The 72,089-nt window shown below is 37.3% G+C and overlaps 1 protein-coding gene, 1 non-coding gene and 1 pseudogene across 2 annotated transcripts; 1 reads left to right on the top strand and 2 right to left on the bottom strand.

The window, feature by feature from the left end:
* Window positions 1-2,830: 2,830 nt before the first annotated feature.
* On the top strand, window positions 2,831-3,259 carry LOC142173401 (uncharacterized). Its single transcript, XM_075238984.1, has one exon. The coding sequence runs from the start codon at window positions 2,831-2,833 to the stop codon at window positions 3,257-3,259; it is 429 nt and encodes a 142-aa protein (XP_075095085.1).
* Window positions 3,260-18,008: 14,749 nt separating this feature from the next.
* Window positions 18,009-22,468, bottom strand: LOC107791832 (isocitrate dehydrogenase [NADP]-like; annotated as a pseudogene).
* A 25,162-nt stretch (window positions 22,469-47,630) lies between these two features.
* On the bottom strand, window positions 47,631-47,737 carry LOC142174079 (small nucleolar RNA R71). The gene has a single exon (XR_012703429.1). It is a non-coding gene; the product is annotated as a small nucleolar RNA R71 (small nucleolar RNA).
* Between the last annotated feature and the right edge of the window lie 24,352 nt (window positions 47,738-72,089).

The following is a 72,089-nucleotide window of genomic DNA, read 5'->3' on the forward strand; positions in this document are numbered from 1 at the left end:
TTGATTACCTTCTCCTTAGGGTAATAGGGGCCTTTGCACTGATTACAAGCTTATCTCGAGTGAGTGTGTGTCGATGCAATATAGGCTCTTGGTAATGGACTTGGAGGTCAAGAGTGTAAGGAAGAAGAGTGCGGTGTATGGCCAGCCTAAGATTAAGTGGGGAGCCTTGAGTAAGGAAAATGCTCAGGAGTTGGGGGAGAAGCTATTTTTCATGAGGGTCGGGAGAAGTAGCAGGGACGCGAGTAGTGTCACGACCCAAAATCCTAACCTATCGTGATGGCGCCTATGTGTTGATGTTTGTGGGGGGGGGGGAAATGTACGCACGGAGTGACGAGAGTCCGTACGTAGCTACTATTCCTGTTATGTCCGGGTAGTCTTAGGCTTACACCATGCCTTGTTGATATGATTATTGCTTTATGTATATTGTTTGGCTTGAGAAGGGCGGAATGGAGTGTGCTTATTAAATGTTTCAAAAGGAACTTGGAATTGAGGAAAAATAATGGGATCTTAAAAGTTTTCATTTGAATGTCGTATTTTGAAAAGAATGGGAGAGTACTATAAAAATTTATGAGATTCTTTGTGTAACCGCATCGCATGTATGATCGCGAGCGGGGTAATTCCTTAAATTTATGTTTGACCGCGTCGCATGTATGATTCGCGAGTGGGAGAAAATATATGCATCTATGGTTCGCGCCGTTCGACCCTCGGCAGTGCACAGTTTAAATATTTTGTTGGATCGGGCCGTACGACCTCGTCATAATTGTGCATGCTAATTATTTGGAAATTTTTCATGGTTTATTCTTTTTAAATACCTTGAAATGTAAGTTGCTAAATGGTATTACTGAAATTTGAGTTATAATTATGAAAGATAGACTTATCTCTTCCTGTTGTTGAACTGACAGTATCATTCATGATATCCATGCTTAGTATAATGCTTTAAATTACATTGTTATTGGCCTAGTAAGTGTCAAGTCGACCCCCCGTCACTACTTCATCGAGGTTAGGTGGGATACTTACTGGGTACATATTGTTTATGTACTCATACTATGCGTATGTACTTAATTGTACAGGATCTGAGGATGGTGCATCTAGTTACCCGCCCGCCGCGCATACCTGATTTTTGACTGAGACTTCACGATGAGCTGCCCTTCTGAGCCGTTCAGCAACATGCCGGAGATTCTCTTTTATTTTATCTGTCTATTCTGTTTCAGACAGTAGGATAGTCATCTTTTGTATATTCTACTAGTTGCCCACACACTTGTGACACCAGATCTTGGCACGTATTAGTAGACTTTAATTTTTGGGTTGTAATTCGATAATTATAACTGCTTTTAGATGTTTCCGTTGTTTGCCTTAAAAAATCCTTTATTTATTAGATGCTTTAAATATAAGTAAAGCTAAATGTCGGAATTTCTTAATAAACAAAAGAAAAAGAACGGGAAATCACTGAGTTGTTTACTGTTGGCTTGTCCAGCAATGATACTGGACGCCATCACGACCTGACATGGAGTTGGGTCATAACATTTGGATAGAAGTGTTAGAGCTGAAAATAAGTTGTTCATGTGTTTGGTAAAAAGTGCTTGTAAGCACTTTTTTTGTTAAAATTACTGTAATATTCTCAAATTTGTTAACATTATAGAAGAATTTATTACTACATTCTTTTTAACTTGATCCGTTGCAAAATAATTTAAGTTTAAACTTCTAGTATTTAAATATATAATTTAAATAATATTTCAGAGAGCATGGGGGGGGGGGGTTGATGATTAGAGGCAGCAATGCTTGAATACCGATGAGAACGACAATAAAGACTACAATGTATGTTCTCACGCTCAAGTACTAAGTTCACGCCCTTTCATTTTTTTACGTCGCTTTATTCCTATCTCAATTAAAATAGCACTCAAAGTGGATTGATTTAATGAAAATGTTGCTCAAGAATAAATAGCTAAAACATTTTGAAAACAAATAAAATTAAAAAAGAAATATAAATATTCTAACATATGTGTGACAAGGAAGAAAGGGAAAAAGCTTCGCATAATAATCTAGAAGCACCAAATTAGCAATAGCATAAATAAAAAAAATGAAGGATGATAGCATAGAAATGGAGATGTAGGAACGAAGACAGATATGGTAGAACAGATGGAGATGGAGAAGACGCAGAACAAAGAAGAAATCAATAGAAATTAGGGCTTTGTACAGAAGGGGTACTTTTGAGATTATAAAATAGTTTAAAGGATAATATAGTAAAATGCTGGGTCAAAGGAAAATAAGCTATAAGCTAAAAAATAATAAGTTGGGATTACCCAACTTATCACTTTTGGCTTGTTTTAGAGCTTTTGGCTTAAAAGCACTTGACCTTTAAGCATATTTTAAGTTTGCCAAACACCTTAATAAGCTAAAAAAATGACTTAAAAGCTAGTTTGACCAGCTTAAAAGCCCATCCAAACATGCTCTATTTTTTAGAACCAGTTCGAATTTATACCGGGAAGGTTTGCTACAGAAGCCATTCACCTTGTGAGGAGATTGTTGGAGCAATATAGGGAGAGAAAGAAGGACTTGTATATGGTATTCATACCTAGAGAAGGCCTTTGATCAAGTCCCAAGAGAGGTTCTATGGTGATGTATGGAGGCTAGCAGTGTCCCGGTGGCGTATATTAGGGTGATTAAGCATACGTACAAGGGAGAGAAGACTCGGGTGAGGACTGCGAGAGGTGACTCGGATCATTTCCTAGTGGAGATGGGGTTGCATCAGGGATAGACTCTTAGCCCGTTTTTATTTGCCTTAGCGTTAGATATGCTGACGCGACACATAAAAGGCGGTGTGCCATAGTGTATGTTATTCACTGATGACATAATACTGATTGACGAGACGCGAGGAAGAGTTAACGCTAGGTTGGAAATTTGGAGACAGACACTGGAGTCTAAAGGTTTCAAGTTGAGTAGGCCAAAAACTGAGTACTTGGAGTGCAAGTTAAGTGATGGGATGCTTGAAGAAGAAGTGGAAGTGAAGATTGGTACTCAAGTCATCTCCAAAAGATATAGTTTTAAGTATCTTGGGTCTATTATTCACGGTAATAGGGAGATTGACAAGGATGCTACTCATCGTATTGGAGCGGGGTATTTGAGATGGAGGCTCGCTTCGGGGGTTTTGTATGATAAGAATGTGCCACTTGGACTTAAGGGCAAGTTATATAAAATGGTGGTTAGACCAATTATATTATATGGGGCTGAGTGTTGTCCCGTCAAGAAGTCCCATGTCTAGAAGATGAAAGTAGCTGAAATGAGGATATTGAGTTGAATGTGTGGGCATACCAAGAATGACATGATTAGGAATGAAGTTATTAGGGACAAGGTAGGAGTGACATCTCTGGAGGACAAGTTGCGGGAATTGAGATTGAGATGGTTCGGGCATGTGAAGAGGAAAGACATAGATGCACCGGTTAGGAGGTGTGAGGGGTTGTCCATGGCGGGTCTGAGGAAGGGAAGGGATATGCTTAAGAAGTATTGGGGAGAGGTAATTAGGTAGGAAATGTCATTGCTTCAACTTACCAAGGATATGACCCACGATAGGAAGGTATGGAGGTCGAATATTAGGGTTGTACGTTGATAGATAATAGTGTGTTCCTCCTAAGCTTACCAATAGTACTAGGAATATTTTTTGTATTATTTTAGTTATGGTTCTTTATTATTAAATATTATTTCATTCGCGCTCGTTACCATATTACATTGTTGTTACCATTGTTTGCTACTTGGTAGCTTTATCTTATCTCCATTGTTCCTTCAACCGAGGGTCTATCGGAAATAACTTCTCCATCTTTATAAAGTAGAGATAAAGTCTGTGTACACACTACCCTCCCCAGACCCCAGTTATGGGATTACACGGATTTGTTGTTGTTATTGTTGTTATTGTTGTTGTTGTTATTTTTTGAAGTTTGTTATAGACAAATTACTTTTCACTCTTGAAGTTTGTCTAACTTTATCTATGTGCAAAATATAGTAGGTCTCAATAGTGGTGGAGGCAGGATTTCTGCTAAGAGGGTTTAAGAAAAGAAAAGGAAAAAAATTAGAAGAGACCATGGCCAGTAGGAATTGAACAAACAACCTTATAAAGGTTTTTGTTACACCCCATATTTTCGTGCGTGAGAGTACGTCATAGGTCAATTGATGTAAGCTCAGAAATGAGTTCATATTTGGAAGTATATAAAGTAAGTTAATCGTGTTACCTTGGAGGTTACAAATAGTTAAGATCATGAATAACAAGTACCAAGAGGGTTGGAAGGCTTAGAAGCTAAACGAATTAATGAAAATAAGTTTCGTCGGAAGTCGACAAGTTGAGAATGTTATAACATTTACTTTTAGGGTGAGACTAGGATTATTAACATGATAAGGAGGTTATTTTATGAGTTATTATATTCATATGATAGTCGTATGTTGAGATTTGAAGTCAAGCGAGTTGTGGAATAAAGGTTGGCAAAGGTCATCACAAGTTACATTCATAAATATGCTGAAAGTTAGGTCAAGTGTAGCAGAGCTTTTCTCTCAATATAATATGAATTATAGGGTATCCACCAATAAAATTGGAAGTCTAAGAGTCTCGTTTCCAATTCAGTAAACCATTCGTCGATACGACATCGAAGTAGAGAGATATTCACATTTTCGCGAGACTACGCAAGCAGCTCCCTATGGGATCCACTTAGGCGGTTGATACATCTTGATATATATGTGATGCCTAAAGCCCATTTTAGATCATTAGTTTTCACTATCTTTAGACCCTAGACACCTAAAAACTTTCTCTCAGAGTTCTCTCATGATCCAAGATACAAACCAAGGGCAAACAATACAAATCAAGTGTCGGGAATCCCGTGATGCTAGTGAGTTTCTTGTTCTTCTTGTAGTTGCTGATTTTGGTGTGGTTCCAGCTGGTGTGGGGAGTTATTTAAAGTGTTTTAAGTTCTGTAATATACTCTCCCAATGTTTTCATATCAATCCTACATGATTTCAAGTCTTCCAAAGTGATTCTAGTACAGAGAAACCCGAATCGATTGCTAGTTTTGCTTCCTTGTTCTTGTGGCTATTTTGGAGGATTCTTCAAGTGAAGTAACCTCATATTTCATGTTGTTCTTATTAATTAAGGTAATAATCAGTCCCTACTTCATATATATTAGAGTTTCAAGGTGAAATACAAGTGTTTACACACCAACTTGAACACAAATCTTGATTTAGTCCCTCCTTCTTTATCTTTTTGTGGGTTGTGTTAAGACTATATATATAGTTTGTTGTGGCTAGAAATTATTAGAAATAGTTTGATTATGTTATTGTTGCTGTTGTTAATCTTATATATGTGCTAATTAAGTTGATTGAAGAATATAACATAAAAAATAAGAGGTTGACGATAAATGTTAAGGGGCTATGCGTATGGACTATTTTTGAAGATTATTCTTATGATATTTTGGGCTTTAAAGGATACGGTAAGCATAAGTATGATATTATAGATGTTATAGAAAGATTCATGGAAAAGGAATTGGATTCAAACCATATTTTGTTAATCGTAAATCGAGTTTGCCACTCAAAATAGTTGTGGAAGTAATCAGAGAGCTTATTGTGAATTATATTATTATTGTTTGGGATGTTTGGTGACTTTTAGTTACTTATGGGATATAGTACAAACAGGGACACTGTTGTCCGTTTTCTTGTAGAATATATATTTTGAAATATGAGAGTTACAAAGCTTATATGATGACGATAAAGTCGATTTACTCATTGTAGACGTAAGAAGATCATATTGAGCTAGGTTGACAATTAGAGAGAAGATTGCAAAGGTATGTTAAGGAACTTCCTTCTTTATTTTGGAATGATCTACAGTGAAATGAACGTAAACGATACACTATTTCTTAATAGATCGACTCCTAGCAACTAAGGTTTCCAATGTTGTTCTTTCCTTATAAAGTTATTCTAAGCATGTATGTATGATCCTTGAATCCTATTGATGTTCATGTTGATGGTATGGATGTCCATAACGTGAATAGAAGGTGCAAAGAACCTTACGTCACTCCGAAAGATTTAGAATGTGATTCCATGAATCCAGCATGCATTATATATATATATATATATATATATATATATATATATATATATTATTCTACCGAGTCGCGCTATAGTCGGCCGGGTATGGAACCTATTGTGCAACCATTGATCAGTTAAATGTTACCGAGTTCCACATGGCCGGATACCATTCTACCGAGCCTTATAATGGCCGGGTACATTTTTACCGAGCCTATCACAGCCATGTACGTTTTTACCGAGCTATTACTGCTGGGTACAACATGATGATGATGATGATGCCCACAGAGGTGTATGTTTTTAAAGGCTTATGTATATATATGTATCATGTATTTCATGTCATTAGCCCTCAGAGGCGCTCAGATGCTACATGTTGTATCTCTTTTATCTCTCTTTATATTACTATTCTTATTTATACTTTCCTATCTTATATACTTGTTACTTTATTCATCTTGACGTCGCTTTTGCCTGAGGACGATGTGTTTTATGCCTGCAGGTCCCGATAGACAGGTTGACAGTCTTCCTAGTAGGCTATCAGCTCAGCGGAAGATGTTGGCGCACTCCACTTGCTCTGGAGTTGCCTATTTGGTCAGTATGCTTGGACATGTATTGATTGTTATTGCGGGGCCCTGTCCCGATCTTTATAATGTTTATGTGCTCTTAGAGGCTTGTAGGCAGATGTCATGTATATGGACACTTGTATGGCCTTGTCGGCCTATGTTTTGAGTGTACAAATGATCATGTCGGCCTTATAGGCCAGTATGTCACATGTATAAGTTTGTATATCATGTTGGGTCGTCCTATATCGAGTATCCCTTTATGTTTTATTCTGTTTATCTCATGAGGCCTTTCCGGCTCATTTACCCATGATAGAATGATAAGAAAGATAGGTTATGTTGGTACTCTTGAGTAAGGCACTGGGGGCCCGTCACGACCATTCGGTTTGAGTCGTGACAGTTTTGAACTCTCTTAACCACTGAGTTATACTTTTGAGCGATGCCAAGGGTATTCAAACTATAAAATATAAAGGTACAAATCAGATTTTGCCTTATATGTAATGTGTAATTTTTCGATGAAGGGGATTCGGGTGAACCCCCTTCCGTCCCTGGGTCCGAAGTCCGAATAAACCAAAGGGATCTCAGTAGAAAATAATTTAACTGAGATGAATCCTTTGAATAGTGATTATATTGATGTCTTTTTGCATGTTTGGGTATATATGATCATTTTCTATATAAAAGTTCTCCCCTTTACTTATTCTCTTGAGGGAACTTGTTTGTTCTTTCCGCTTTTCCCTCTTTTCCGCAGTTGAAGTTTGTTTTAACTCTCTCTTTCTGCAAAGCATAGTTGGTCCCAAATCCGGTTAAAAGAGAAATATTCCAGCATAAAATACTTTAGCTATGATGAATCCTCTGAATATTGAATTTATTAGGAGAGCGAAATGGGCACAGAGAATTCATAAAACCGACCCTATCTAGTTTGTGATTAAGGCATAGTAGATTGGTTGATTGATTACCACTTGAAGTTTTCTTTGACCCAAGGAAATGTGGAGAATGGAATCTCTTTCTCTCTAGTTTCTTAGGTCTCGTTTTCACTTATTGTACAGTTTCAAGAAAATAATGATGCTTTCTTAGTTCATGTAACGATGTTCGACCTATAATGCATATATTTAATCATTATTGCCTTATATTCAAGCACTTTTGATCATCTTTTGAGTATTAATTATATTACCACATGCCTAATATTATATTTTAACTGTGTAGGAATAATGCGTGTGAAGATGTAAAGATTTGGAGCAAAATTGAATATAATACGGAAGAAAAAGAAAGAAAATTAAAAGAATAAAAAAGGGGACATCTTTTGGTGTTTGTCCCCCCCAAGTGGAAGACATAAAAAATAAGGAAATACAATTCCAAGCAAAGAATTAAAGAAAGAAAAAAAAATGTACCAGCAGCAAAGAAAGAATTGGAGGAGGCAGAAACTTACAGCTTTCTGCGCCAGGGCCAGCGCCTCGCTCTGCCATGGAAGCTGTGTTGCGGGGGTTTTTCTTATTTCGCCGGTACAAGGTTATTTCGGCCCTACACTGTTCCAACTCATATAAAAGGGGTCCTAAACCTAATTTGGAGGAGATAGAACATATTTTTGGGAGTAGAGACGCCACTTTGAGAGAAAAAGACAACCCACGGAACATTCGGGAACAAGGATTCTCAGTTTTTCTTCATCTTCTCTTCATTTAACTTTATTGGTTATTAGTTCTAGAGTTTGGCTGCTACATAAATGTTGTAGTTTGAAGCTTGAATTGTTCTTATTATTTTATCATATTAATTTATTTATTCAATCTTGTGCTTAATTATTTGATTGTTTGATCACCAATTGATAAACTATCTACGAATCTAGGATTGAACTCGGGAGAGGGAATTCTAGATTGCATATAAGATTGAGTAGAGCGAGATCTTGAACCTGGGTATCGAAAACAGATTTGCGGTTAGAATAGGAATATACATAATTGCCTTGCTTGGTTATTATACAGGAATTATTAATGCGTTCTTGCTAATCCTAATTCCATAGGCGAGTAGTAATTCGGGAGAATACTATGAGTAATATTAACCCTATTAACCAATGAACCAGATAAATTAATTAAACAATTTAAGGGAAAGATTCAACGGGATTGTTAGCTAACCCATAGCTCTAGAATATCAACTCCCATTGAATTCGTGTCTAATTTCGCAAACTTGTTTCCTTTAATCTCTTAGTTTGTTACTCTAGATTAATTTTAGTTAAATATTCATACTTAGAGATTCGCTTGGATAAATTAATTGTGTTAGTTTAATTTAGTAAATAGTTAATCACAAGTCCCTATGGGTATAATATCTGGACTTACAATCTTATATTACTTATATGGCTACGTATACTTGCGTGTGCGTTTGGGAGCAACAAGTTTTGGCGCCGTTGCTGGGGACTTTGAAATTGACTATTTTGCTAGATTAGATTTTTACTTTTTATCTATTCAAGTTTTAATTCTAGTTTAGTGTAGTACTTCTTTAATTATTTTTTCTTTTTTTACATGGCATCTTGGAATGAGAATTGGTCGAATATTGGTTACTCTTATTTTGGTGATCCCTGTCCATATTGTGGAGGACCACACTTGTGGCAAAATTGTAAATTTTAATCTTATGAGTGAAATTTTTTGTAATGTGTGTGGTCATCAAGGTGGCCATTGGGATGGTTGTCCTAATTCTTTTTACCCTTCTCTGAGCCCTTATTATAATTTTTCTAATAATATTTGTGAATTTTATAAGAACAATGAAGTGGAGGATGTGGAATGTGTTGCTCGTATTATGGACATGGTAAGGCAAGTAGGTAAGAAGCAAGATGAAAATCAAAAGGCTATACAAAGAATTAGTGCATCAATCACGAGAATGAAGGTCGAGGCGGAAGAATTGGCTAAAGAGATCGAGTTCCCACAAGAAGATAATTTTGAAGAAGCGGACATAGTGAGCCAATCGTGGCTAGAGGAACAAGCTCAACTGATAAAATTTTAAGTGTTTCTATAGAATGGTCTTTCAAATATGGCAGAACAATTGATAAAAGGAAGAACTGAGTTCAAGCAAGAGATAGACCAATTTGGCTCAGATATCCATGACATGCATGCTCAATTGAATAAAAAGATTGAGGCGTCTGATGCCCAACAATAAATTATTGTGGATACTGACCAGCTTATGGAGCAAAAAGAGGAGTTCCAATAATTCGACCAAAATAGTATTGATGATGCCAAGGTTGACAAAGTGTGCAAAAGTGAGGATGTTAAAAGTGAAGTGGTTTTAGAGTTTGAGCACATCAGACCTCATTCTAATAATTTTTCAACATTGTGCTTGGTTGGTGACACGAGAATTGATCCATTCGAGCCTATGGAGGAGTCAATGGATGGGGAACAAAGTACAAATATTCTAAAATTTGTAATGCCATGGAGACAAAATGATATCCCTCACTTAAGGGCCAAGAAGTGCAAGATGCGATATTTATTGCTTGATTCCTTTATTTTTACACCACCACCCCATGAACGTAATAGAAAAATTGATGTAAAATTAGAGGCGCAATTTATATCCTCAAACTAGAAAGAAAAGTTGTGAAAGTGATGGCGTTGTGCCGCGACGTTAAATCAAGTGCTTGTTGGGAGGCAACCCAATTCTGTTATTTCTTTTTATTTTGCTTAATTTTTTTATTTATTATTGTATTATTTTGTAGTATTTTTTTTTTTTTTTGTGTTTTGTAGGAGTAGGAGCGTGGAATCAAAGCCAGTAGGCATGTGCCAAAGCGAGGAGGTGGTTGAAACTAAGTGTGAGGTGCCCGCACAAGGATCATACATGGGAGAAGTCTGAGTATCCCGTGAGCTGTTAGTGCGTCGGCCTTTGGCCTACCAGGGAGTCTCTTTTACCCTCTTATTATTTATTAGATGCATTGAGGACATTGCACAATTTTAAGTGTAGGCTGAGAAGATTGTCAGAGTGATTTTCTGTGCTATCCTAGTTTAGTTGTAGTACTCTTTCTTAGTGTAGTAGTTTTTGTGTAAAAGAAAATTAAAAAAAAAACAAAAATTGAGGGAAAAAATAGAAATTTTGGATTTTTCCCGACGATAGATCTTGTGGATAGCTTCTTAAGGGATTAAAGTCCAACAAAAAAAATCCAAAAGAATTTTCTTTTTGCTATAGTTAGTTTTAGTTAGGTAATAACCCGCCTTGGTTTTTCTTTGTGCATTGGTTCTTTTCTAGGGGATGTAACTTGAACCGGGTAAGTTTTTTCATATTTAGGATTAGATTTTTTTTTCGAGTAGTAAAAGAGGGATAAGAAAACTTTTTGTGACTTGTTTGACACTAGCATATTTAGTCCTGAGTTTGAGGAGTACTTTCCTCTGAGTGCATGAGTAATAAATAAAATAGGAGACTTTATGACACATAAGCTCAGGGTTATGACTCTGTATATAGCTTATTCTTATTTTGTCATTCGCTATGATCCTGTCTGTCTTAGAGTAGAATTGATCCATCTCGATTGATACTTGTGCCATGTGTGGTGAGAATTTCTTACGTATATTCCATATTTTGCATTTTGGTTTAGAACTTGCCTTGCATGTTATTGAAGAAAAATAAAAGTGTTGCTCTGTTTAGAAGATGATAATAAGCTTTCTTTGATATATCTTATGAATTTTAGCCTTTTCAGATATTGAACAACTAGTTAGCTCTTTGAGCCTGTAGTCTTTTGTCTGGAAGCCGTATTTTTGCCTTGATCCTTTTGTTGAATCTCTAATTTTTGCACCCTGCTTCCTTGAGCATTATTTCTTGGCTATGATATTAATTGATTAATTTGAAGAAATGGATGATTAAGTAAAAAATGGCGACCAACGATAGCTGAAAGTGATGAAAAGGCCCTCTTGAAAAGAATGTTACATAAAAAAAATATTAAAAAAAGGAGGAAAAAAATTGCTTTGTAAAACAAATAAAATTTTCTTGATATGAGGAGAATACTTGTAAAATAATAGATGAAGAGAGGGCTGGAAAATAAAATTAAGAGATGAAAATAATGGGTGATGAAGTCTAAAAGTGCAAAGTACTTAGGGAAGTGTAAGTCACTATTATATAATTATCCTACCCATCCACTAGCCAACATTACAACCCGTTAAAGCCATATTTGATTATATTCAAGTACACTTAATTAGTAGAGGTGTACATAATGGGCAAGCTTATGGTTCATTGTGTATACATGCAAATTCGTTTGAGTGCGAGAGTTGTTCTTTGATGCTAAGTCCTTAAATTATATTCAGTCTTTGATTTGAGAGTATGAACTTTTTTATTCATGTGAGGGAACTTGTTTCATGATAGATAGGTGATGTTATTAGCTTTATTTGACAGAGTTGGTGAGCGAGCTTAAATTTGGTGAGTTAGAGTCCCTCTCTGATGTTAGGAGGTTAGAAGTTTATTATTTTTTTTGTGACTTGTATATCTTGCACGATGATGAGGAAGTGTATATCTGATGGTTTGAGTTGCTATAGGGCCTAATTGTTAGTATCAACCGAAGTGGTGGTCTTCCTAGGCTTGATTTATTGAGAGTGGTTTTAATGCTTACTCGAGTACGTGCAAGAGTCTAAGTGTGTGGTGTTAATGTTCGGTCAAAAATACATATATTTAACCATTATTGCCTCATATTCTAGCACTTTTGATCATCTTTTGAGTATAATTATATTATTGCGTGCCTAATATTATATTTTAACTATATAGGAATAAAGCGGTATGGAGATGAAGAGATTTGGAGCAAAATTGAATAAAACGCGAAAGAAAAAGAAAGAAAATTAAAAGAATAAAAAAGCGGGGACACCTTTTGGTGTTTGTCCCCCCAAGTAGAAGACATAAAAAACAAGTAAATACAATTCCAAGCAAAGAATTAAATAAAGCAAAAAAAAAAAAACGTACCAACAGCAAAGAAAGAATTGGAGGAGGCGGAAACTTACAACTTTCTGCGCCAGGGCAGCGCCCCGCACTGCCCTGGACGCTGTGTTGCGGGGATTTTTCCTATTTCATCCGGGACAAGGTTATTTCAGCTCTACACGGGCTCAACTCATATAAAAAGGGTCCTAAACCTAATTTGGAGGGGATAGAACATATTTTTGGGAGTAGAGACGCCACTTTGAGAGAAAAAGACACCCACGGAACACTCCAGAACAAGGATTCTCAGTTTTTCTTCATCTTCTCTTCATTTAACTTTATTGGTTATTAGTTTTAGAGTTTGGCTGCTACATGAATGTTGTAGTTTGAAGCTTGAATTGTTCTTATTATTTTATCATATTGATTTATTTATTCAATCTTGCGCTTAATTATTTGATTGTTTGATCACCAATTGATAACTATCTACGAATCTAGGATTGAACTCGGGAGAGAAAATTCTAGATTGCATATAAGATTGAGTAGAGCGAGATCTTGAACCTGAGTATCGGGAACGGATTTGCGGTTAGAATAGGAATATACCTAATTGCCTTGCTTGGTTATTATACAGGAATTATTAATGCGTTCTTGTTAATCCTAATTCCATAGGAATATAGGCATTAGGTTAGCTTGAATAGGCAAGTTGTAATTTGGCAGAATACTACGAGTAATATTAACCATGTCAACCAATGAGGCGGATAAATTAATTAAATAATTTAAGGGGAAGACTCAACGGGATTGCTAGCTAATCCATACCTCTAGAATATCGGCTCCCATTGAATTCGTGTCTAATTTCGCCAACTTGTTTCCTTTAATCTCTTAGTTTGTTACTCTAGATTAGTTTTAGTTAAATATTAATACTTAGAGATTCGCTTGGATAGATTAATTGTGTTAGTTTAATTTAGTAAATAGTTAATTACAAGTCCCTTTGGTTACGATATCTGGACTTACAATCCTATATTACTTGTACAACCATGTATGCTTGCGGGTGCGTTTGGGAGCAACACGTAGAATAGATAGTAAGTTTTATGTTGTATGCTTGTACAATGTAGGAACAGAAAATCTTGCCATTGCTTGAGCAACAATTAAAAATTTAAACATTAGTTGTCAAACAAGAGATTTTTCGAAGATGTCTCCTTCTCTACATCAAGTTTTACTATTGAGTTATGAATCTTGTTTCCTTTTACCATAATGCCAAAAGTAATTTTTTTACAGAGCAGTATTTGCTCAAACTTCTTGCTAGGCTTATGGTCATCTATGTTCATTTTCTATTAGTACCGGTGGAATAGGATGCTGCTAAACATTATTAAACTTCAACTGAAACAATATTATGTCTTTTACATGGTAAGTCCAGTTGAAATGAAGTTCAGAACTAAGAATATCAGTATTGCAGATATAAAATTAATTACTTATCTGGTTGTGAGTACACTGTAACTCTGAAGTGTGTTGTTCTCATTTGGTTGTCAAAATTAAAGTATCTGGTTAATGTTATGCATGCCTCAAGTTACTGTTATTACGCTCAGAAACCTTAAATCATCACATTACCTTCCTATACACTATTTAAAACCTTATTACCCTCCCTACTTATGTTTCAATTTAATTACATGGCCATATACAATTTACCAATTATATACAAATAAGTTTTAAATGAGTATCCTTTTATATTAGGAATTGAATAAAGAATATCATTTATTTTTCTAAACCTTTATACTTGCCTACTCTCTCTCCGTTTCTCTACTCTTCTTCTCGGTTTTTTCCCCCAATTTTTCTTCATTTGATGTTCTCTATTTTTTTATACTTTCTTGTTGTATAGAGTTTTGATGGAATTCATCAACGGATTTAAATCGTTTTAACTTAGCAATTTCATTTCATGTTGCACAATTGGTATTCAAATTGAAATTGTCAATCAATAAATTTTGAAGATGTTTGACTCTCCACCATTGACATCCATTAAAAAATTTTGAAATCGAATTTGGGTTTTCAAAAATCATTATTTGTTTGGATTGAGTGTTGTTGCAAACAATTGGGAATATTGTTTGGAGTTTATATCTCAATTTTGAGAGTGTTTTGGTGAAGATTAGACTTGATTTTGGCTGAATTTCAGATTGAAACTCGAAAAAGAAGAAGAAGAAGAAGAAGAAGAAGAACACATGACATACAATATACTTACGAAATTGTAGTAAAATTGTATTATAATTGTATGTAAATTGTATTCTGTTGCAGTTATATATATACAACTATTATAATTATACAACTATTTTTCAAACTATTATAATTATACAATATATATAGTTGAAAAATAGTTGTATAATGTATGGATCGTTGTATAAAATTCGTATTTAAGTCATCAATACTATCTTTTTACATAAAGTTATTGATTTATATCAAAATTATATTAATAGAGTAAGTTTTGATTGGAATTTTAGAGAGGAAAAAGCACACACCACAGACAAAATATATACAAATCAGATACAAAATATATACAAAAGACATATTGTATAAAATTTGTATTTAAGTTGTATGATATTGTAGTTGTATTTAACTGGGTAGAAATAATGTATGAAAGTTGTAGATAAGTTGTAAATAAGTTGTATAATATATAATTAGTTGTATGAAATTTATTTTTACTTTGTATGTTATTATAGATATTCAAATTTGCGTTAAATTTGTACGAAATTTATTTTTAATTTGTATGTTGATGTACCATATATTGTTCTTTTCTCAGTTGATTTTATCTTCTCTGATGTCTGAGGAGATACTAAATTTTGTTCAGCCGCAACATTCGATGGAGGTTTTTCGTCGCCTACTTTTGGAGACATTACCTTCTCCTGGTTGTCCGAAAAATTCAGTCTTTAAAATACACTAGCTATAGCATAACACAATGTTTGCTCAAGAACATAACTTCAACACAAGTTTTGAGTTTTCTAGCTAGTCGCTGGCCATTTTTTCAGATGTGTTCTTTCATTTTTAACCATATTAATCTGTTGCGCTACCACTTGATCGAGACTTTCACAAAATAAACAAAAGTTTTTATGACAAGTAGTCAGCATAAATATCGTCATAAATCCTATTCCAGTATTAAATCCACCATCAATATAAAGAGAAAAAAATATCCAAAAAAGAAAGATGACAACTTCAGCAGTATCTCATGGATTTGACGAATGTATTTTGAAATAATTATCAAACATAAATCCCTAAATATAAGTTCGATCCGGAGAGAAGAGGGGAGAGAGGAGAGAAAAAAGGAAAAAGGTGTAACTAAATCCCTTGATTGAAGGTACTAATAATGGATTATGAGCCTTTTAAGGTGAAATGTATATAATTTGTAAGTAATCCTTGTTTAGGTGGGTTATATATAAAATTAGAATAATTTTGGTAAATAAGTTTCAAATATTGTATAGGAACGAAAAAATCCCAATTTAAAATGCCAAAGTCCACAACCACAAGATCATCTAAATACTTCGGATATCAAGCACACTGAAAAATTTAAGATGGATTTTTCTGTTAAATTTGATAAATAGTGCACTTCAATATTTTATTTTATTTTTGAGATTTTGGTGTCAGTACAATTTCTTTTTATGTTTATTCATCTAAGAACCTTTCATTTAAGTTTTACCTTTTGATAATTTTTCTTTTTGAAGGGGAGTCTTGGCTTAATTGGTAAAGTTGTTGTCATGTGACAAGTAGATCATATGTTTGAGCCGTGAAAACAACCTCTTGCAAAAATGAAAGGTAACGCTGCATACAATAGATCATTGTGGTCCGGCTCTTCCCCGAACACAATACATAGCGGGAGCTTAGTACACCGGGCTACCCTTTATAATTTTTCCTTTTGTTTTAAAACCTTGCTGGAAGAAGTTGATGCACTAGATGCTTCACTTGTAAATTTATAAAGAGAAAAAGGTTAAATTTTACTTTGCAAAATGATCTACATTTACCTTCCAAAGTTGGATCATTCGTAGCCTACCGTAACAAAAGTGGTACATATATACCCCTATTGACTAATAGTCAACTATTTAAAAAATAATTAGTTTCACACTATTTTGTTATCAAAAGAGGCAAATAGCATAGTGATCAATTATAACAACAAAGGTAGTCGAAAGAGACTTGTAAAAAAGAGCATGTTTCAGTTTAAGTATATATTTATTTTTTATTTTTTAATATTATTATTTTGATTATTAATTTATATAACCAAAAAGAGTACAATTAATTTTCAACTCAAGTACTAATATATAGATATAATCGTTAGAGACATATTTGCAAGAAATAGAAATTGGAGATATAATAAATTTATTTTATAATAGAAATATCAAGTGAAATCTAGATCCCAACAATTTTTCTTATATTGGTGGAAAACAAAAATACTTTTCTCTATTACTCCATTTGTGCATTATTTTTTTGTATTTAACTCACTATATTTTTTTTTCTGATTCTCTCAAATAGTAAATAAAACAAGAGTCATCTATAAAATAGATGCTGAAAAAAAATCTATAAAATAGATAAATTAATCTGTGGGATCGACATTTTTCTACACTACTATTTGACAGAGTTTAAAATTTACATATGCTAGTGACTCTTCACTATACAAGTTGCAAAGTTTCTCTAGATCTAATAAAACAGTAAGCGAATTGAAAAATATTAGCAAAAATCATTCTATTTCAACCCATAGAAATCAAAATAAGACAAACATGTTATGAATATCATAATTTATATCTAGTTTAGGCCATCTGTCAAAACAGTAAATAAAAACCACTTGGTAATGACCGTAAGAGCCAAAGTAAACTGTAAGAAGCAAAAGAGACACAGTAAGAAATATAAACAGAAGACCAGAGCAAATTGACATAACTATAAACCAAGTAAGCAGCAAATTTAGCAGTGAAGATTCAGATTCATGGTTCAAACTAGAGCTGTCAAACTTGCCGGTCTGGCCCGGGTCTGGCCCGGGTCCGGACCGGTTTTAGTCCAGACCGGACCGGTACGAAGGGGTCGGGCAGGGCTGGGTTGGGGCGGAGACCGGAATATGCCAGGTAGTATTTTGGTACCGGGTAACCGGAACGACCCGCTATGGTCAAGTCACATGGGAACCAGTTAACCGGACCGGCCCAGACAGGTAAAATGACTTTTTTGATTTTTTTTATAATTTTATCAAGTTGACGATTGTTATAAAAAAAAATTAAATAAACCCAGCCCGGCCCCTTAGGCCCGGATCGTTCCGGTTCAATATTTGACCGGATGGGACCGGACCCGTTAAGCCCGATTTGAAAAAACCGATAATCGGCCCAGATTGGTGACCGGCCGGTCACTTTTTTACTCAACCCGGCCCACCCCTTTGTCACCTATAGTTCAAACACAATGCTAGGACTGTAAAATCCCCAACCCAGCAAATAAACCTCTGGACATTTAGTTCTCAGCCCCTAGCCCTTTATTTTCTCTCAATATCCTCAAATCTGCCAGAAAATTCCTCCTTTCCATCCAAACCTAGAACCAACAAGAGTAGAAAAAGCGTCTAAGCAATTTACCAAAACATGTTTAGCAATCTCAATGATAAGTAAAACTAAAGGCACGTAGAATCTGTGAACATGACACAAACCAGTACAATATGCTCTCACACTTCATCCATTAGCTTTGAAGTCTTGATTTGAGCTCATCAGCCACCGCATCAATGAACTCTTCGGTGCTTAGGTAAATGATCTCTTGAGAGCCTATAAGTTTTTTTGAAGAGCAAAATATGAGAATAGCAACTCCAAGATAAAAGCTTAAAGAAAGAAATATAAACAATAAAAGACAAGAGGCAGACTTGGATCCATGAATGATAAGTGCAAGATCTTTCGTCATCTTTCCAGATTCCACTGCACCAACACATGCCGCTTCTAGTTTCTCAGTGAAATCTAAGAGCTTTTCATTATTGTCCAACTTTTCCCTGATAACAAGATATTATTATTGTTCAAGTTCAATAACCAATCAAGTGGACTCGAACAAGCCAACCAAATGAACAGGTCCAAGTACCAAGTTCAGCAAGTCAAAAATCACAATCTCCTACCTGTGTGCAAGTCCACGCGTCCAAGCAAAGATTGAGGCAATGCTGTTTGTGCTGGTTTCGCCTCCTTTCTGATGAACCCTATAGTGGCGTGTAACAGTTCCATGGGCTGCTTCAGCCTCTATGGTCTTTCCATCAGGACATATCTGACTCGAATAAATAAACCTTTTCACAATCCAAAATAATTTTTCATATCTCCAATATAAAAAAATTGATCTAAAGAGCCTGACAACGTATAGCAATAGTTTTGGCACTATAAGAGGAGAAGAACTGAGCAACTACCAAAAATCTATTTCTCGATAAAGCAAATAATATAACAAGAATGAGATAGATGCCCAAGAAACTACCGAAGTCAGATTATTAAAAAGAAAACAAAGATTAGAGGAGTTGATTTAATTGAAAAGTGTGAGAAAGACAACCAACCAGAACAGATGTCATCAATCAACCCAAGGGATCCAAACCCTGTTCCAAGAAAAAAGGAGGAATATTTATATCCCACATTTATGCAAATCGTCTGAACAACAAACTCAGCATTATCTTTTATGGAAAGGAAGGAAATGGGAATTTGATCTACTTCTATTAGGTGAAATATTCTTTCCTCAAGCCTTTGACACAACAAAGAAAGGAATTAAAATCGACATTGCAGTTCCTGTCTTTTGGAGAGATGGAAAAAATTGATGCGGAAGGATAATATCCTTCCACCTTTACATCCCCTCCTCCATCACTTATTTATGAAATGAACAACACTAGATTCTCCTCTTGTTTTACTAACCTACAATGGCTCATATTTCTCTCACCAAAAGCTAAGCAATTGTGTCTACATACCTTGCGCTAAGAAATCACTCTGTACATCACCATCATAGTTCTTGCAAGCCCATACATAACCACCTTCACTTTTTAAAGCATAAGCAACCATATCATCGATAAGACCGTTATTAAACTGTCAATGTTATGTGCAGGAAATAATACGACCAGTTTCACAAATTCAAAACTGAATGCTCACCAGATTCCTACTTCCTCAAACTTTGACTTCCAATTTGATTCATAAACCTCTTGAAATATATCCTTGAACCTTCAGAAGAGTAGAGAATGAGCAGATATCAAAAGAAAAATAAAATGGAATAAGGTGTTATCGTAGTCCATAAATGATGTGCAAGGACAAAAGAAAATACAAGTGGATCAACACTCGGGCCGCATACCTGCCATCATACTTCTTAAGGATGGTATTTTTTGTACTAAGATAGAGAGGCCATTTCTTTTGTAATGCCATGTTCATTGAAGCTTCAGCAAATGAGCGAATGGACTGAATGGCATCAACAAAGTGATAGCAAAATGATGTACAATAGTACATAAGTCTATCAAAATAATATGCCAATTTTGATAACATATGAAGCTTTTTCAAAAACAAACCTCGTCTGTGTTATACATGGATAGAGCTACTCCACCAGCACCTGTAAAGTTGTAAACTTCTAACTCGGTCTTCTCATCTTTCCCTTCCGGTACTGCAGAAAGGGAATACGTTTGAGCATACATTTTCTAAATGGAGTATAACATACTTCTTAATCACAACTAGAATGGGGCGGAGCATAAGAAACATTTAGCATTATGATCAAATAGGTAAATAACAACTAAAGGAATAACTTTACCGAAAACTAATTTGAGTTTCCCAGCTCCTTGAATAACTGTATCAGTTGCTCGATATTGATCTCCAAAAGCATGTCTACCAATGTATATCGGTTTAGACCAACCTTAAAAGATGGGAAAACCCAGCCAGATTGCTTAATATCTTATGTTCAAATGAACTTAAAAATGACTCAAAGCAGTAAGTATAAGAAATCAAAGTTACCTGGGACAAGTCGGGGTATGTTTTTGCAGAGAATTGGCTCTCTAAAGACCGTTCCTGCAGTAAATGCCAATTTCCATAAGCTATTTTCAAGTAAGCCATATTTTGAAGATACCATGAGAAAGAAAATAATAAGGAAAGAAATCCACAATTACCATTTAAAATGTTCCTGATTGTTCCATTTGGGCTCCTCCACATATATTTCAAGTCGAACTCCTTCATGCGTGCCTCATCTGCAAAGAAGTGGTTACATGAAGTGATATTCTAGTTATAATTTTTACAAGTAATTGATTGACGCCAATAATATGAGTGAAGTTTAAAGCATGAAAAGCATCCAGTTGGACGCTATAATAAGCACCTGGAGTAATGGTTGCACATTTAATTGCAACATTATACCTGCAATTAAACAATATAATAATAAGACACAAAGATACTTGAAGAAGGCTGAAAATAGTGACTGGTGAACCTACTTCAACTAAAATAGAAAGGCAAATATAATGATATTCAGTGGTCATCAATAAATAAAGATGAATATCTAAACATACTTCAAAGTAGCTTCAGCACTTTCAACTGTAACCTTATCATCTGTGGCATCACGGTGGGGAAGGCCAAGGTCAAAGTACTTTATATCCAGCTCCAGAAAGGGTAAGATAAGCTAAAGCGCACAAAGAGAGTTTATCTATGAGCATCTCGTCAATTTTATTAGGAGTATAAAAATAAGAAATGATACTGTGTAGAAACAAGCCAAACGAACTTATTACCTTATCCTTAATTGATTTCCAAATAACTCGAGTCATTTCATCTCCTGAATCACATAATCAATAAGAACCAGATAAGAAAGAGAAAAGATCACAATTAGAGGTCAATAAAAAAAATACTGTGGAACAGCAAAAAACAAAAAAGATAGTAATTCAAAGTGCCATGACAATGTCTAATATGAAATCTATTTAAGTTTTGCTTCCTCTCGTCAACATCTAAAAGGCCGACTACCATTTAACTATCCTTTCCCATGAAAGCCAACATAGCATCGAGTTTGTAACCACCATACAAGAATAAGAACACCATCTCATAAGCAATAGGTTGCCCCCATGCAACAAATAATTACTTATAACTCTCCCAAGCTACATTAAGTTATTATTTTAAATGACTCTATCTGGATCAACTTGCGCCGACCTTGACTACTAGTGTCGGGCGTTCCTACCCACCAAATATGGAGTGGCAATACTAGTACTGAATCATGTACTTGATATTAAAACGTGGGATCTTATTCCCGTGCCCCCCCCCCCCCAAGAACCAGAAGCTATGTAATGTATTTTTCTTTTTTATTTGTCTATCAAGGACACCAACATTTGTGTGACGCATTCATTATTTATTTATTTTATCTTTTCTTTTGTGACGGTGGTGTCCAGGTCAGATTATACGCACCTCCATTATTCCATCGGATACCTACTACCTCATAAGTTGACAAGCACAAGAAGGGGTAACATGTCGATCAAGGAGATTCTAAATTATAAATTTATACAATTTGCACAAGCACGAAAGCTCACTTTCATCCAACCATTCAGTGATTTTTTTTTATCACATTTAACAAATCACTTTACCATTTTACTTGGCCTAAAACTACTACAAGAAAAGTTTAATTAACTTCGTTAATTGGTCAATGACCATCGCATATAAAATTAGATGAGTAGCCACAAAGTACCCGTAACATGTTACTTGACTTACAATCAACTCAACACAAAACATTTATAAAATAACAACTAAACAATTGTCTAACAAACGACTTTTCTTATTGCGAGAGGATCTATTAATCAATTAACTTTCAGTAACAAATAGATCGGGAAGTGTAAGAGAAAAGAAATTAGAAAAAAGATGACAGAGAAAGATATCTGACCGTCCATTTCGACGATGGGGTTTATGACCTTGATCTTATCAAACGCCATTTTCAGGTTGATAGACGAAAAGGAAGCCTCTGAAAAGTTGGCGAAGAACTGGAGAGTGGGAAAAGAGTAGTAGACTGCTTTAAATTTGGGAGTTGGTAAAAAGAGCTGCGCCACCGGCTGATATTTCTATCCATCTTTTTAACTTTTTTTATAAAGGTTCTTTTTATCTTTTTGTGTTTATTTTTGTGTTTTCCGGTTTAGCCTAAATTTCTATGAATATGTTTTTCTACTGACAATTGATTTACCGCTCAATTCGTCGAGTAAAATCTAATAAAATAGTGGGAAAACAAATCTTATAGTCTCGTTAAATTTAATAATTCAAGTTTGTTAAATAATTAACGAATATAAAATATAAAAAATGCTGTAAATAAAACGAATCAATCTTAATATTTCTCTCAATATGAAACCTAAACTTAGTAGGGCAAGCTAAATGAGTCCGGAATCAAAATAGCATAAAATTCAAATCGAAGAACTAAAGTAAAGCGAAAAAAGGAAGAACAATTGCATTGTGCTTGCTAGCATACACTTTACGAGCCTGACCAAACGTCCCAGGCTAACAGGTTTCTGGATAAGTTTGATGGGCCAGCATGCGCTATACTTCTCCTTTTTCCGGTCAGTTTTGTTTACCAGTAATACGGTATAATTGAATTTATACGTGATTTATAGATAAATGAATCGATTTGATCTAGGATGTGCCACCGGAAAGCAGGGGGCGATACCCATACCTTTCTTGGCGGGAAATTCTCTGATCCCCTCTGAAAAATTTCTGACGCTTGATTAGACGCATGTCTCTCTCCATTTAACGCCCCGAACATGTGTCATCCCACGATTCAGCAATAATTTCGTCGATTCTTGAGGTAATTATAACCACAATTTTAGCCGCCTATTCTTTTACTTATACACTTCAATTTACTTTTTTCTTACACTTCACAACCTCTTGGAACACTTTCGGCTTCTTTACTCAACTCCTTCTAACTTTCTTTACCCTTCCTCTTCAGAGAGACTTCTTACTCTTTTCTACTAAATATGACTTCTTCTTCCAAAAAATCCCAGATCCTCAAAGAACAAAGGAAGTGCTGATGATGATGCTCCTCCCACGGTGAGCACCATTATTCCCAGAAGGCTTATTACAACTAAGGACGTCGAAGAGAAGTACCCTTCTCCTAACCCTCGAACATGGGTCGTTGGTGTGTATCCTTCTTCTATCCGTCTTTCCGGCATTCCTGATGTGAAGGAAGATTGTGGTTGTCAAGATTTAAACATTATCATTCCTGACCTGGTGGAGCGGGTGACCTTCTATAAGAAGGGTTTTACGTATGTTTATACGTATACCTTTATTTTTGGCTCGTTCTCATTGAGCGGGGGGCTTGACTCCATCATCTTGGAGTTCTGCCTTCGTTACCAAGTCTGCTTGGCACAGGTGAGCCCTTCTGTGTGGCGGAATATTGCTTGTCTTCGGCGTCTATGCTAGGAGATGGGTAAGAACTCTCCTTAGCTCGGCTGATGAACCTTCATTCCTTCAAGATATTTTGTGGGGAATGATAAACTTCGGCAAACGTGATCACCATGCTTTGCTCACCAGCATGGATGACGATAACGACCGCGGGTAGATGGAGCGATTTGTTGTAGTTGCCACCAAGGATATCATTTTGGCCACGACTTCATCCTTTCCTGAATTATGGAACTGTACTCGTAAGTTTATCATTTGTCTTTTCTTCTAGTTAAAGATTGTCCCATGATGTTACTGGTTCTTCTTCTTTCACTATTTCAGCAACTCGGTGGACACCATCAAGGATTGAGGGCTTAGACCAATGGGTCCAGGAGATTTTGGATGTCACTATGCCTGAGACCCACATGTGGAAAGAAATATCACTTAAATATGGGTGGAAGGCCAAAAATCATGGTAGGTCGAACTCATCATGTTTTTACCTTTCGTATAGGAAAATTGATTAACCTTTCTCTCCTGTTGAATTCAGGTCTACCCCAGGATAATATTACAGCCCATATCACCATCTACTACCTCGAAGAGGGTCGTCTTCATCACTCATTCGGCATTCGTGGGTAGAAGGATTTCTCCTCGGGTTGTCACATTTTCCAGATTGAACCCGGCGAGGAGTTTTGTGGATGGAATGATACTTCCGGTCAACTTAGCCCATATCACCGTCTACTAACTTAGCTTGATCCACTGGATAATATTGTCCGAACTTCCCGTGTCCACCAAAACATGTTTAATCTTAAAATTAAGGCATTTAAAAAGATTACCAAGGCATCGTTATGCATCTTCCTGTGTGAAAGTAATGTCGTCCTCGGCGACTTCTTGGAGTCTCTTACTTTGGGTACTAATACATTCGTCTTTCTTGCCGACGAAAATGTCACACTATTAATCTCGTTTCCCCCGAAAATCATGTTAATCGTCAGACGATGAGGGTCTTCTCCTACCTTCCAGGCTTCCTCGTTATCACGATTGCGGTCGTAGTTATTTTTATCCCGATCACTTAAGAATTCTCTAAGATGGCCATTTTTCAACAACATTGCCACCTCGTCGCGCAAGTGCCGATAGTCCCCAGTTCGATGACTGTTGGTCCCATAGTATTCTCACCACAAATTTGGATCCCTTTGACTGGGATCGGATCTCATTGGTATCGGTAATCGTGCCTCCTTAATGTTCCTCATAGTAGACATTAATTCTACTACATTGATGTTCAAGTTGTGTTCAGAAAGCCTGGGGTAGAAAGAGTCTAGGGAACCCGATATCTCCGTGTCCTGCAACGATTTGTTATTCCAGCCGCGATCAACTCTCCTATCGATAACAAATCTATCCGCTGGCCGAAAACCTCTGTCGCGTCCCTCGGCCCGTTCATAAGGCAAAAACCGACCTCTTGAAGACCGTCGATCTTTGTCGAAATCATCCTTCATTTCTCCTTATTCTTCTTCCGATCTCGACCCTTGGTTGATGTCAGGAAACCGAGCTGATCATCCTTAATTCTGATCTTGGACTCGTACCGGTTGTGAACATCCACCCACGTTGTTGCCTGGAACTCGAGCAAACTTTCTTTCAATTTCCAGGAAGCATCCGAACTTCTCGGATTCAGCCCTTTAGTAAATGCTTCAGCTGCCCATTCGCCTGGTATGGTCGGGAACAGTATCCTTTCTTTCTAGAATCTGGTCACGAACTCCCGTAGCAATTCAGACTCTCCTTGCGCGATCCTGAATGTATCGGCCTTTTGGGCTTGTACCTTTCTGGCCCCGTAATGGGCTTTAATAAAGGAATATGCGAGCATCTCGAAGGAATCTAGTGAATGCCCATGTAAGAGTGAATACGATGTCAAGGCCCCCTTTGTAAGGGTCTCCCCGAATGTTTTCACTCAATCTCATGCGGAGCTAAATCGTTCCCCTTCACCGTCGTTGTATAAGTGGTGATTTGTTCCTGATGATCTGAAGTCCCATCATACTTCGGCACGTCTGGCATCTTGAACCGTTTCGGGATCAACTTTGGTGTCGCGCTTGGTCTAAACGACAACTGGTGTACTCTTTTTAATCCAGTCCTTTCAGCACTAGTGGTACACCCAAAAACTGATCCATTCGGGCATTCATTTCCCTCATAAACTGCATGAGTTCGGTTTTAAAGGGATCATTCTCATTGTTGTTACCGGCTCCGCTACTGTTCCCCCTGACCCTGTCAAAGCCGACTTCGCCCCTCGGGGTGTTGTTGTCGACCCTCTGCGTTGTTTGGTTTGTGGGAACATCGGGAGGAACTGGACCTTGTCCATTCACGTTGTTGGAAGCACCTGACAATGCATGCCTTAGTTCCTTCATGACCTGATCCTGTCGTGAGAGGTGGCCCATAATGGCTTTTTGTTGCCACCTCAAGATCCTGATTGTTTCAACGACGTGCTCTTCTTTGACATCATTAGGGGTTGCCTCTCAAACATGTCGTTGATATTGCCCGCCGTGGACCGGCGTGGCCTCACTCCCCTCGTTGCGGGTATCACTGATGGAATCTTTGTCCTGAGGCTGATTTTTCTTGGGCCTCAACGTTGTGTGCGATATTAACATCGTTATCTGCCATTTTTTATGCCTTTTTCGAAGAACAAAGAATTAAACAAGTTAGTAACAGATGCAAGGATCAACTCAATTACACAATTATCTATGCCCCACGGTGGGCGCCAAATTGTTTACCCGTAAAATGGTACAGTTGAATTTATACGTGGTATATAGACAAGTAAATCGATTTGATCCCAAAATGATAAATAAATGGAATAAGAATGTAAGACTAAGTTTGAAATCAAAATAAGACAGCTGAAATCCTTTTCCCGGGAGCAGAGCTTCCAAATGCAGTCGTATCAGTATTAATGAGCAAAAAGGTAAAATATTATTGAACTATGAACAATGTATAGTATGAGCTTGTCCGAGAAAATCCCCCCTACAATGGTTGTTGAATTCACTGTTTATAGTTGCACCTAGGAAATAAGGTCCTAGGATCAAGCCCATCTTAAATGTCAATTATGGGGGTCATTGAAGAAAGTATAATGAGAGGCTATGAATGGCATATTCTCTTCAACGGACCATGTACTTAATGCCATAGAATATTCTCCATTAAATGTTATCGGGTGACAGACATTTACTTTGTCTTTTTGAGAAATATTCCTTTCGGGAGCAAATGGGATTGCTATCCTCGAACTTTACTATTATTTGTTTCGTTTCTCATCTGCCTTTGGCTCCACGTGTCACTTTATTACGCGAGTATTTAATACAAACATATTTTCTCCTATACAAGTTTTATCCGTAATGATTATCATGTCCTTTCAATCATATCCTTCCAACTGTTATCATCTATATAAACTGGACTTGTAATCATGAAGAAATAACATTTCATTATTCTGATACAAAGTTACATTTGTATTTTGTGTCATGAAGTATTCTGATTAGTTGACCTACATTATTAAAGGCTTGAAGTGTCTAACTGAAAATGAGCTAAATTGAGATGTTTAAATAATCGTTGGAGACAACTTAAAGGGGTCGTTAATACATTTCGCTCTTTTTAGTCTTTCAACAATAACGAATGAGCGACGAATTAGGGTTACATTATATTGGGGCAGTGAGATTGTGTTGGAGTACCACTCATTGATATCTTTTTTAAGTAAGAAAAATGTCACGACCCAAATCTAATAATAGGTCGTGATGGCGCCCAACTATGCTGCTAGGCAAGCCAACACGTGAACCTCCTCTTAACTATCCATTTAAAAATTTTAAACTCAGGAATTTCATTAAGTACATAGAATAAAATCTAGCATTCATAAAAACATGTGCTTTTCTTTACCGAATTTCCGAATATAAATAAATCATAAAGTGAAGTGATAATAATAATGTGAAATAAAATAATGAACAACCACAAGGAACCCCCAAAACCCGGTGTCACAAGAGCATGAGCTTCTACTAGAACTATACATCACTACCATAATATCTGTCTGGAATATAAAATAGACAAGATATAATAACCGAAGAAGATAGAGACTTCGTGTGCTGTGAATCGTAGCATAAAATGCAACTCACCATAAAGTCCCCTCAGCAGATGCGCCAAGATGACCACCTAATGTACATGCCTCAGTACCTGCACATTCAGTGTAAAAGTGTAGCGTGAGTACGTAAATCAACGTGTACCCAGTAAGTATCTAGCCTAGCCCCAAAATAGTTGTGATGAGGGATCGACATTGATACTTACTACTGGTCCAATAAACCAAATATAATAAGGTAGACAAGTATGAAACATGGCAAATAAACAATGAGAACAAATATAGGCAAATAATACGGTCTATAACTGAACAGTGAACACAAAGTCCTCAATTATCAGAAACCTCCTCAAATGGAATATGTAATGGTGAATACCAAATCAACGGTCACATCTCAAGTCAAGAAACTCACGAGTACGCGAACTCCTTATTAAGTATTTCACACGATTCTGTCGAGGCGAGCGGCCCGATCCCATAAGAGTGTTTCATAGAACTGTTGAGGCGAACGGCCCGTTCCCATAAGAGTGTGATGCATAATCCTGCCGAGACGGACGGCCCGATCCCATAAGAATATGTTACTCTGCCGAGGCAAATAGCCCGATCCCATAAGAATATGTTACTATGCTGAGGCGAACGACCCGATCCCATAAGAGTGTGTTATATGATATTGCTGAGGTGAACGACTCGATACCATAAGAGTGTGTTACATGATACCATCGAGGCGAATGACCCGATCCCATAAAAGTGTATTACATGATACCGCCGAGACGAACGGCCCGATCCTATTAGAATATAAAACTTTTACGGGTCACTGACCCCACTCACGAATATACGTATGAGTTATAAAATTCAAGAAAAACTATCAGACGAATACGCACAACGCAGAAGAAATCCGTAAAGGAAAGTACAATTCCCACGGCTAATCAAGTAGCTCAACAAGTATCTAAAATAGCAAGTCTGATACTCTACGCGAGTCTAGTCTCAAGCTAAATGGAAATTAAAGCAGTTAAACATGCAAGAATAACTCAACTAGTACAATTAAAGCATAGTGTGAGTCTAAGTCTACCCAGACATAATCAGAAATTCTAATATACGCACGGACACTCATCACCTCATATGTGCGTGGATCCCACAACATGTAGCACATAATAAATATAACACCTACATGGTAAATTCCCCCTAAAAGGTTAGACATGAGAGTTATCTCGCTCCGAAGTTCTATAACCGGCTCCAACACCTCTCTAACACCTTAAACCAATGCTCGTCGATCTGAAACTATTCAAACAATACACAAACCAATAAAAATATACCCCAACACTCATAAGAAATTAATTTATAACGATTCCCAACTCCACTCGGAAAGTCAACAAAGTCAACCCTCGGGTCCGCATGTCCGGATTCTGAAAATTATCAAAAATAAATATTAATCATAACTTATATAGTCTATATCCAGAAAATTATCCAATTTCGTCCATGAATTGACTCTGAAATCAGGGATTTATCATTTCTTAACTTTGGGGCTCAAAATCCTAATTTCTACAATCCAAAAACGGATAAAATAATAATCAACAAAAATAATCATGAAAAACATCAAAATAAAGGTCAGATATTTACCGCCTTGTTGATACGAGAACAACGCCATGAAAAGTACCTCAAACGGAGCTCTAGAACTCAAGATATGCTCAAAATACTAAAATTCTCGGTTTAAAACACTACCGAGGTGATTTTTGTTCTTCGCCTTCGTGGGACACCTTCGCGTTCGCGAAGAGCAAATTTTCGCTTTGACCGGTCAACCCATATTTCCTTCTTCACGTTTGCGGGACCACCCTAACATTCGCGAAGAACAAAGCTCGCACCAGAAACTAACAATCTTTTCCAGCATGGAAATGGGCATAACTCTCTCATACGACCTCGGAATTCAACGATTCTTGTTGCTATGCTTCTGTAGTTACGATAAGATCTAATAGTTCAATATAATCAAAATTCAAAGGTTGTTTGCTCAATATAGTACCCTTTATACCCAAAGAAACGACATTGAAACGTCAAATAAGAGCTCGACACAACCCAAACACATCTGAAACACACCCGAGGCCCCCAGGACGCCACCCAATCACACAAAATAGTCCCAAAACATAACAGGAACCTACTCGAAGCCTCAAATCACACCAAGCAATATCAAAACCATGAATCGCACATCAATTCAAGCCTAATGAACTAATGAACTTTTAAACTTCTAAAACTCATGTCGAACCATACCAAATCAACCCGGAATGACCTCAACTATTGCATGCAAGTCCCAAATGACACAACAAACCTATACCAACTCCCGGAACCATAATCCAGATCCGACAATAACCAAGTCAACTCTCGGTCAAATCTTTCAACCCTTTAAACCTTCAATCTTCTAACTTTTGCCAAAAAGAATCAAATCAGCCTACGGACTTCCAAATCCAAATTCGGACATACGCTTAAGTCCAAAATCATCATTCGGACCTAACAGAACCATCAAAACTGCGATCTGAGGTCGTTTGTCCAAAAGTCAAACCTTGGTCAACTCTTCCAACTTAAAGCTTCCAAACTGAGAATTATTCTTCCAAACCAACTCTGATCTTCCCGAAAATCTAATCCGACTACACGTGCAAGTCATAATACATGAAGTGAAGCTACTCAAGGTCTTGAATCCCCGAACGACATGCTATAGTTTAAAACAACCGGTCGTGTCGTTACATTCTCCCCCACTTAAACATACGTTCATCCTCGAACGTGCCAAGAACCGTTCCAAAGTTGCCCAAAATCACCGTTTAACACATCGTGCACCTACCCGTGCCACCACAACCCATATGAGCACATTAACTCAAGCCAGACTGAAGATCCTTCTTGCTACCTTAGCCCACGTTCCTTAGAACTAAATTCCAACATCCGGAATTCTCTACTAGGTCTGATTCTAACATACACACGCCGTATCAATCTCAACATGATGTACCAAAACATAATCATGCAGACATGCTGAATTGACGCCATGCACCGCATAATTCGTTTGCTCATAATAATATCATCGAACCATGATAGCTACAAATTCACGAAGCTGGTGCACGAATATACCTCATAACGCATATAAGCCATGTTCTAACCCTCGCAATACTGCAATGATAAAAGATATTTGTAGAAACTCATAACTACCTGCCAAATCAATAACTCATGGAGTCTCTTCGCTTGGCGAGAACCATTGCCTCATTCTTAATTGATTAGTGATATTTTTCCTCTAATATACATTATATAAATCTGATTGCACTAATTATAGGTCCAATAACCTCATCTTACCAGTACAAGCTGCTCGGGCAATAAGCCACATCAAACACCATCTAAAATCTCATACGATGTCATCAATGCGCCACCAAGACACAACTCGAATATGACTAATAAGGAATAACGAACTTGAATACAAGAACTATCCGGCCTACGCAACGAACAAAAAAACCAAACTAATGCTATGAACCTATCTCAGAGATGAAAAACAAAACACATGAAAAGTATAAAGATCTGTACTCAACACCTCACTGTTGCGACCTGCATCCTGATCTAAACATCATGCCCGTGGCGGCGTGCCACCCGATCCACACATAACAATCAATAAGGAAATACCCATCGAGTCAAAATGCTCATACTTACGAAATGCCCGAATATCGACCAAAAGAACGCCAAGTGCATAAACACAACCCTGGAAAATAGGTAGCGCCATGCCCTACGAAATGCCAAACACGACTAAGGTGCAATAAATGACCTACATCTCGAGAGCCATCTTGCTCACATAATACCACAAGCTACACAGGATTACAACACATGTGTGAATAATCAAGTTGTCTCACAACCCATATTGCATAAAATAGTAGCACCCCAAATAGATAAAGGCAGGAATATCATCCACTATGCCCAAAGACCCATCCATAAGCGATGATATGCCGAATAAGCATATTTGATCTAGTATAAAATATACATTCACATTAGGTACCAACGGACCTCAAGCCGATTCCGATCATCCCAAATGGGCTAATAACCTTCCAAAGATCCATAATGACCCTATTAATGGCACATACGATCTATCGTCCAATCCGGAACAAACTCCCACTGTTCGCAACCAAAGAAATAGAGCGCCTCTCAGACATAAACTCTCCCATCAACGATAATACTATAATCTCCATACCTGATTTCTATATCTACCACATAAATGGCTGAAACATCACACTTATACTATCATCCCTCGGGAGATACTCCCATGACCTTCTGCACCAGGTAGAAAAATTTGCATATTCATGGCTACCAACTATACTATTACTATAATGCAAATCAAGAATCCATAAATTAATACATAATGCCTCTTCCATAGAACACCATTCTCAGGTGACACAAAAATAATGCAAGCATACTCTAAACATCTAAAATCTCTCCTCCGCTCTTCCGAGCTTGTGACATTCCTGTCAAAATTGGATCACAACCTTGATCCTCAAATTCCAATTCCATACCGCTCACTACACCTATAATGTTGCTATGCAGAGTACTAGAATTTCATCATAACTCTTGAACCACTGGTAGAATAAACATTTTATCGGCTAGAACCTTTTACTTAACTCATTTTAGCAGAAGAATCGCAACACACAACCAACTTCCCATAGCCAAAAAAGACATAGAATTCAAGTCGTGTTCTAAATTGCCACAACTCTTCCAGAACCCATTTACACATAATTGAAACCATCAGAATCAAATACCTCCAAATAAATCAAATTACGGAGGTTGTCAAGCCCGCACGTACAGCCACGAAACACCTGTATTGCCTTACTACACCGAAGGAACCGATCATTCCCTTAACCATGCCGATCCAAACCACTACTAGGCTGACTCAGCTTCTTCCAATTTCTTCTTGACTTGACTTCAGAATCAATACCTCTATTCAATCACATAACAGATCTCAATCAACACTCGTCCTGAGTGACCCAATTCATGAGACCACGTCATTTTTAATACCCATAAGCCATACCTTCCTCATGTAGGCTATAGTAACTCCAACTGATACACCTACGCTAATTGGATCTTCTGCGAATTCAAAACTATTTCTCTTATTTTTCTAACACTACACTGCAGACCCATTGATAACATAGAAATTCTCCAAGTACCCTTCACACTCTACTGCAAAACCCAATCCTCAGCCACATAACGAACCTGAAAATTTTTAAGCACCACACCTAAAATCTCTAATCCACTAGAACCATTATTGAAAGTCGCCCACTCTAGTCCAATCCTGATTATTTAACCAAACCACTAGTGCTCTGTTAGCACATGAGCACTCCAATGAAGCAACGAGATGAATACTTTCCCTTATATATCACATCCATAAATCCCCTACTCAAATTACCCTTGATATTTTCTTCCCTTAGTAATAACTAATCCACCAACGTAACGATAACCTGAAAATGCAAAGGTACATCACCACGTGACCCAATCATAGCCGGTAGGCTCCCCCACTTATCTTTAGGCCACAATCACATAAATGCAAAACCCACAATGACTCCTCCTCGTTAGTTACCATGATATCGCACCGTTGCTCAGTCAAATTTCTCATAATTTCTTGTTGCACTCCAATTCATGTGGATATGATATTATATTATACTATATTCGACTAGCGAGCATATTTAAGTGTGTGTTTTGCGCTAGTCAAATTTTGGTGTCGTTATCGAGGATTGTCAACCAATAGTGTTGGAAATAGTTTGTAGTGCTAATTCAGGAATTTTTCTTTTTATTTAATTTTTTTCTCTTTTTACGTTTGGTGTTCCTTAACTCTACGCAGGCTACAGGTAAGAGTGGTGCATGACTCGATCCTCTGGGAAAGAATTGCTACCTTACGACCCAGAAATAGAAAAATAACTGTGACAGCTGAGGAAGGAAAGAAACCCTACGAATATAGAAAAGGTCGGCCAATCCTCAACCAAAGAGAATATGGCTAGAGATGATGATAATGTAGATTTGGCTGCACGAGAGACAACCCAACAATGAGAGAAAGCTGCAAGGGATGCTGAGGAAGTAGCTATTAGGGATGCACAGATAATCTATGAAGAAGAGAGAGCTCGGAGAATGGCTCAGAATCAACCTTTGGCTACAAACCAGTTCGAAAATATAGCTCCCGGTGCTGGGAGACCACTTGGCAATTATTCTAGACCGGTCTACAACCAAGTCTTATCAAGTGTGAGACCACATCCGTTGCAGCTAACAATTTTGAGTTGAAGCATGGGTTGCTTCAAACTCTGCAAAATAGTTGTGTCTTAATAAGAAAGATGAACGAAGATCCAAACAATCATCTGATGGACTTCGAGGAGATTATGAACACCTTTCAATACAATAGTGTGTCACAAGATGCAATCTACTTAAGGGCAATCCCCTTCACACTCAAGGATGATGCAAAGCACTGACTTCGAAGCTTACCTAATGGATCGATTAGAACATGGGACGTGATGACCAGAAAATTTCTTGATAAATATTTCTCATCAGCTAAGACGGGCAAGTTTAGAAGAGAAATCCATAACTTTTGCCAGAACGAGACCGAAACTGTGTTTGAAGCTTGGGAGAGGTTTAAGGAGATAGTACGAAAATGTCAACATAGTGGGATTGAACTCTGGATGCAACTCCAGGACTTTTGGGATGGATTGACACCCGCTGACACCCGCGACACGTAGAACATTGAGCAATGCAGCTGGAGGCCCATTGATGAAGAAGACTCCAAAGGAGATAGTCACAATTCTAGATGAGTTATCTGAAGATGCAAATCAGTGGCCCTATGAGATTGCTGAAAGAAGAAGATCAACTAGTGTTCACCAAGTTGATGCTAACACATCTTTGCAGGTACAGCTTGATGCCATGGCCAAGGAAATAAGGAAGTTGACCTTAGCTTCAGTACATAGTGAGCCCTACGCAACTTGTGATATATGTGGAAGAGGACACCCTACTCATGAGTGTTAAGTCTCAATTGAGGAAGTTAATGCTGCTAGGAATTAAAGCTTCAATGAAATGGGTCAGAAGCACCCCGGGTTTTCGTGAAGTTCACTTGGGGGTACTGCAAATGCATGGCAATAAAACAACTCTAGATTCCTGGGACAAGGAGCCCCAAGCTTCCAAAATCAGCAGAGGCCGCAGTTCCAGCCTCAACATTCCACTCAGCCTGGACTAGAAGATCTAATGAAGTCGTTCATTGTCAAAGAAATTGGCACAGGGTTGCGAAACTTGGAGAAGCAAGTGGGGCAAATTGCAACTGTATTGTTCGAGAGAATCCCAGGTACTCTGCCAGCTGATACTGAAAGAAACCCCAAAGAAACAGTGAATGCTGTGACATTGAGAAGCGAGCAAGTGTTAAAAGATGTCACTCCAGTCCAATATGAGGTGGTACCTAAAAAAGAAAGCGAGGAGAAGCTGAAAAATGAAGTTGATAAAAATAAGAAAGCCAAAAAGGGAGATGACAAAAAGAAGAAGGAGGACACTTCGAGAAAGGAGGATCGGAATGAGAGCGAGCACATGCCTGGTCTACCTTTTCCCCAAAATCTATATAGAGAAAAGCTGGATAAACAGTTTGAGAGATTTTTGGATATGCTGAAACAGGTTAACGTAAATTTGCCATTCTTATAAGTGCTCTCTCAAATGCCAGCTTATGTCAAATTCTTGAGGGATATCCTTACAAAGAATAGGAAGATAGAAGATACCTCAGTGGTCAAGCTCACAGAGCATTGCAGCGCAATCTTACAAAATGAACTCCCACAAAAGTGTGGATATCCAGGGAGTTTTACTATACCTTGATCGTTAGGCACTCATAATTTTGGCAAGTCTTTGTGTGATTTTGGTGCCTCAATTAATTTAATGCCTTTGTCTATTTACAGGAAGCTGGAGAATGAGATTGGAGAGATAAGGTCTACATAAATATCTTTGCAGCTGGCAGACCAAACAACTATCATACCCGAGGGGATAGTGGGAGATGTCTTAGTTCGGGTAGATAAGTTTGTATTTCCGGTAGACTTTATAGTAGTGATGATGGAGGAGAATAAGGAGGTCCCCCTCATTCTAGGAAGACCATTCTTAGCGACGGGTAGAGCAATATTGGACATACATGATAGAAAACTCATGCTTAGAGTGGGTGAGGAGATGGTGTCTTTTAAGATGAATGTAGAAACGGGGGTGAAACAGGAGAAGCCAGCTGTAAGTATTGAGTAGAAGGTGAAGAGTTCAAGAGATAAGGCTCCAATGATTGAGAAAGATAAGTGTGGGGTGTATCCCAAGAAGACTGAGAAGAAGCTGTCTGCATGGATGTGCGCATTAGTTCGGGCGAGAAGAATGGAGCCCGACTTTGATTCTGACCCCGACTAGATATTCAGGGATGTTTCCTTTACCTTATAATTTTTAATTGTGTGTCATAGGGATATGCCACAACTTAAAGTGTGGGGTGGGGGATAACTGTTTGTTGTATGTATATGTGTTAGTTTAGTTTTTGTTTAGTAGGTTAGAGATAGAAAAAAAATTGAAAAATCATTAAAATTTTAAAATTTTCAATTTTTCCCAACGATGGATATCATTCGACAGGTTTCTTGAGGGATTAAGTCGAAAGGAAAAGACCAAAAAGATTGTCTTTTGTAGGGTAGTGTAATAATTCTCCCTTAGTTTTTCTTTGGGTCGCGGTTCTTTTCCAAGGGTTTTGCTTGAACCGGATGTAGTTATTTTTAAATTTTTGTTAGTAGTAGGAAACATTGTGCTATGATTTGAATTGAAGACAATGTCCCTTAACTTTATTATGCCTTCAGAATAACGGGTGCTTTAGTTGTGATGCTTAGGCTCACTTTTTGACTCTTGTATAAGTACCTTAAAGTGTATGATCTTAACTTTGCTTTACTGCTTTGACTAGAGTTTCTTGATGATCCAATCTTGAGTGAGTTATGTGCCATCTGTGTGTGAGGTTTGTGTCATTCTGTGCATTACATTTGATGTCTAGAACTTGCCCCGTGAGTTTGCAAAGCGAAATAGTAATTTTATGCAGTCTTGAAAGTGATATGGGCATTTTTTGTTGAGCCAGATATATGTGTTTAGTTATCTAATTGGTACGTATTTTAGTTAACCCATTTGAGCCTGTGATCCAATTTTTTTGGCAACCACATTACATGTCTTACCCATTTATTTGAATTGACCATCTAGTTGAACCTTGTACCTCTTATGAGCACTTGGAATTTTTATGAAGTGTGTAAAAGTTGGAGTGTGGGTGATTGGTTTGACTTTTGAGTGAAACTATTGAAATATGGAGAAAGATGCATTGTTTTTAAAAAAGTGAGAGCCACTTGAATTGAAAAAGAAAAGAAAAAAAATAATTATATGGCTGTGAAAAATATTCCTTGATAGTGGTAACTCTTGATGTAATTGTACTTAAAGAAGTAGGGAGTTAATATATATTGATTTGAAGGTGGAATTTATGGTTTGACATAAGTGTGGGGTTTTGAAAGGTAAATTATATGTATTAAAGTGCTTAGGGAGGTGTAGTCACTCTTATATCCAAATTGTATCCTACCCATCCCGCAGCCTACATTACAATCAATTAAAGTCATCCTTGATCCTTGACTGTAGGGGTGGCATCTGGGCCAGGTCCGGTCCAAAAAGGGCTTCGCGGGCCCGGTCCTAAGTGGGATGGTCCTAGGCGGGCCGGTCCTGAGCGGTCTCGGGCTTCGTGGGCTTCTTGTTGGAACCATTCCGGGACCGGGACCACGAACTAACGGTCCTGTGTTAAGTGGGCCGGTCCCGGGCCCAAACGGTTCTAAGCGGGCCCAAGTGGGCCCAACAGATACTTTCTATTTTTTAAATTATTTTTATACAAGTTAGAGAAAAAAATGGTAATAAAAATATCTAAGGCAATTCCTAGTAAATTATATTATAGAATTGTCACCTAAATTTTTTAATTCAAATTTAAAGACAAAAATATTGTAAAGAGATATTCAAAGTAATGTGTTATAATATATATACTATACTATACTATACTATATCAAAGCAATGCGTTATAATATATATATATATATATACTATACTATACTATATATACATCTTAAGATATATAAGCTATATTCGATTTACTATATATACATCTTAAGATATATATATATATATATATATATACTATATATACATCTTACTATATTAAGATGTATATATAGTATATCGTAAGATGTATACTATCGAATATGGCTTATATACTATGTATATAGTAAGATGTATATATATATAGTATAGTATAGTATAGTATAGTATATACTATATATATATATATATATATATATATATATAGTATAGTATAGTATATATATATTAAATGTATCGTAAACCCTAAACCCTAATATATATATATATATATATATTAGGGTTTAGTATACATTTAATATATATATACTATACTATACTATATATATATATATATATATATATATATATATATATATATATATATATATATATATAAGTAATAAGCTATATTCGATAAGCTATATATACATCTTATATACTATATATAAGATGTATATATAGTATAGTATATATATTAAATAGTATAGTATAGTATAGTATAGTATATACTATATTATACTATATGTATAGCTTAAGATATATAAAAAGACAAAAATATTGTAAAGAGATATTCAAAGCAATGCGTTATATTTTTATTATAACATTAAAAAATCATGGCAGTATCTTTCTTAGTCTTCCTCCCCCTATGGAATGAGCACAACAAGGTGCTAATACCACCATTGAGAAGAAAAAGAAACTAATCAAGATGTGCCAAAATACAAGTTACATATTAATTTACATGGTATCTTTTACAAATTTCATAAATCCTTCAAGGTCCGGAGGAATTTCCGTTGGTGGTGGCGAAAATGAAGCTTGATCATCACCGCTTCGAGGCGAAGCATCATCCACCGCAAGTTCAGCTAGCATTTCTTCATAAGCTTCGTCTACCTCTGGTTGTGATTCAGCAAGTCCAAAATTTCTTCTTTCCGAACGGATCCAATCCCTGAAAAGTACTGATTTTTCCAAGCTCTCCCTCATAGACGCTCTATAATCACCGAGTTGAAGTCTTGCTTGACTGAAAGCGCTCTCTGATGCCACTGTTAAAGCTTGAATAGTTAAAATGTCTCGGGTCATCCTTGAAAGAATCGAAAAGTGTTTTTCTTTGTCCTTCCACCATTCCAAAATATTAAAGGAGCCGTCGGGATTCACTTTCTCAATTCCCTGTGACAAATAAACTTCAAGCTCATTTAGTTGTGAAAAATCACTAGTACTAGAACATTGAGAACCCCTGAACCCTGCCCAAGCACTAAGTGCTCTTACTCCCACAGTTCTTTTAGATGATTGAGAACTAGAAGAAGAAGGAGTTGGAACATTTGGTCTAGTATGATCTAATGCAACTTGATAAGCATTATAAATAGTTTGAACATTTATTTTAATTGAGGCTATTGCGTCCGCAAGTTTAGACAACTCCTCATCTTCAAGTGCTAAACCATTATAAACAGTTTCATACCAAAATTGAGGACCTCTTAATTTCATAGTAGGATTTAAAAATGCAGCAACACCATAAATAGGGGGAATAGGGAAAAAATATTTTTTAAATTTTTTTCTCATGGAATCAATAGCAAGTTGATAAATTTCCCCACCCTCTGAAAAATGATCAAACAAATTTGCAAGTTCTGCAATATAAACTAAACAGTTAGAAATAGTAGGATAATATTGCCCAGAAAATTCATTTGTAGCAATATAAAATTTTTCTAAAAAATCTACAAGCATTTTAACATTAGCCCAATCCGCATTTGTAAGGTGCTCATCATCATCACTTACATGAGCATTAAACTTTGAGTTTATGAGGTTTCTATATTCATATGCAACAACTAAACTTTCATACATGTAATTCCATCTAGTTGGACAAGGTTTAAGAACCTTTCTTTCTCTTAGGCCAAATTTATCGCATCTTTTAAAATATTCTCTAAGTCTACTTCTACGGTTTGAATAAAAAAGCCAATTAAGAGCCATTTTAACCTTTTCAATTTCAACATTTAAAATTCGCATACCATCTCCCACAATTAAATGGTAAATATGACAAATACATCTAATATGAAAAATGTTACTAAATGCAGGACTTAGTGTAGTAGTAAGCAAGGCTACAACATTTGTGTTACTAATAGTATTATCCATTGAAACTGACATTATTTTATCACTAATGCAAAAATATCTATAAATATCCGTAATCGTGCTAGAAATAAATTGTCCTGTGTGACGTGAATTAATTATTCTATAAGCAATAATGCGCTTTTGCATTATCCAATCCTCATCAATCCAATGACTGGTAACAGTAAGGTAATTACAGTCATTACCACTTCTACCAATATCAGTTGTAATAGCAACACGACAATTTATATGAGTAAATAAATAGCGCAAATATTATTCATATTCATGTTTATATTTATAAACATCACTCTTTACGGTTGTGCGAGGAAAACCTTTATAAGTAGGATTATAAACTTTTCTAATATAATGCACAAAGTGAGGGTTAGAAGGAAAACTATAGGGTAAGCACATAACAGTAACCATTTTTGCCAATTCTTCCCGATCTCTTTTTTGATCATAATATAAAATACCACTGGTAACCGTGTTAATTCCCGGTTGAAATTGATTTGACCCGGTACTAAGGTTAGCCTGACTAGGTGCACTTGTCCCCTCGGCCAAAGCTTTCATATGAAAATATCTAGCTTTATCTTGAGGGTGTAGCAATATGTGTCTAGTCAAACTTTCCGTCCCCCCCGACTTCCAACATATTTAAAAATTAACTCTTTACCACAAGTTTTACACTTAGCCCTTTTTTTTCTCTTAGTTGAGTAAAAATAGCCAAACAAGAGATGTTTCTGCCCGTTTAAAAAGTTGTCTAGAAAAAGTAGGGGCAGTAACATGAGGGTTAGATGGGGGATCATTTGGATTATTATTAGTTGGGTTAACTTCAGGAGCAGGACTAGTGGGTGTATCGTCATCCGGTTGCGTTTCATCAAAATCTATTTCTTCATCATCATTTTCATCAATAGTTGGATTACCATAAAGAGCATTCATATATTCATGGTTTAATTGTTCACCGGGTGCAATATTATGGCAAAATTGACTCTCGGTAAATTGTAATAAACTATTATCGCTATCAAGAATAGGAGGTGTAGGACGGGTAACAGGTTTGGGCCGGGGAGCCGGGGGAAGTGGAGGAGGAACAGATTGGCCATTAGATTCACCACTCTTGGATTTTCCCTTATTTTTACTATACATTTTTTAAGGAATACGCCATCTTAATTAATCAAGCAAAGTAAATAAAACAAACAAAACTATAATATTAAAACTTAAGAGTTGGAACGAGTTTACCGAATTGACGAATAACTTGTTGAAAAATAATTATCGTTGAAGACTTGAAGAATTCAATTCACCAACTTCACAATTTTGCACAAATTGTAACATTTAAGTAAGCAATTATAGAAGAATATTAGAGAGAGATTGAGAGAGATTGATGATTTTGTGAGAAAAATAAAAGAATGAGGGGGTATTTATAGTTGAAAATAGGGAAAAAGTGTAATTATAAAAAGTTTGGGGTTAAAACAAAATTTGGGGGGTTAAATGGCTATTTTGCAAATAGCCAACGACTATTTTGGCAGACCAAATGGCTAGTTTTTAAATGGCCAAACAGTCAATTTTTTTTAAAAAAAAATTATCCGTTGGGCCCGTTTAGGACTGTTTAGGACCTCTTGAACCGACCCACTTCTCAGCCGGTCCCGGTCTCGCGGGCCTCACTTATGAGACCGGCCCACCACCCCACGGTTCCGGTCCTATCCGGTTAGGACCGTTTAGGCCCACCGCCCATGTGGGCTTGCGGTCCTGGGCTGGTCCCGGTCCTAACCGGCCCACATGCCACCCTTACTTGACTGAATGAGCTCAATTAGTAGAGTAGTACACTACGGGCAAGCCTATGGTGCATCTTTTGTGGCATATGGATGTTGTTGTTGAGAGTGAGTGATTTCTTTCTATCTTGAGTTCCTAATTGTTCTTATTTTCTATTGTGTGTGAAACTACTCTCGGTTGTTGTGTGAGGGCACTTAATTCATGAAGGAAAGGTAATGTTATTGATCTATATGTTAGATTAAGGGAGCGGATTATAAATAATGCGTGGTGCTTGTGAGTCAAATCTTGAGTCTAGGATGTTACACTAGTGTGCTTAGTCTATTTTAAATATGCTTGGTATGATGTGTTATGAGAGTTGTTTAAAAAGGTCGTGTCGTTATAAAGTGTAGTTTGATTGCTCGAGGATGAGCAATGGTTTATGTGTGGGCTGCTGATGGTAGGCTATAGTCTCGTGTTTAAGTCGCCTATTTCACTCTAATTTAATGCACTTCAATTGAGTTTGAGCTTTAATCGCTAGTATTTTGCACTAATTATATGTTTTATACCTTGTAGAAGTGAAATCGAGCTATGTAGATATTTTGGAATGAATTCGAGCTATTCTGAAGCTTTGAAGTCTGAGTAAAAGCCGAAGGATTAAGTTGGAGTCATGTTCGGGGATCAGCGGGCAATAGTACACTTAACGGGAGAAACAAATAGCGAGCAAGAGGTCACCCAGGTGCGCGATCACGCACTGTGCGCGCAAGTAAAGCAATACACTATCCAAAGTGCGCAGTCATATGCGCAAGCACACCTCCAGGTACGCGGCCGCACACGTCCAATCCCGGAATTGTCCTATTTTGCGTAGGAAAAGGTGTGTTCGTTTGGGCCCGACCCTAATTGGTATATATACATGGAAAAATGGTATTTTCTGGACTTTTTGGCACATTTATGACATAAGGAGGCTAAGGAGAAGTTGGAGAAGAAGGAGCACTAGGAATTCATCATTCAATCCTCACTCAAGATACGAGTTTGGAACGTTTTATGTTTTTATTTACTTTAAGCATATTTGTGATGAATTACTCCATGTCTATGTAGTAGTTCTCCTTAGGGTTTAATGGATTTGGTGTATTGATACTTGTTTGTGGATGATAACTCTTGTTTTTATGTATTGAATCATTTTAGATGTTTTAATAGTTGCATCTATATTCACCAATTCATGTAATCGAGAGAGGCATAACTTGTGATGCTTTTGCATAATATTTTGTGGGTTGAATTCATTAATTCTTCTTAGTAATCGAAAGAGGCTAGTTGAGTTGTTGATAAAATTTAGTTAGGAGGATAATCGAGAGAGGTTCTCCTAAAGACCAATCCACTACGAATTCTTGCATATCTTCACGAGCTTAACTTAGTTCATCTTGCAAGGCTGAGACTTAATCGAGAGAGGAGTTTCTTCTAAATGTGTGAACTGATAATTGAGTGAATTCGAGAGACTCCTTGAACATTAGAAGTGAATTATCAAGAGTTAAATCCCAAACAATTATCTTGCACCTATTCCACCAAAACCCTGTTTTTTCCCATTGATATCTTTCCTTACTTCTTGTTCATTTGTCATTAGTCAATAACCGTAGATTCTTAGTTAATTGTAGTTTTTAATCACATAATTCTCAGCTGTTGATCATCTTGGATAGCAACCAAGCTATAAACTACGAAAATACTGTTAACTCCAATCCTTGTGGATACGATATTATATTATACTATATTCGACTAGCGAGCATATTTAAGTGTGTGTTTTGCGTTCGTTAGCACCCTACCATTCACACTAGCACTGCGCGATAACAATGCATGAACATCACAATACACTATGCATAGCGTCGAAACTATAGGAAATGCTAACACGGGGCTGAAATGACAGAACACCCCTCCATAAGGTGTCAATTATAATTCGCCCGAATACGCAGAGAAAAACATCTTGCACCATATATGTAGCACCACTACAACTCCTCGATGCCCAATTAATAACAAGCGCTCAACATCATATACGAATGAGTAAGAAGGAAATAAGGATATAAGCTTCAATGAAATCAAACCGCACGATGAAGAAATCAAGAAGGGAAGTTCTCCTAACAGCCAGGAAGCCTCTCGAAGATAAGTACAAACGTCTCTGTACCGATCCACAAGACTCTACTCGACTTGCTCATGACCCATGAAACCTAAGTGAACCTAGCGCTCTGATACTAAGCTGTCATGATCCAAATCTAATAATAGGTCGTGATAGTGCCCAACTATGCTGCTAGGCAAGCCAACACGTGAACCTCTACTTAACTATCCATTTTAAAATTTTAAAATCAGGAATTTCATTTAGTAAATAGAATAAAATCTAGCACTCATAGAAACTTGTGCTTTTCTTTACCGAATTTCTGAATATAAGTAAATCATAAAGTGAAGTGATAATAATAACGTGAAATAAAATAATGAACATCCACTAGGAACACCCAAAACTCGGTGTCACAAGAGTATGGGCATCTACTAGAACTATACAACACTACCACAACATCTGTTTGGAATATAAAATAGATAAGATATAATAACTGAATAAGATGGAGGCTCCGTGTGCCACGAATTTTAGCGTAGAATGCATCTCGCCATAAAGTCCCCTCAGCAGCTGCGCCAAGATGACCACCTAATGTACATGCCTCAGTACTTGCACATTCAGTACAAAAGTGTAGCGTAAGTACGTAAATTAACGCGTACCTAGTAAGTATCTAGCCTAACCCCAAAGTGGTAGTGACGAGGGGTCGACATTAACACTTACTAGTGGTCTAATAAATCAAATATAATAAGGTAGACAAGTATGAAACATGGCAAGTAAACAATGAGAACAAATATAGGCAAATAATACGGTCTATAACTGAACAGTGAACACAAAGTCCTCAATTATCGGAAACCTCCTCAAATGGAATAAGTAATTGTCAATACCAAATCAACGGTCACATCTCAAGTCAGGAAACTCACGAGTACGCGGACTCCTTATCAAGTATTTCGCACGATTCTGCCGAGGCAAGCGGCCTAATCCCATATGAGTGTTTCATAGAATTGTCGATGCGAACGGCCCAATCCCATAAGAGTGTGATACTTAATTCTGCCGAGGCGAACGGCCTGATACCGTAAGAATATGTTACTTTACCAAGGTGAATGGCCCGATACCATAAGAATATGTTACTTTACCGAGGCGAACGGCCTAATTCCATAAGAGTGTATTATATGATACCGCCGAGGCGAATAACCTAATCCCATAAGAATGTGTTACATGATACCGCTGAGACAAATGACCCGATCCCATTAGAATATGAAACTTTGATGGGTCACTGACCCCACTCACGAATATACGTGTGAGTTATAAAATTCAAGAAAAATTGTCAGACGAATGCGCACAACGCAGAAGAAATCTGTAAAGGAAAGTACTATTTCCACGTCTAATCAAGTAGCTCATCAAGCATCTAAAATTGCAAGTCCGATACTCTACGCGAGTCTAGTCTAAGGCTAAATGGAAATTAAAGAATTTAAACATGCAAGAATAACTCAAATTGTACAATTAAAGCATGACATGAGTCTAAATCTACCTGGACATAATCGGGAATTTGATGGTAGGCTATACTTGCGTATTTTAGTTGCTTATTGCATTCTAATTCACTCCACTTAACTGTGATTCCGAACTGTGTAGATGTTGTGGAATGAATTTGAGTGATTTGGAGTTTTGAAGTCTGAGTAGAAGCCCAAATGATCATGACGAGATCATGTTCGGAGGTCGAGGACCATATCTGGACGTGAAAAATCAAAGTTTGGTCTGTATTCTGAGAAATCCCCACTGCCACGGCGAGTGGGGCGGCACGTCGGGCACCACACTTGTGCAATTCCCTGTTGTCTATCAGAACTTAGCTCTCTGGATTTCTTCACTAATTCCCCACATGGCGCGTCGCCCCATGCGGCGTGCCTGTGCAATTTTTACAGAGTTATTTTCCTATTACGGCTAGGAGAAGGTGATTACGTCTGGGCCTGACCCTACTTGGTATAAATAAATGGAAAAACGTTAGTTTCTATACTTTTGACACATATTCGACCTAAGGAGGCTGAGGAAGAGTTGGAAGAACACTAGCACAAGGATTTCATCATTCTTTCCTCACTCAACACCCGAGTTTGGATCGAATTTATGTTTTCCTTTACTTTATCTTTATTTGTGATGAATTTCTCCATATCTATGGAGTAGTTTTCTTTAGGGTTTGATGGTTTTGATGTATTGATGATTGCTTATGGATTATAACTCTAGTTTTATGTATTGAAGCATTTTTGGATGATTTAATTGTTGCATCTATATTCACTTGTTCATGTAATCGAGAGAGGCATAACTTGTGATATCTTTACATTATATTGTTGGTTGAGTTCATAGATTCTTCTAAGTAATAGAAAGAGGCTAGTTGAATAATTGATTAAACCTAGTTAAGAGAATAAGCGAAAGAGGTTTTTCTAAAGACCAATCCATTACGCACTCTTGCATATCTTCACGTGCTTAAATTGGTTCAGCTTGTGAGGTTAAAACTTAATCGAGAGAGGAGTTTTTGCTGAATATTTGAACTAATAATTGAGTGAATTCGAGAGACTCACTTGAACATTAGAAGTCAATTATCTAGAGTTAGATCCCAAACAAGTATCTTATACCTATCCTATCAACCCCTATTTTCTCCCACTGATAACTTCCTTGCTTATCTTTGTTTCGATTGTCATTAGTCAATAGCTTTAGACTCTTAGTTAATTTTAGTTAAAAATCATAGAAATCTCTATAGTTGATCATCTTGGATAGAAATCAAGCTAGAAACTATGAGAATACTGCTTAAATCCAATCCATGTGGGTACGATATTATACTATACTATATTTGATTAGCGAGCAGAATTTAAGTCTGTGTTTTGTGCTCGTCAAATTTTGGCGTCGTTGCCGGGGATTGGCAATCAATAGTGTTTGAAATATTTTGTAGTGCTAATTCAGGAATTTTTCTTTTTATTTTATTTTATTTTCCCTTTTTTACGTTTGGTGTTCTTTGACTGTGTGCAGGTTACAGGTTAGATTGGTGCATGACTCGAGCTTCTGCAAAAGAAGTGCTACCATAAGAGCCCGAGATAGAAAAACAATTGCGACAACTGTGGAAGAAAAGAAATATCACTGAGACGTTAAAAAAGGTTGAATCCTCAACCAAGGAAACTATGGCTGGAAATGGTGATGATAATGTAGATTTGGCTGCAAGAGAGGCAGTCTAACAACGAGAAAATGCTGCGCGGGATGCTGAGGAAGCAGCTATCAGATAAGCACTGATTATCTATGAAGAAGAGAGGGGCTAGAGAATTGCTCAAAACCAACCCTTGGCTTCAGACCAGTTCGGAAATATAGATCCCATGCTTGGGAGATCACTGGGAGATTATGCTAGACTAATCTACAATCAAGGCTTATCAAGTGCGAGACCACCTCGAATTGCAGCTAACAATTTTGAAATGAAGCAAGGGTTGGTTCAAACCCTTCAAAATTATTGTGTCTTTATAGGGAAGATGAACGAAGATCCAAATACACATCTAATGGACTTCAAGGAGATTATGAATATCTTTTAATACAATGGTGTGTCACAAGATGCAGTGTATTTAAGGGCATTCCCATTCACACTCAAAGATGATGCAAAGTAGTGGCTTCAAAGCTTGCCCACTGGATCGATTAGAACATGGGAGGAGATGACCAGAATATTCCTTGATAAATATTTCTCCTCAGCTAAGACGGGAAAGTTTAGAAGAGAGATCCATAACTTCTGCTAGAAAGATAGTGAAACTATTTTTGAAGCATGAAAGAGGTTTAAGGATATTGTTTGAAAGTGTCAACATAGTGGAATTGAACTCTAGATGTAACTCCAGGACTTTTGGGATGGATTGACATTGGCCTTGCGTAGAACATTGAGACATACAGCTGGAGGCCCGTTGATAAAGAAGACTCCAGATGAGATAGTCACAATCCTTGATGAATTATCTGAAGATGCAAATCATTGGCCCTCTTATAGTGCTGAAAGAAGAAGATTGACTGGTGTTCACCAGGTTGATGCTAATACATCTGTGTAGGTACATCTTGATGCTATGGCCAAAGAAGTACAGAAGTTGACCTTAGCCCGATACAAAATGAGCCTCACGCAGCTTGTCATATATGTGGAAAACGACACCCTACTCATGAGTGTCAAGCCTCAACTGAGGAAGTGAATGTTGTGGGGAACTATAATTTTAATTCAATGGGACAAAAGCACCTCGATTTTTCATGGAGTTCATCTGGGGGTGCTGCAAATGCGTGGCAACAAAACAACCCCCGATTTTAGGGACAAGGAGCTCCTAGTTTTATGAATCAGCCGAGGCAGCAGTTTTAGCCTCAACATCCAAATCAACCTGGTTTAGAAGATCTTATGAAGGCCTTCATTGTGAAAACTGATGAAAGATTTGAAATACAAGGGCCATCAATTCGAAATTTGGAGAAGCAAGTGGGACATATTGCAACAATATTATCTGAGAGGGTTCCGGGAACTCTCCCTACTGATACTAAGAGAAATCCCAAAGAAACAGTGAATGCTATAACCTTGAGAAGTGGACAAGTGTTGAAAGATACCACCCCGATCCAAAATGATGTGAAACTTAAAAAAGAAAGTGGGGAGCAGCTGAAGAATGATGTTGATAAAAAGAAGAAGGGCCAGATGAAAGCTGAGAAAAATAAGAAAGAAGAATGAAGAAGGGAGGAACCTGAGGAGAGCCAGTATATGCCTGCTTTACCCTTCCCTCAAAAGCAAAGTAGAGAAAAGCTGGACAAGCAGTTTGGGAGATTTCTAGATATGCTGAAACAAGTTCATGTGAAATTACCATTCACAAAAGTGCTCTCACAAATGCCTTCTTATGCTAAATTCTTGAAGTAGATCCTTACAAAGAAGAGGAACATAGAAGAGACCTCAGTGGTCAAGATCACAGAGCATTGCAGTGCGATATTGCAAAACAAACTCCCACAAAAGTGTGGAGATCCAGGGAGTTTTACCATACCTTGATCATTAGGAACTATCAATTTTGATAAGTTTTTATGTGATTCTGGTTCCTCAATTAACTTAATACCTCTATCTATTTACAGGGAACTAGAGAAAGAGATCAGAGAGATAAGGTCTGCACCAATATCCTTGCAGCTGGCAGACCAAATGATTCTGATACCCGAAGGAATAGTGGAAGATGTGTTAGTTTGAGTGGATAAGTTCGTATTTTCTATAGACTTTATAGTGGTGAATATGGAGGAGAACAAGGAGGTCCCCCTCATCCTAGGAAGACCATTCTTAGCGACGGGTTGAGCTATATTAGATATACACGAGAAACTCAAGCTTAGAGTGGGTGAGGAAAATGTGACTTTCAAGATGGATATAGAAAAGGGGGTGCAAAAAGAAAAACCAACTGCAAGTGTTGAGTGGAAAGTGAAGGGCTCGAAAGAGAAGGATGTAATGAACGGGAAAGATAAGTGTGGGGTGTACCCCAAAAAGGCTGAGAAAAAGTTGTTTGCATGGATGTGCGCATTAGTTCGGGCGCGACGAATGGAGCGCAACTTCGACTCAGACCCCGACTAAATGATCAGTGAAGTTTCCTTTACCTTATGCTTTTTAATTGTGTGTCATGGGGACATGCCACAACTTAAAGTGTGGGGTGGGGGATAATTGTATGCTGTATGTATATATGTTAGTTGTTAGTTATAGTAGTTAGAGATATAAGAACAAAAAAACATAAAAATTTTAAATTTTCTGATTTTTTCCAACGATGGATATCATTCGACAGGTTTCTTGAGGGATTAAAGTCAAAAAGAAAAGACAAAAAGATTTCTTTTGTTAGGTAGTGTATTAATTCCCTTGGTTTTTCTTTATGCCGCGATTCTTTTCCAAGGATATTATTTGAACCGGGTGTAGTTAGTTTTTATTTTTGTTAGGAGTAGGAAACCTTGTGTTATGATTTGAATGAAAGGAAATATCTCTTGACTCTATTACACCTTGAGAATAGTGAGTGCTTTAGTTAAAAGCCAGCCCGCTAGTGATATTTTCGCTCTGGGCCTAGGCCCTCACGGGTTTAAAATGCGTCACTAGGGTCTAAGGCTATTTATTGTTTGAAAGTGATCTATCAATATTCATAATAATATTCTTGAGTGTATGCATAGCATAAGAATGAAATAAAATTACTCAAAGTATTTTTAAAAGTTCTATCTAACTCTTGAAACTTTAACATGTAAGATCACGTAATAAAGCATAAAAATATGGAAATATGACGATTATACTTCTTGAGAAAAATATATAACCTTTAACTAGAATATACTTAGTCAATATGTATTCACACGTTCCAATTAAGCATATGTTGACTCTTTAAAACATTTTATCAAGCATTTTGTGGGCGTGTTTCTGTGAGTAGGACAATATCACTAGTGGGCTGGGCTGTTACAGATAGTATCAGAGCCATTCTTGTGTCAGCCTTGTCGATGGTGGGTCAAAGTTGAACTGAGTTTAGGCAATTCCCGGTTAGTCGAGGCAAACCTCAGTGCTGAATCTAGGCGAATCCCATGCGGTGGGGCAAACCTCAGTGAGGACGCTGAGTCCATAAGAGGGGTGTATGTAATACCCCAGACTTTAGACAGAGTCCCACATCGGCAAAACACAAGAAGGATGTTGGGTATATAAGTTAACAAGCCTTAGACCCTAGTGACACGTTTTAAACACGTGAGGGTCCAGGCCCAGAGCGGACAATATCACTAGCGGGCTGTGCTGTTACATTTAGTGTGACGCTTAGGCTTAATTTTTGACTCGTGTAGAAGTACCTTAAACTGTATGATCTTAACTTTGCTTAATTGCTTTGACTAGAGTGTCATGATAATCCAACCTTGAGTGAGTTATGTGCCATGTGTGTGTGAGGTTTTGTGTATTCTGTGCATCGCATTTGATGTCTAGAACTTATCTCGTGTGTTTGCAAAGCTAAATAGTAGTTGTATTCAGTTTTGGAAGTGATATATGCATTTCTTTGTTGAGATATTTATATGCTTTTACCCACCTATTTGTTATGTATATTAGTTAACCTCTTTTGAGACTATAATCCTGTTTCTTTGGCAACCCCATTACAAGCCTTACCCATTTGTTTGAATTAACCATCTATTTGAACCTTGTACCTCTCGTGAGCACTTGAATTTGGTATGAACTTTGTAAAATTTGAAGTGTGGGGTGGTTGGTATGGCTTTTGAGTGGAACTAATAAAATAAGGAGAAATGTGCACTGTATTGAAAAAGTAAGAGCCACTTGAATTGAAAGAAAAGAGAAAAAACAATATTGTATTCTTGTGCAAAATATTCTTTGATAGTAGCGACTCTTAATGTAATTGTTCTTAAAGATGTAGGGAGTTAATGTATATTGATGTGAATGTGGAGTTATGGTTTGACATAAGTGTGGGGTTTTGAACAATGAAATGTATGTATTAAAGTGCTTAGGGAGGTGTAGTCACTTTTATATCAAAATGTGTCCTACCCATCTCGCAGCCTATATTACAGCCAAATAAAGTCCTACTTGATCCTTGACTGAATGAGCTCAATTAGTAGAGTAGTATACTACGGGTAAGCCTATGGTACGTCTTTTGTGGCATATGAATGTTATTTATGAGAGTGAGTGAATTATTTCTATCTTGAGTTCCTAATTGTTCTTAATTTCTATTGTGTGAGGAACTACTCCCTATTGTTGTGTGAGGGCACTTGATTCATGAAGGAAAGGTAATATTGTTGATCTCTGTGTTAGAGTAAGTGAGCGGGGTATAAATAATGCGTGGTGCTTTTGAGTCAAATATTGAGGCAAGGATGTTACGGGTTTGTGCTTAATCTATTTTAAATATGCTTGGTGTGATGAGTTATGAGAGTTGTTGAAACATGCCATGTTTATTTGAAGTGTAGTTTGACTGTGCGATGACGAGCAATGGTTTAAGTGTGAGGTGTTGATGGCAGGCTTTAATTACATATTTTAGTCGCTTATTGCATTCTAATTCACTGCACTTTATTCGTGTTTGAACTTTAATTGGTAGTGTTTTGCACTTATTGTGTGTTTTATGCCTTGTAGGAGTGATTCCTAGCTATGTTGAGGTTGTGGAATGAATTCGATGATTTGGAGCTTTGACGTCTGCATAAAAGCCCAAAGGATCAAGCCGGGATCATGTTCGGGAGTCGAGGACCAAGTCTGGACGTTAAAAATCAAAGTTTGGTCTGTACTTTGAGAAATCCCCACAGCCGTGGCGCGTGGGGCGTCGCGCTTGTGCAATTCCCTGTTGTCTGTCAGAACTTATCTCTCAGGATTTTCCCACTAATGCCCCACATGGAGAGTGGCCCCATGCGGCGCGCCTGTAAAATATTTACAGAGTTATTTTCCTATTTCGGCTAGGAGAAGGTGATTTCGTCTGGGCCAACCCTACTTGGTATAAATAAATGGAAAAATGTTAGTTTCTGAACTTTTGACACATATTTGACCTAAGGAGGCTAAAGAGGAGTTGGAAGAACACGAGCACAAGGATTTCATCATTCCTTCCTCACTCAAGGCCCGAGTTTGGATCGAATTTATGTTTTCCTCTACTTTAACTTTATTTGTGATGTATTTCTCCATATCTATGGAGTAGTTCTCTTTAGGATTTTATGGATTTGGTGTATTGATGATTGCTTGTGGATTATAACTCTAGTTTTATATATTGAAGCATTTTTGGATGATTTAATTGTTGCATCTATATTCACTTGTTCATGTAATTGAGAGAGGCATAACTTGTGATATCTTTGCATTATATTGTTGGTTGAGTTCATAGATTCTTTTAAGTAATCAAAAGAGGCTAGTTGAATAATTAATTAAACCTAGTTAGGAGAATAATCAAAAGAGATTTTTCTAAAGACCAATCCACTACGCATTCTTGCATATCTTCACGTGCTTAAATTGGTTCAACTTGTGAGGTTAAAACTTAACCAAGAGAGGAGTTTTTGTTGAACACTTGAACTAATAATTGAGTGAATTCGAAAGACTCACTTGAACATTAGAAGTGAATTATCTAGAGTTAGATCCCAAATAATTATCTTGCACCTATCCTATTAACCCTTATTTTCTCCCATTGATAACTTCCTTGCTTATCTTTGGTTCGATTGTCATTAGTCAATAACTTTAGACTCTTAGTTAATTTTAGTTAGAAATCATAAAAATCTTAATTGTTGATCATCTTGGATAGAAATCAAGTTAGAAACTACGAGAATACTATTTAAATCCAATCCTTGTGGATACAATATTATACTATACTATATTTGATTAGCTAGCAGAATTTAAGTGTGTGTTTTGCGCTTGTCAGAATTCTAATATACACACAGACACTCGTCACCTTAAACGTGCGTAGCTCCCACAACATGTAGCACATAATAAATGTAACACCTACGGGGTAAATTCTCCCTAAAAGGTTAGACAGGAGAGTTACCTCGCTCCGAAGTTCTATAACCGGCTCCAACGCCTCTTTAACACCACAAACGGATGCCCATCGATCCAAAACTAGTCAAACAACATGCAAACCAATAAAAATATACCCCAACACTCATAACTAATCAATTTATAACAATTCCTAACTCCGCTCAGAAAGTCAACAAAGTCAACACTCGGGCCCGCGTGACCGTACCAAAAATTATTAAAAATAAATATTAACCATAATTTATATAGTCTATATCCAGAAAAGCATTTAATTTCGTCCATAAATTGACTCTCAAATCAAGGATTTATCATTTCTCAACTTTGAGGCTCAAAATCCTAATTTCTATAATCCAAAGACGGATAAAACATAATAATCTACGAAACTAATTTTGGAAAAACATCAAAATAAAGGTCAGATATTTACTCTTTGAGATGAGAACAACGCCGCAAACATTACCTCAAACGGAGCTCTAGAACTCAAGATATGCTCAAAATACTAAAATTCTCAGTTTAAAACATTGCCCAGGTGATTTTTGTTCTTCGCCTTCCTGGGACACCTTCGCATTTGCGAAGAGCAAATTTTTACGTTGACCGGTCGACCCAGATTTTCTTCCTCGCATTCGCGGGACCACCCTCACGTTCGCAAAGAACAAAGCTTGCACCAGAAACCAACAATCTTTTCCAACACGAAAATGGGCATAACTCTCTCATACAACCTCGAAATTCGACGATTCTTGTTGTACGATACAGATGTAATGGTTCAATCTAATCACAAATCAAAGGTCTTTTACTCAATATAGTACCCTTTATACCCAAATAAATGACACCAAAACATCAAATATGAGCGTGACACAATAGGGATATGAGCGAAACACACCCAAGGCCCCCGGGACCCCGTCCAATCACACAAAATAGTCCCAAAACATAACATTAACCTACTCGAGGCCTCAAATCACACCAAATAACATCAAAACCATGAATTGCACATAAATTCAAGCCTAATGAACTTTTAAACTTCTAAAACTCATGTCGAACCATACCAAATCAACAGGGAATGACCTCAACTTTTACATGCAAGTCCCAAATGACAAATCCAAATCCGGACATACGCCTAAGTCCAAAATCATTATCTGGACCTAACGGAATCATCAAAACTCCGATCCGAGGTCGTTTATCCAAAAGTCAAACCTTGGTCAACTCTTCCAACTTAAAGCTTCCGAATTGAGAATTATTTTTCCAAACTAACTCTGATCTTCCCAAAATCTAATCCGACTACACGTGCAAGTCATAATACATGACGTGAAGCTACTCAAGGTCTCGAACCACCGAACGACATGCTAGAGTTCAAAATGACCGGTCAGGTCGTTACATAGGTCTTAATAGGCGGTTGGTGAAACTTAAGATAACTGGAAGATTTTCATATTCAGTTACTCCACAAGGTGTGGCTAGTTTCGTCGAGTTCAATATTCATAATAGTAAAAGTTTGTAAGATTTTTTAAATCACCAGAGAAATATAGGGGTTTAGTTGTGATAAGCATGCTTGAAATATATGTTAGCTCTGAAATTATGAACCGTAATGAAGTTCCACCTACCCCGACAAACACTCATCCATTTATGATGTTTTCGAAGTTGTTTTATCATAATAAATACCATACCAAAGAGTCTAGCCTGATCTAAACCTTTTCCACTGAATGAGGAGTCAGAACTGACTCTTCCTCTGATGCATGAACAATCAAATTACGGCGGGATAACAAATTGGTCGACTTACAGTCTGATTGGTAAAGGCTTATTGATTATTATTATTATTATTATTATTATTATTATTATTATTATTATTATTATTATTATTATTATTATTATTATTATTATTATTATTATTATTATTATTATTATTGTTATTATTATTATTATTATTATTATCATCATCATCATCATCATCATCATTATTATTATTATTACTATTATTATTATTTTGCTTATATGATATGAATACAGAAGCAAAAATACAAGAACACAAATAAAAAAGATAGAAATATAGAATTTAGCAAAAAACTAATTAGGAAATTGAAAGAACACTTGAAATCTATTTTAAATACCCATTCAATTAAAACCTAATTAACCCTAGACTATAGGATAACCCTCAAGGGGAAGAATCCACATAAAAGCCACTTGAACAAGTTTGTAATCAACCAAAGAATTCATCCTTGCCCTTACTCAAGGAGTTCAACATTCATTAATATCAAACTAAGCTAAGTCGAAAATGAGAACCTTAAGGGCTATTTATACGAGGGAGCTAAGTATTACAGGTATAGTCACCAAATGTAAGGTAAACTTTAATTGTTGGCCAATTTGCACATATAGCCCGCTCCGTCATGAAAGTAGCCTCCAATTAGAATCCAAAGTACTTGATGACTATCTAAATTGTCTCATCCTCCCTCCGTTAAAAGAAATTCATCCTCGAATTTGGACCTTTAAACAAAAGAAAGGGAGCTTCCATTAGTAAAATTTCAACTTGGGCATAAACAGTTGCCTCAAACCAACAAGCAAGCCATATTTTTACAAATTTATGATAAATTTGAGCATCCAAGCCAACAAGCAAGACAAACCTACCATTCGAACTAAAATTTAATGATACCCATGACCAAAACAAAGCATAAAAGCTAACCAAATCATGGGAATTACCATGAAATACCTCCAATTCACACACCAAGTGTGCCCCAATATAATAATCATCAAGAAAAGTATTATCTCTCGTAGCTTTATCAAGTCCAAGCATAAGTATAAACCAAATAGACAACTCATTATTGAATTCAAGTCGATATGAGAAATCAAGAATAAGAATGGTATGTTTGTCATGACCAAAATCTCACCTTTAAGGATCGTGATGGCACCCAATCTCTAAGACTAGGTAAGTCAAATGCATGACGAGATTAGCAGAGTAAAATAACTTATCTATTTAATAAAAAACTAGTAAATGACACAACATAGTCGAAAAATGATCAATAGTCATACATCCCAAAACCGGTAGTACGAAGTCATAAGCTCTACTGAGAGTACACTAGAAATCTCAAATACAAAATTGTTCTGAAATACAATAAACATCAGTAAGGAAAAACAATAGAAGGTGACTACGAGGCCTACAAGCGAAACAACAGGTATACCTTGAAGTCTCTACAACAACTCAAAATTAGCTCATTGACGATGAGTACGCTCTAAGGTACCTGGATATGCACAAAAATATGCAGAAGCGTAGTATGAATACACTACAATCGGTACCCAGTAAGTATCAAGACTAACCTCAATGGAGTAGTGACAAGGTTCAAGTCCAGTCACTTACTAGACAAATAACATGTGCTGAATATCAATATAAAACTAACAACAAAAAATATAACCAAATAATTAGTAACAAAGAATAGGCATGCGATAACACAACAATTTAACTAGAACTTGTAAAAAAATAAAGTGAAATCATTTAAGGAAAACAATAGCATGTTCAAATCATAAACTCGTCTCAACACAAGAATAACAACAAGAATCACCTTGAAGCACCACGTAACATAATCACGAATCACCCTTATGACAGCCGCATGAGCATCAAGACAACAATATATAGCCACGGCTCAACATAAGTACAAGAATAACAATAATAACACAAGGTACGAGGAGTGAATCAACAATGAAAATGTGTTTCATATAGCAACAATGTCAATTAAAGGTATATTAATACCCTAAGGATCTGATCGGTCAATTATGACACATACTCTCGTGTACACACTCGTCACCTTTTGTACACGTCATTTCATATAGTACAAATAATGTAATTAGACCAAATCCCAAAGGATAGTCCCCCACACAAAGTTAGGCAAGATACTTACCTCAATTAGGCCAATTCAATACTCTTAAAATTCTTTTCCTTTAAAATTCACCTCCGCTCGGCTCAAATCTAATAAAAATGACTTAATAGTATCAAACAATGCAAGAGAAATCAATTTCGATTAATAAAGTTAACATCTTTATACAATTTTCCAAAAGTCAACCCAGGCCCGCCCGATCAAAACCCGAGTCGAAGGGTAGATCTCAACTATCCATAATCCCTTGAGTTCATATATGTGTTTGGTTTTCAAATCCGAGTCTAATTTGACTCTCAAAACTCAAAATTTAATTTTCCAAAACATAGTCAAAAATCCCCAAAACTTTTCTTCAAATCCCATGATTTAGATGCTAAAAATTATAAACAATCATGTTATACAGTCAAAACTGAGTCAACATCACTTACCAATAGCTTTGTATGAACATCTCCTCCTAAAATTTCCTCCCACTAAGTCTAGGGCTAAAAAATGTGATGAAATGAGACCTAGGGTTCACAAATGGAACCCCTCGTAAATGCGTAAAAAGGATCGCTAATGTGGTCCCTAATGTACCCAGAAAATGTTGCAAAAGCGAGCCCCCTCTTCGCAAAAGCGATGTCTCAGCTGCTAGCCCCCTCTATGCAAAAGCGACCACATGGTCGCAAATACGACCTACCCAGCCCATGACCCCTCTTCGCATTTGCGATGATGGCTTCATAAATGTGAACCTTTCTTTCCGAGCCCCCTTCGCAAATGCGATGTTCCATTCGCAAATGCGAACCGATGCTCGCATTTGTGATAACTGCAGCACCAACACACCACGTACTATGAATGTTGATACCCAATTTGCCCTCATACTTTATAAAATATTTTATATACTTTCAAATATCATTTTGCACTATTACCAATTTATAGGGGTCATATAAATGATTTCTATAATTTTAAAGCTTTTAAAATTGATTTCTTGCATTTTGTTTTATTATTCAAATATTTACTAATTACTCAACAAATTATTTTTAAGGAATTTAAATCAGTCATTATACCCATATACACATTTTATAACATTTTACTCCATTTATATAATTACATTTGCATTTTTATACTATGTATATATTTTTCTTACAATAATGGCATATACTTTACAATTAATTGCATTTACTATTTATTTAGGGTTAAAATAATTTTTTTATATTTTTTATAATCTTCAGCTATTATTTTTACAACAGTTATTTGATTGAATAATATTTTATACTTAATTAGCTATTTTATTAATTTATTCTTTTCTTTAAGTTCTTTATTTAAAGAATTTGGCCCAGATTAGGCCAATTCCGGACCAATTTAATGGCCCAAATGCTCAAAACCCCGGTCCCGACTCCCCTAGTCCAAACCAAACGACCCCTTTATTTTAACCCGATCGTGACCCGTCCTTAAAACCGCCCTGCCTTCCCTCTTAATCTTGGTCGTTGATCTCAAATTATCAACAGCCCACGACAAACCCTTCCCTTTACTTATAAGCATGTTCCCAAACCCTAACCCCATTTTGCACCCGTGCGCCGCCCCCAGATCTTCTCAAACCTTCCCCCTTTCTGAAAAACCCTAGCCGCCTCCCCCTTCAACTCCTCTCCTAATCCCGTTGATAATGGGATTCCTTTATTATTTACTTACCATCTTTGTTCATCTCGCTCAGTTATGGTAACTTGTGTTACCGCTTCACTTATGGCAAGGTCGATTCTCCTAGATGCAGTCTTGACTCTGCGGATTTGGGTATGATTGTGGCTCTATACGCTCAGAAATAGAAAATCTCCTATTAATTATGGCATATTTCCTCTTGTGGACGATTTTTCCTAAATCCAATTTCAACTAGGGTTTCCCCGATTCTGCTCCTATTCCAGATTCTAAATTGATTTTGCATGCTAGTCTTTCCTTTATTATGCTTGATTAGTTATTTTTCCTTGTTTGTTCATTTAGGTTTTACTACTATATAACCCCCCCCCCTCCCCCCTCCAATTCCCCTAAAACAGAGATGAATCTACTGCTATTACTCTTTCATTCTACTATTCTGAAACTTGAGACCTTGGCCGGCTGGAAGCCAAGGCCACCGGAATTCGATTGTTGATCTTTTTCAGTGTGAGCACTGCCCGGGGTTCACCTGAAACCCTTGGGAACTTTGACGTACTGAGATTTTGGGAGTCCTGTTGTTCTCTCTCTACTACTACTAGTTGAACTACCGTTGGCACTTAATTTTCTCCTTTACTTGCTCGTTAATTTGCAAACTGGTGAGTACCTTGATTCTTGCAATTTTATTCTCTTTCACTTGTGTTCATGTTGTGTATATCCATGTTGTTTGAATTTTTGTGAACCAATATGATTTTGTGTTGTGTTATCTTTATTTGCAATCCTATCCGCCTTGAAGTTGGTCTGTCGTCATGTATTTTCTAGCATCCAAACCTGTCTAAATCATAAGCTTTGATATCTGCTCATTATGTGTGACTTCTAATCATCTTGAACCTGCTTAGTCTACTATGTTTATGTATACATGAGTTTCCTATATTTGTTGCTTACCCATCTTCATGCCTTGCTTTTGATTCCTATATTAAAACTCCTAGGAAACTAATTCGTGCCCAAAATTTGTTCGAATGTACTTCTAAGTCCTTCATATACAACCTGCTACTTTCCTGAAATCAATCTGTGATCATATGAATTCCATATGCCAATAATGTTTCAATTCCTAGGCAAAACTTGTTTCCCTACTATTTGTGAACTTTGATATTGTGCTATCATTAAGTGCTCACTGGTTGCTTAAGACTCGTAGGATGAGTTCCAATATACATTTAGCCTATTCTTCCTATGTGTAGTCAACTAGAATGAGTCTTGGTCTTCTTCATATGATGCATGTTTGCCATGTTAACCTGGAAGTTGGCCTATTTTCATCTGCCATGAGTTCTTACATTACTTTTAAGATTTAGAACCTTTGTGTTATGACTGATATTTGCCTAGACACTCTACATATTAAGTTTTGCATGTTAAAACTGAATAGATGCTTGCCAACTATTTGGGACCATGCCCACTAGTCTGTTTCTTAGTCCATTTGGCTGCAAGTTAGTTATGATCATGTCTTCATTAGGCTCTTATGTTAAAGTTTTTCTTGTAAAACTGTCCCACTTTTTTTCCTAATTATGACTCTTCTAGACTTCCATGTTAAGACTCTTATGGCTAAAAACCCCTTTAAGCTAATTCTGAATCATGCTTACTTTAAAATTCTGCTTAATATGGTTTGCTATTCAATCATGTCACCTTGAACTTGTTTATGAAAAATATAGTATGTATCCACCCTGAGTATGTTGTGTGTGCTTGCTGAAACTTTGTGTAATCCTGTCTGTGTGCCTTTGGTTTGGAAACTTTTGTTCTCTGTTAGCTACAAACTTAAGAACTTAGTGTGTAGATTCCAAAGTTGTTTAATTGACCTAGTATATAGCTTGTCACTTGTACGGTTAGTTTGGCATTTAAATGGGTAAGCCAGGTATTTATTTGGGCTTGATTATTGGGCCGGCTTGGTGCTGAGAGCTGAAGCATATCGACAGCTATCCGGAGTATGGGATTGCTCATCCATATGAGGCTCCATGTTTTGGTTGAAAGCCCATAAGCATCCTTGATTTAATTTGTATCTGTATTAGGCATGTAATTGTCTTAGCTGGGCATGTGATCATTTATTTTAGCTTGTATTACTATATTTGGGCCTGTAATAATTGTAAAAATGAATAATGAGAAATTAGTGAAAGTGGGGGGCCGGGATACTTTAATTCATGCATGACAGAGTAGGAAACATGTCTATAGGAGCTAAATGCTTATTTTACTATTTGCTCAACATGCTCCATCTCTATATGTTGTTAGATAGCATGCCTATAAAATCTAAATACTTATTTTACTACTTGCTCAATATGCTCCATCTCTATATGTTGTTAGATAGCATGCCTATAGGATCTCGTTGAGTAGTCAATAATCGCTTACCTTTTGCAATTATGTGGCTCACCTAGGAAGTATGCCTACAGGACTAATGAAACAAACCTACATTAAAACAACTTATTTCCAAATCTGACCATCTAGGGATCATGCCTATAGGACTTTGATTGAGATTGCTGCTACTACTATCCTTATCATATTGCCACCTAGATGATATGCCTATAGGACTAAAATGAAGTCAATATATGTTCTCAATTACTTTGTTGGCCGAGTATTATTATCCATCGATGCTATATGATTTCGCTATTCATTTAGAAATCACGTTTATAGGATCAACGACAAATAACTATGTGTTTTCAATGATCCCACAGCCCAGTCATAAGTCACCTAGAGATCATGCCTATAGGATTTTAATAAGCCATTTGTTAAAATCAGCAGTTCGTAGGATCTTATGTCAACTCTTGGACCGTCCAATCACTTAGAAACCATGCCTATAGGTCTTGAACAATTTTAATGTATCTTGACTCCAAATCTACCCTACCTATAGCCGTTCACTGCATAATCTGGAACAATGTTAACATAAGGCCTATAACTGTTTGCATGCATTTGTGTCTATGTGAGGAGGCCAAGTTGAGCCCTTAACTGTTGACTATGTGCGGTCCTACTTGCTTTGATTGTGTGCCTAATTTTGTCATTCTTGAGCATCCTAAGTAAAATCTAGAACTACCAAAGTAGTAGGTCCACAACCTCCTGGACCATAGGCATGGGATGGGTAAAGTACGCGTAGGACGCAGTTTAGAATTGAACTAAAATGCTTTAGGTAAATAGCTTTAAGATAGTAATCGGGTAGCAGGAGATAATAGTCTGTGCCCGTTAAGTAATATGAGCAACTCTTACCTTTAAGGGAGTTGCAAAGTATTTTTTTTGTTGCACGGGGTGATCCTTTAGGCTAAAAATCTTAGGACCCCCGTAAATGGTCACCACTTGTACATTTGTTTATTTGAACTGAGATCAAGCTAGGTTGCACCTTGTAATCCTCAAAAGATTTGTACCGATCACTTATTGATGTATAATCCACTTCTTTCATATGTGCAATCTCTTTTAATGATTGTTTTACATTGTAAATGGATATTTAGATTCCTTATCTTTCTTAAACTTATATGATAGGATAGTTATAAGTCAATAATCCCACATAGCGTAAAATTTGGAAGGGACCCACAGTTGTGGACCTCAAAGAGTGCCTAACCCCTTCTCTTTGAGGTAATTTGAGCCCTTACCCGATGTTTGGTGACACAGACTAGTTTAAATCAGAGTGTTTTTTGCAAATAGGTGTCCTAACGCACCTTGAAAATTGTTAGGTGGTGACTCTACTCTTTTAGTACCCATTTAAAAGAGTTGTCACATGTCGAAACCCGCTTTCGCGAGAAAAAGGGCGCAACAATGAATCAAGTTTTAACCAATCCGAAACACATCTAAAACTCACCCGAGCCCTCGGAGCTCCACACGGAACATCTACACAAGTCTAAAAATATCATACGAACTCGCTCGCAAACTCAAAACACCAAAATAACATCCGGAACCACAAATTGGATGCCAAAACACATAAAATTCACAATGAAACTCAAGAATCGCTAAAATCACAACCAAGCATCTTATTCCTACCAAATCAACTCGGAATGACACCAAACTTAGCACATAAGTCCCAAATGAAAAAAAAGACTTATTCCATGTCCCGAAACTAACATACGAACCCGATCATCATAAAGTCAAGCCATGGACAAACATAGGAAAATTCTAAACCTTCAAATTGCCAACTTTCGGCAAAAAGAGCCATTTTAACCTAGGAACCTCTAAATCCAATTCCGAGCATACGCATAATTCCAAAATTACCATACGAACCTATTGGAACCATCAAAACAATGTTCCCCTATCGTTTTCATAAAAGTCAAAACTCGATGAACATTTCCAACTTAAGCTTCCAAACTAAGAACCAGTTGTTCCAAATCAACCCAAAACGTCCCCAAAATGAAACCAACGATCCTCACAAGTTATAAAACCACAAATACACATGGAAAACTTCAAAAGGGGAAACGAGACTCAAATATAAAAAATGACTGGTTGGATCATTACATTCTCCCCTTCTTAAATAAATATTCATCCTCGAACGTGTATATAGACATACCTAAAGTGCCAAAAAGATAGAGGATAGCGGCTCCACATATCATGCTCAATCTCCAAGCCTCCTCCTCGACCGGTTGACCTCTCCACTAAACTTTCCCCGATGCAATGTTCTTCGACCTCAACTTTCGGACCTGCCTGTCAAAAATGGCAACTAGCTCCTCAATATAGGTCAAATCCTTGTCCAATTGCAACCGGATGAAATCTAACACATGTGATGGATCACCATAGTACTTTAGAAGCATGGAAATATGGAATACCGGGTGAACTCCCGGTAAGCTGGGTGGCAATAAAATTTTGTAAGCCACCTTACCATCTCTCTCAAGAATCTCAAAAGGACTAATATACCAAGGGCTCAACTTTCCCTTGTTACCAAACCTAATCACACCCTTCATGGGTGAATTTTTAAGTAGAACCCTCTCACCCACCATGAATGCAACATCACGAGCCTTCCAAATAGCATGACTCCTCTGTCTGGACTGCGCTGTACGAAGCTGATCCTGAATCAACTTCACCTTCTCCAAAGCATCTTGAACCAAATCAGCTCCCAACAACCTAGCCTACCCAGGCTCAAACCAACCAATCGTAGCATGACATCGCCTCCCATATAAGGCCTCGTATAGAGCCATCTAAACACTCGACTGATAGTTGTTGTTATAGGCGAACTCTTCTAGCGTTAGAAACTGATCCCCATGAGCCCCCAAAATCCATAACACAAGCACGTAACATGTCCTCCAAAATCTGAATAGCAGGCTTGGATTGTCCGTCCGTCTATGGATGAAAATTCGTACTCAGCTTGACTCGTGTACACAACTTATGCTCTACGGCTCTCCAAAAATGCAATGTGAACTGCATGCCTCAATCTGAAATAATGGACACCAGCACAACATGAAGGCGAACAATCTCACGAAGATAAATCTAAGCTAGTTGCTCTGGAGAGCAGGTAGTCATGACTGAAATGAAGTGTGCAAACATGGTGAGTCTATCCACAATGACTCACACTGCATCAAATCTCCTAAAGGTCTATGGGAGTCCAGCTACAAAATCCATAATGATACGCTCCTCGGAATATCAAGCCTCTGAAGCAACCCACCCGGTCTAAGATGCTCGTACTTCACCTGCTGACAGTTCAAACACCGAGCCACATACTCCATGATGTCTTTCTTTATCCTTCTCCACCAGTAGTGATGTTTGAAACCATGGTACATCTTTGCGGCATCCCGATGAATGGAATACCGCGAACTATGGGGCTCTTCAATAATCAGCTCCCACAACCCATCCACATTGGGTACATAAATTTGTCCTTGAGTCCTCATCACCCCATCATCACCAATAGTCACCTTGTTGGCATCACCGTACTGCACTATGTCCTTAAGGACAAGAAAGTGGGGATCATCATACTGACGTGCCTTGATGCGCTCAAAAAAAGAAGACTGTGAAAGAACGCAAGCAATAATCCAGCTAGGCTCCAAAACATACAACCTCAAGAACCTGTTGGTTGAAGCCTGAACATCCAAAGCTAACGGTCTCTTCCCAACTAGAATGAAAGCAAGACTTCCCATGCTCTCAACCTTCCTACTCAAAGCGTTGGCCACTACATTGGCATTCTATGATGATAAAGAATGGTGATATCATAATCCTTTAGTAGCTCAAACCACCACTGTTGCCTCAAGTTCAAATCCTTTTGTTTGAATAAGTGTTGTAGACTCTTGTGATCCATGAACACCTCACATGACAGGCCGTAAAGATAGTGATTCAAAATCTTCAGCACGTGAACAATGGCTGCCAACTCCAAATAGTGCATTGGGTAGTTCTTCTCATGGGGCTTCAACTGACGTGAAGCATAAGCAATCAATCTACCCTCCTGCATCTACACACTTCCAATGTCAATCCGTAAAGCATCACAATAAACTGTATAAAAACCCGATGCTGAAGGCAAAACCAAAACTGAAGCTGTAGTCAAGGCAGTCTTGAGCTTCTGAAAGCTCTCCTCACACTCATCAGAATGCCTAAATAGGGCACCCTTCTAGGTCAATCTAGTCATAGGAGCTACGATGGATGAAAACCCTCCATGAAACAGCGATAATACCTAGCCAAGCCTAGAAAACTACGGATCTTAGTAGTGATAGAAAGCCTGGGTCAACTTTGAACTGCCTCAATCTTCTTCAGATCCGCCTTAATCCCCTCATTGGACACCAGGTGGACCAAAATTTCCACAGAATTAAGCCAAAACTCGCACTTGGAGAATTTAGCATATAGTTTCTTCTCCCTCAAAGTCTAGAGCATGATCCTTAAGTATTGCTCATGATCCTCCAAACTGCGAGAATACACCAATATATCACCAATGAATATGATGACATATGGCTGGAACACGTTGTTCATCAAGTGCATAAAGGCTGTTGGGGCGTTGGTCAACCTAAATGATATCACCAATAACTCATAATGGCCATAGCGGGTCCTAAAAGCTGTCTTTGGAATTTCTGAAGCCTGGATCTTCAATTGATTGTACCCCGATCTCAAATCAATCTTCGAGAATACCTTAGCACCCTGAAGCTAATCAAACAAATCATTAATATGCAGTAGTAGGTACTTTTTCTTGATTGTAACCTTGTTCAACTACCTGTAGTCAATACACATCCTCATAAAGTTGTCTTTATTCTTCACAAATATAACTGGAGCACCCCATAGTGAGACACTCGATCACCCTTACCAAGGAACTCCTAAAGTTGTTCCTTTAATACCCTCAACTCCACTGGTGCTATGCGATATGGTAGAATAGATATAGGCTGAGTGCTCGACACCAAGTCAATACCAAAATCAATATCCTTATCGAGTGGCAATACCCAGTAGGTCTATTAGAAACACATCTAGTAACTCTCTCACTACCAGAACTAACTCAACGGTAAGTGTAGCAACATTAACATCCCTCACAGAGTCTAAGTATGCTAAGAACCCCTTCTCAACTATCCGTTGTGCCTTCACAAAGGACACCACCCAACTAGGAACATGACCCAATGTACCCCTCTCTCCAACCTTGGCAACCCCAGCATAGCCAACCTCACGGTCTTAGCGGGAAAATCAAGAATAGCGTGATATGGTGACAACCAATCCATGCCTAAAATCACATCAAAATCCACCATATTGAGTAATAGAAGGTCCACCCTAGTCCCATAACCCTCGATAGTGACCAAACACGAACGATTGACACGGTCTACCGTAATAAAATCCTTAACATGCATAGACACATAACAGGGATACTCAAAGAATCACGAGATATATTCAAATATGAAGTAAAATAGGATGACACATATGAATAAGTGGAACTCGGATCAAATAAAACTGATGTTTCTCTACGACAGACCGGAACAATACATGTGATGACATCATCTGATGCAACAACCTCAATCCTACCAGGGAAGGTATAACAATGGTCCTTGCCTCTCCCTCTAGGATTTCCTTTACCCGCTTGTCCTCCTCCCATAGCCGGCTGTGCAGGTGGAATAGCAACTGGAGCAAAAACTATAGCCTGAGTACCCTACGGAGGTCCACCCTCCGAAGCCTGGAACAATCCCTCACCATGTGTCTAGTATCACCACACTCAAAACAGCCTCTCTAGGGGTATGGCTACTGGTATTGAGTCTGACACGGATGGCTAGAATAACCGATATAGGCTGCCCGTGCAGGGTGTGCACTAGAAGATGGCTGTCCAAAATTAGTACTTTGAGGTCCCTGAATAGCTGGAGCACTGTGAGTAACCTGAAGTGCAGGATGAATCGGTCGACTGATATAACCTCTACCATGACGAGCTGAAACTGCAGAGCAGGAACCACTAAATGCTCCAAAAGCTCGAGGCCTCTTAGCCTCCCTATACCCTCTCTCCTGGTTGCGAATATGCTCTAACCTCCTAGCGATCTCCACAACCTGCTGAAATAGAGTATCAGTCTCCAACTCCCGTGCCATCCAAAATATGAGGTCATAAACAAGTCCCCCAATAAATCTACTCTCTCTCTCTAATTTTGGAAACCACAATAGGTGCATGGCAAGATAACTAGCTAAGCCTCATAGCATGCTAGGACATAGTCATAGTCCCTTGGTGCAACTTCTCAAACTCGGTGCGCAACGCATCCCGAAGGGTCTATGGAATGAACTCCCTAAAAAACAGATCAGTGAACTTAGCCCAAGTAAGTGGCATTGCACCAGCTGGCCTACTCTCCTCATAAGACTGCCACCATCTATATGCCGACATTGTCAGCTGGAAAATAGTAAGGCTAACTGCATTCAACTCCACAATGCCCATGGTGCGCATAATATGGTGACATTGGTCTAGAAAACCCTGTGTATCCTCAGAATTTGCGCCTTTGAAAATAGGGGGAAAACACTTCTTGAACCTCTCTAACCTCTTCTGTTTCTCCTCTGACGCCATTGGCCTGACCTCAAGCTAAACCGCAATCACGGGCTGCACCAGCATAACACCCGGAGCCTGATCAACATTAGCCCACTGCTCTGGAGTACTAGCGGTGGTAGTCTGATCTCATCCCCTAGCCTAAGAAGTAGCTGGTGCAAGTGGGATTAGTCCCGCCTGAGCCAAGGTACCGAACAGGCTTAGAAAATGCGTGCCTCTATTGCCAGCTCCCAACTGGAGCTACTGGTAGCTCCTCAGTCGTGGCCCTAGCACGACCCTTCGCTGCAGCACGTGCTCCGCCTCTGCCTCGGCCTCTACCCCAGCCTCTAGAACCACCGGCACTGGGGGCAGCATCATCACTAAATGAAGCTCGTGCCCTCACCATCTATGAGAGAATAAATAAACAAAGGCTCAAATTTTGAAATCAATAAATCCTCATGATAAAGAATGAAAGAAGTGGAATTTCGTAATAGTTATGTAGCATCTCAAAGATAAGTACAAGCATCTTCGTACCGATCCGCAAGACTCTATTAAACTTGCTTATGACTCGTAGAATCTATGAACCTAGAGCTATGATACCAACTTGTCACTGCCCAAAATCCCACCTTAAGGATCGTGATGGTACCTAATACTAGGTAAGCCTAACACACGACGAGATTAGCAGGATAAGAAAACTTATCTAGTAAATAAAAATTGGTAAATGACACAACATAGTCAAAAATTGATCAACAGTCATACATCCCAAAATTAGTATCGGGTCATAAGCTCTACTGAGAGTACACAAGAAATCTCAAAATACAACACTATTTTGGAATACAATAAAAAATAGTAAGAAAAAATAATAGAAGGTAACTCTGAGGCCTACGAGGGGAATAACAGGTATACCTTGAAGTCTCCACAACAACCCGAAATCAGCTCATTGATGACCCTTACACTCTGAGGCACCTGGATCTGCACAAAAATATGCGAAAGTATTGTATGAGTACACCACAATCAATACCCACCTAAGTATCAAGACTAACATCGGTGAAGTAGTGACCAGGTTCAAACCGAGACACTCACTAGACAAATAACTTTTGCAGAATATCAATATAAAACTAACAACGAAAAGCATAATCAAATAATTAGCAAAAAAATAGGCATATGATAACACGACAATTTAACTAGAACTCATAAAAACAAAAAGTGAAATCATTTAGGGAAAACAATGGCATGTTCAAATCATCAATTCGTTCCAACATAAGAATAACAACAAGAATCACCCCGAAGCACCCCGTAACATAATCACAAATCACCCTTATGATGCCGTGTGAGCTTCACATTTAAAACATTTTCCCTATATAGCTTCACGCGCATAAGACCCCTTATCTCGCCGTGTATGCATCCTAATGAAGTATTTTCCCCAATTAGACTAATTCAATACTAAAATGCTTTTTCCTTAAAATTCACCTCCGCTCGGCTCAAATCTAACCAAAAATGACTTAACAGTATCGAACAATGCAAGAGAAACCAATCACTTAATAAAGCTAAGATCTTTATACAATTCACCAAAAGTCAATCCCGGGCCCGCCCGGTCAAAACTCGAGTCGAATGGTAGATCACAACTACCCATAATCCCATAATTTCATATATGTGTTTGATTTTCAAATCCGAGTCTAATTCGACTCTCAAATCTCAAATTTTTATTTTTTAAAATATAGTCAAAAATCCCCAAAATTTCTCTTCAAATCCCATAATTTAGATGTTAAAAATCATGTTAAATAATCACAATTGAGTCAAAATCATCTACCCAATAACTTTGTCTGAAAATCTCCTCCTAAAATCGCCTCCCGCCGAGTCTAGGCTAAAAATGTGATGAAATGAGACTAATTCAAAAATCCCACTACTTTGTTCAGTTATTGATATTGCTAATGCGATCTGGAATTTTCAAATATGACCCCTCGCAAATGCGAAAAAAAGATCACAAATGCGGACCCTGATGTGCCTAGAAAATATCGCAAAAACGACTCCGACTTTGCAAAAGTGAAGTCTCAGCTGCCATTCCCTCTGTGCAAAAGCAACCACATGGTCGCAAATGCGGCTTGCCCATCTCCATACCCCTCTTCACATTTGCGATAATGGCTTTCCAAATGCAAAGCCTGCCTTTCCCAGCCCCCTTCGCATGTGATATTCCATTCGCAAATGCGAACCGGTGCTTGCATTTGTGATAATTCCAACATTATCACACTATGTGCCATGAATCAAGTCCTAACCTATCCGAAATACGTCCGAAACTCACCCGAGCTCCCGGAGCTCCACACCGAACATCTACACAAGTCTAAAAATACCATTCTAACTCGCTCATAGACTCAAAACATCAAAATAACATTCGAAACCATAAATCAGACACCAAAACACATAGAATTCACAATGAAACTCAAGAATCGCTAAAATCACAACCAAGCATCAAATTCCTATCAAACCAACTGGGAATTACACCAAACTTCACACATAAGTCCCAAATAACAAAATGAACATATTTCAAGTCCTGAGATTAAAATTCGAACTCGATAGCCATAATGCAAAATCATGGCCAAACTTAGAAAATTTCTAAACCTTCAAATTGTCAACTTTCGATAAAAAGAGCCAATTCAATCTTGGAACCTCCGAATCTAATTTCGAGCATAGGCCTAAGTCCAAAAAATCACCATATGAACCTAGTGGAACCATCAAAATATCATTCTAGGATCGTTTTCACAAAAATCAAACCTCGATCAATATTTCTAATTTAATCTTTCAAACTAAGAACTAGTTGTTCCAAATCAATCCAAAACCTCCCCGAAATGAAATCAGCCATCCCCGCAAGTCATAAAACTATAACACACATACGGGAAGCTTCAAAAGGGAAAACGAAAGTCAAATATATAAAATGACCAGTTGGTTAGTTATAATGTTCCAACAAAATAAGTCTCTTGGCTTCACCAATATTTTCATTCAAGAAAGATTATATTATGCCTTTTTTTAAACTCATCACACCAGTTCATATGAAAGTTCTCAACTTGTTTTAAACTCAAAGCACTAGTGTAGTGGAACAAGTTAGCTCTATTAAATACATGAGTGAAAAAAGTTAGAAAGTTTACACTAGTATTCAAGTCATATAAATAATTTTTTTCTTTTTCAAAAAGTTTACCTTCCAAAACAATCTCATTAGTAATCTCAAATGACTTCTCAAAAATGGAACCTTTCATTGGTAAATCCAAACAAAACTCAAAAAATTTCATCTTACAATGAAACAAAAAAGAATCAAATGGCTTAAAGCTTGAAACTTTACCACCCAATTCACCTTCAAATAAGCAACCATCACCAATTAAAGAATGATCCTCAAAATAGAGAGCATGAACAATAGGAATCAATGGATCAAACTCAATAAAATCACATAAAGATGCAATCTTTACACTTTCCTCAACCTCAATCAATTCTTCTTCATAAGCAAATAGGTTATTTAAACCATCAAAACAACTAGAATCACTATCTAGTATATCTTCACAACTCAAAGAATCATTATAGTCAATAAATGTATCAAAACTAACACTTAGAAATATCACTATGCTTATAGCAAGAAGAAAAAGTGTTAGGTTTAGAAATCATACCTTGATGCACTTCTAAAGATGTTATTTTACCTCCTTGAAGAATGAAAAAATCTTCACTTTGAGCTAGGGTTGATTCGGTCACCTCACTTGGAGCTCTTTCTTGAAGACTTCCACTTGAATTTTTTTCAAAGTATCTACACAATAAACCAAACAACTAGCAAGAAATGCATTAGTCGTGAAAGAATTATAAGAAGGATGTTCCTCACTTAAATTCTCTTATTTTCTCTCTTCTTTCTTTTCATTATTCTTTTCAATCTTTTCGTTTCCTTCTTTCTTGGCTTTCTCACTCAATTCTTTCATATGCCTATAATCTTCACTTACTTGAAATTAAGTCAAAGGGGTAAGACTTATCTTCTTGCCATTTCCTCAAAAGAATATTTATTAGTCCTTCCATCATGCAGAGCACCCTTGTCATATTTCCATAGCCTTCCCAATAATAAATAACATTATTGCATGGGAACCACATCGCAAAGAATCTCATCAATATGCTTTCTAATTTTGAAACTCACCAAGACTTGTCTAGTCACTTTAAGTTTACCACATTCATTAAGCCATTGGAGTATATAAGGACGAGTATGTCTTTGAGTCTTCAAATTCAACTTATCAACTGTATAAGCACTAGCAATATTAGCATAACTACCACTATCAATACTCAAATAACATGCTTGATCTTTAATCTCACACCTTTAATGGAACAAGATCTCTCTTTAGTTCATATC

The sequence above is a fragment of the Nicotiana tabacum genome, chromosome 19, assembly GCF_000715075.1.
Source record: "Nicotiana tabacum cultivar K326 chromosome 19, ASM71507v2, whole genome shotgun sequence".
NCBI lineage: Eukaryota > Viridiplantae > Streptophyta > Magnoliopsida > Solanales > Solanaceae > Nicotiana > Nicotiana tabacum.

Coding starts and splice junctions, on each gene's coding strand:
- LOC142173401 (XM_075238984.1), top strand. CDS start 2,831: ATGTTATTCACTGATGACATAATACTGATTGACGAGACGCGAGGAAGA.